The sequence below is a fragment of the Solanum verrucosum genome, unplaced genomic scaffold (assembly GCF_900185275.1).
Source record: "Solanum verrucosum unplaced genomic scaffold, falcon-dt-bn FXZP01000078.1, whole genome shotgun sequence".
Taxonomy (NCBI): Eukaryota; Viridiplantae; Streptophyta; class Magnoliopsida; order Solanales; family Solanaceae; genus Solanum; species Solanum verrucosum.
In genome coordinates, this window is record NW_026020150.1 from 456075 (window position 1) to 528163 (window position 72089).

At 35.4% G+C, this 72089-nt stretch overlaps 2 protein-coding genes across 4 annotated transcripts; one reads left to right on the forward strand and one right to left on the reverse strand.

Moving 5' to 3' along the window:
- The first annotated feature begins 23947 nt into the window (after window positions 1–23947).
- Window positions 23948–41109, forward strand: LOC125828055 (calmodulin-binding transcription activator 4-like). Of its 3 annotated transcripts, none has more exons than XM_049507358.1 (13): window positions 23948–24107; window positions 26714–26839; window positions 27014–27129; window positions 27381–27469; window positions 27707–27752; window positions 28126–28561; window positions 29309–29439; window positions 29731–29821; window positions 29954–30174; window positions 30782–31467; window positions 36581–37166; window positions 37395–37685; window positions 40751–41109. In XM_049507358.1, the coding sequence occupies exons 1-13, from the start codon at window positions 24095–24097 to the stop codon at window positions 40829–40831; spliced, it is 2913 nt and encodes a 970-aa protein (XP_049363315.1). In that variant the 5' UTR covers window positions 23948–24094; the 3' UTR covers window positions 40832–41109. The 3 variants fall into 3 exon arrangements, with proteins under 3 accessions (XP_049363315.1, XP_049363316.1, XP_049363317.1); XM_049507359.1 differs by having other exon boundaries at window positions 28135–28561; window positions 40751–40907; XM_049507360.1 differs by having other exon boundaries at window positions 28258–28561; window positions 40751–40907.
- Window positions 41110–45921: 4812 nt separating this feature from the next.
- On the reverse strand, window positions 45922–46665 carry LOC125828062 (uncharacterized mitochondrial protein AtMg00810-like). Its single transcript, XM_049507367.1, has one exon. It carries the CDS (start codon window positions 46663–46665, stop codon window positions 45922–45924), a length of 744 nt encoding a protein of 247 aa, XP_049363324.1.
- Between the last annotated feature and the right edge of the window lie 25424 nt (window positions 46666–72089).

The window sequence follows — 72089 nt, forward strand, 5'->3', positions numbered from 1 at the left end:
CATTAAAATTATCACATGATGAATTTTTATACAAGCTCTATTATTTATCATTTTCTTCAATAGTTGATTGGTTTATTGAATTCATTTTGTCTATGAGAGTAAGAGTTAGTTGTTCAAAGTATATCTCGAGCACATTGTCCTTTTGAATATTTTTGTCAACTTGTATGCTTCAAAATATGTAACGGTCAACATTCGTCTATTATTAGTCTTTTCACACCAATGCCAAAAACTTATCATATCATTCACATAAACACACATCTCTTTCTTCTTCTAAATATAACAAGATTCAATTTTATCACATTTACATAATACATGTATTTCATGTTTTCTCCTAAGTAATGCTTGTCTGGTGCACACTTCATCAATTCTTCATGATATATTTTCATAGTGACAAATGAAGACTCAATTATCAAATCAATAAAAAGAGAACTTTATAAAGTGTTGTTATAGATAGCAAAAGTTCAAAATGATTGTTTGATGAAAATGAACTAAGATAATTAACTAAAGCTAAACACTAATCATATTGAAAACTAGTAGATTAATTTGCCTTGCTTGATAAAATCAATAGATTTTGAAATATATTTCATCAAAATAAATACAAAAAGAATTTTTACTATGTTATGCTTTAAATCAAGATGAAAAAAATAATGTGCTTAAATTCTAACAATTTTATTTTTCAATTTAAAAATAAAAAATAAATGTGGTGATCTATTGTTGTTGCATCTTAAGAACATTATTGATTTCTGATAATTGGTGCTACTATAGATTCGATCCGAATTTGATGCGATTTGTTGTTTCAACTTTAAATTTTGAGTTTTAACTTCAAAAGAGTTAAATGTTATAATTTTTTAAAAGAAAGAAAGAAAAAAAATGTGATATAGTTATATAGAGTTTAGTTATACATGTATTAGTTATGTAGATATTAGTTATGCTGGGCTTAGTTATGTAAATATAACAATATATTAGTGAGTTAGTTTTTATTTCTTAATTTAAAAATAATTAGTGAGCTAATATTTATTATACCATTAAAATAACCAACTATATAAATAGTACACTAAAACTCAATAAATACCAATAACTAAAAATATAAAGTAAATAACAAATAACTAAAAGCAATTAAGTAATTTGTATTCAATATGATTAAGAAATTAAGCAATATGTAATTTAAAGGAGTACAAATAACAAATAACAAATAACTAAAAAAACTAAAACTTGTGTTGACGGTGCGTTGTAGAAAAACTAAGCAAATAAATTAATTACAATTAATAGTCAGTGTCTTACCGTAAAAAAACAATTAACAAGAATTTAAGCAAAGAAACTAAAATTAATTAAGCAATTAAGAGGACAAAAAACTCAAAAATAAATAAATTGCTATTGATTTGGTTAACATGTATTAATTGATTTGTTGTAAATTAAAATACATTTAAAGGGGTGAATGTATAATTTACTATAAGAATGCATGTATAATTGATACCGTATAATTTATTCCACCTTTAATCCTGGATAAATTATACATCGATTATGTAAGTACTAATTATGTAGCATTACAACAGCAACAACAACAACAATAACAACAACACCAACAACAACAGCAGCACCATCAGCAACAACAACAACAAAACAACAACAACAACAACAACAACAACAACAAGTGTAATCATAAGGTTGTATTAAATTTTAAAAAAAATAATTAATTATCTAAAATTCAAAATTTATATTAAACAAATAAGAGCTTTTATAAAGGATATTAAATTGAATATTTAAGATATATATTGTCTTTTGAAAATATATTAATTAATAAACATAAGTTCTTAACTAATTTTATAAAAAATAATTAATTTATATTTTTTTCAATTTAATATATTTTAATTAAATTAATCATGAAAACTAAATTCATGAATATATCAGTCCAAATAAATATTATAGATTAATATAATTATATTAATTATTTAAATCCAATAATTATGGATTTAATTAAAGTCCAAATTAAGTGATTTGGGCTACAATATATGAGCTCAGGCCTCATTTTTCTAAGTCCAACTCCATCTCATCCTAGAGGCCCATTTTGGGTGCCGAATGACAAATGTTGTGGTATGACAAGTCAAACAAAGAAGTCAATAGATCATGACATGTGTCAAAATGACAAACCCGCTCCATAAAGTTCATATGTCATGTCACTTAAATCTGATTGGCCGAAGGAAAACTTGTTCCTATCAATACTTATCTATTTTAACACTATAAATAGGGGTCCTCATAATTTAGAAAAGAGACCAAAAATTCTAAAAAAGAAGTTAGAGAAAGCTCGTGGATCAAACATCATAGATTTCTCTATAAACTAAAAGTTTAAGAATTCAAGTTCAAGAACGATCAAGATCAAGACCACTGGATTCAAGAACAAGCTTGAATCCCTTAAATTCAAATAAAAGTCAAGATCAAGATAATGTTCAAGTTCAAGTTCATTGAAGATTCAAGAATAAGCTCCAAAGCCCTTGAATCCAAGATCAAGTTTAAGACAAATTCAAGATCACGCTCAAGAGCCCTTAAATCTATATCTGAAAAGATCAATTCAGAGGAGTAATTGATATTGTAACACTCACACTTTAAAATTAATAAATACGGTTGTTGTGATACTTTTCCATTCTTGATAACTATTTTCTCGAGGTAAATTTTATTGTCTACAAATCCTGGCATGCCCAATGGGACAATCTCTACCTCTTATCTCAAATTTTCAAACATCAAAGAATATCGAAATGTCTTTCAAGAAGGTCAACTCTCAATCATCTGTCTCTAAGGCCACTAACTTCAAATTCTCTGGTGAATTTGAAGGAATCCTTGGTGTTACCATTGAATGTTTCGGAGTGGTTACAAGGACCAAGGCTGCTACGCTGGGACAAAAAATATTCCAAGTGTCATCCACATCAACTCTCATTTTTAGGTATTTGACTACAAATGGATCAAGGCTCTCTACAAATTCTTTGGAAGGAGGAAGTAGGGTCGCTGAAACAACCAAGAAAACCATATTAATACTGGAGCAATCTGGTTCCAAGAACTCTACCATCAAGGAGAACTATGATTCAACCAACGAATCATCTCTAGATGCATCACGTAATGTGAGTCCGTTAAAGATCAACTTGCACGACAATCCATGCTTCTCATCCCTTGAAGTAAGTAAAGGGCACAAAGATGCAAATTTGGCCCACACCTTCTTTTTTTTCTTTGTTTAGTGGAGATCTACTATGATTCCTACTTATATGAGTATGCCCATATCCCATAAGCCTTCCATCATTGCAAGCCCCTTCCATTCGGCCCAAGCTTTTTTTTTATTACGTCTGCTTCTGATGTTGTTATTCTGTTAGCCCTTGGAACATAGGGGTTCAATCCCCGAGCTTTCGGACCTTGAGAACCGACTTCAGATTTTCCCCTTAAATATTGAGTAGCAAAGAAGGGTAGGGTTTCAAGTTTAGGGTTTTTACATCCACGTCCCAGCTCGTCGAAGCTACCGCCTATCGATTGAAATTTCCCTCCTCAGCCAGAGGCGGAACCGGCTCCCCCTGAACCATTCTCGGCAGCTACAATGGCCTTGCTTCTTCAGGTGGAACTCTAGGTTGAAAAGTTACTCGGAATGCTGCCAATATATCAGTATCCTTGGTTTGGTACTTAGAAGTATAATAAGTCAATTTGTACTCTTTAACACTAGCTTTAAATCCAACACTTGCTTTAGTCTTTGTTTGTGGTGACCTAAATCCCTCCTTACAACTCATGAATTAAGGGTTGTCTTTCGAACATCGGATCTCGAGTACAAGACAAGGAGAAAGACTACCATCTCAGGCATACCATCCACATAGTAAGGAAAGGACAGGTAGAAAGTGCGGTAATCAAATCTTATCCCTTCTTAGTCCCAGCTAACCAAGTTCATTCCAGCTCCCTATGAGCTCATAGTCGCTAAGAGGAAGAAAAACGTATTCCATCATTTCCAGGGGAAATCGAACTCAAGTGAAGTTAAGCTAAGTCTGCATCGCACCTTTGCCACTAATCATACATCTAATAAAATAAAGTTGGTCACTACTGAGAAAACTCATAAAAGTCATTTCAGGTTCAAGGGCTAAAGTTTCTCTTAGGAGAATCCCTTCGCTACACTTAACTTAAAGGCACCTATGAACTCACTCATAAGGAAACTCATCAAGTAGGTCTTTCGAGTCTTTCAAGTACTAGTGAAGCTTTAATTGAAGATGACATGAACCACCCCACTTGTCTTGATCGGAAGAACAAAGAAAGAGAATGATGGCTCATTTTCTTTCAATCAAGTGGTTTTCAGCTCCTTTTGCCCATGGGACATCGTCGGTGAACAATGTCGGGGATAGGGTGTGAGCCTCCCATTGATTACGCCTATGAAGTTGAAGACTATCATGCATGTTTAATGAAAAACTGGCTAGCTTTGACTACCTTGCAGAGCAAACAAAAGATCCCAAAATCACACTACCGGATTATTAATTTGATGGATAGGATGGAAGGACTTTTATATGGGGAAGCCAATCATGCACCTAGAAAGAGTGTTGAAGTTTAAGAGATCGAAAATCTTGCGAATCAAGCACTAATTGTAAAAGAGATGACAATTTCTTCTCAAGGAATAATTGCACTTGATCATTTGAAGGAGTTCATCGAAGGAACCATCAAAGATTAGTATGAAGTCTCCACCAAGTCTTTTCATATGTATGCCAAGCCATACATTGCGATAATCGATAACTTCAAAATGCCTGCCGGTTATCAGCCTCCCAAATTTCAACAATTTAAGGGTACATGAAATCTGAAGCAACATGTTGAACACTTTGTGGAGACATGTTATCATGACCCAGGGGTACCTCCTAGATGTAACATGGTGTATAGAACCCCGAAGGACTCCATACAAGCCACTTAGCTCTCATAACATAAGAAATAAAACAATAAGAGTAAAACAATAGTTCAAGTCCAAAACATTTTATAAAGGCAAAGTGGAAGTCTAATACACTTATCTCATCATATATACCCATAAAATACAATATAATGAAATTGGGCCTAGCTCATACATCATGTCCAAAAGAGAAATACATGAAAGAAAGTGAAACAATAAAACTTGATCCTCAAAGCATGAGGAATCACCAAAGCTCGGAAAATCTCAAGTCAATCTCTAGCCACAAAACTGATGACCCTGATTGTCAGACCCTACATTTGGGGAAATGGAGGCAATAGTATGCGTTAGTACAAACCAATGTACCAACTATGATAGTCATGCATAAAACATTTAAATCATGCTAAAATGGGACATTTCATTTCATGACATGCAATTGACAAAGCTAAAACATGATATAAAAGAAGTAGAAGCATAAGTCATAAAGCATGGTCAATACAAGCTAAGATCATCTTTAAAACTTTTGAACTCATGTGGGATACATCTTGAAGTAGCCTTAGTTCATTATTAAATGTGGGGAATTAGCCTTAACCGACATAGAGACCATGTGAGCTATAGCATAATCCCCTGGTGTCTCCCACACCGAAAAAGATTGTCCTACTTACCAAGGTAGAACCATGAACTTCTAGCTTAAGTGGATCCACTAGCTAATGTCTCTTGAGACAATCATCCTATGGGGGCACATAGGTAAGGGATAAAGAGATTTCTTCTAGAAACCTGGCCTCTACTAATGGGAGAGCCTCCATCTCAATATCCTCTTAGTGCTAAGCATAAATCCCACGGAATAGTCATTTCTTACTTGACCTTATTATTCATGGAAAGGCATCCTAGGATAACCAATCTAAGCTATTTTCACTAGGATAGCTCTTACTCTTTGATTTAATTAGGCGAGAAAGCATTTCAACCTAAGAATCCTTTCTATGTAAAAAAACCTTTCACATCTTGCTCTTATGTGTACACGAGAAAATCCTTTCAATAACACATCATGATCATCACTGGTACTTTACTCTCAAAGCACCCTTAAAATATTTGCATAGATTTCAAAAGAAAATGCATAAGTCCATAATTTACCTCTTGAGGCTCAAAATCCACTTTTAATCATCAACATTTAGAAAACATGGGTTAGATATGGATTTCATCATAAATTCATGTAAAGCTTGCAATACATGCTTAATTTCGTAAAACTCTTGCTTTATACTCAAAATCCACACCATATGATTCATAACTTGAAAACATGGGGACTACATAGGTTCATGGGTAAATTATCATAAAATCATAGTATTTCATCAATTCATGCATAAGAGATCATAATTCAATCATTTAAATCAATAATGAAAAGAACCCATTATAATTGAAGAAAACCCTAACTCAATTGGGGAATTCTACCTTTAGAAATAGAGGAATTTGGGAATTCCATGGATGGAAGGAATCTATAGATGAAAACTACCATACCTTGAATCCAAATGCTTGCCTTCAATGGAGGAATTGGGACCTTGACTTGAAACCCTATGTTGAATCCTTTTTCTTCTACAAGTTTCTAGAGAGAGAAATATTTTGGAGAGTTCTTCTTTTTGTGAATTTGGAAGAATTAAGTGAATGGGTTAATTTGGGGGTTAAAAATATGTATATAGGGGTCCTAATGAAGGGTAAAATGACGTACTATAGGAACTAATTAAGTAGGAAAAGACCTAACTACCCCTAAACTTAACTGCCAGCTGCCACCGACCTACCAACCACGGACCCTAGTCGACGGACTGTGGTCTGACCTACGGTCCGTCCTGGTGGAGCGTCATTGATGGTTAGAAAAGTGGTTTTGGGGCTTCGAACCGCAGACCTCCAACCACGGACCGTGGTCCGACCAACAATATGTTGGTTGGGTCGTGGTTCTAAGCTCTCAGACCACTGCTAGGTAGGCCAACCATGGACCACACCTATGGTTCGTGGTCCCTTCCACGAGTCGTGGGTTGCACCTGCAACTTCTAGAAATTGGCTTCATTTCCCTTTTTCAAATACGAGGTGTTACATATGTAATAATGTTGGAAAGTATGGAGATCATCTTATCAAGTTGTTTGTTCGCTTTCTAAAAGGAAATGCCTTTGATAGGTATCCAGATCTCGAGCCCAATTCTATCGATAATTGGGAGTAACTAAAGCACAAGTTTCTCAATCACTTTGATAACACAAGGCGTACGGTGAGCATGGTAGAACTCACGAATACTTGCCAAAGAAAGGATGAACCGGTTATATGCTTTATAAATCGATGGATAAATGCGAGCCTAAATTGCAAAGATAGTCTTATTGAAACTTCTACAATAGAAATATGTATACAAGAAATGCACTGGAAGCTTTTTTACATCTTACAAAGAATAAAACCAAAATCCTTCGAATATCTAGCTACTCATGCTCATGATATTAAGTTGAGCATGTCCTCTGGTGGAAAATATATGACGTTTGTCCATGATCCTCGCAAAGGAAGGGACAAGCAAGAACCCAAGCAATGGACCAAATTTCTGCCTAGGAATGACAACAAAGAATCCATGAATGTCAATGTGTCGTATGTGAAGTTCACTATTGAAACGACCCCAAAAATGCCCGAAAATGTGCTTCGGAAACACCTATAATTGTAATTTCCATATATCTCAAAATCCGTTTTGTTTTTCGAAAATCCGACTTCATATTCTTGTTTAGGGGGTCAAATTGAGTGAGAAATGGGTCTAACCCAAATTTTAGAGCAACCATATCAAAATCCAAAATTTCCAAGTGAAGCCTTTTTCGAGGGTCTACTTTGGAGGGTCATATCTCCTAGCACACAAATTATTTGGTGGCCAATAATATATCCATGGAAAGCCCTTTGAGTTAGCTATCTAACGCACTTTGTTTCACCTCATTCGGAGTTCGGACGAAGAAGTTATACCCATTTTCGTAAAATCTGTCCGGCAGAAAAAGACAATTTCCAGTAGCTAATTTTACTGTTCACCCGCCCCATTTTTTTTTCTAAGTGTTGGACGATTTTCTTCCAAAGGGCATATGTAACTATATAGCATTAGTTCAAATTTCATCTCTAAAACATTTCCAAACACCTCTCCCATACTTAGACACATTTTCTCTCAAGTTCTCTCAAGAACCCTAATCCAAAACCTTCCTCAAGATTGAAGAGACTCTTGTTCCAAGTTGCAAGCTTCCATTGAAGACACTCTCAAGACCTTCATAAGAACTCAAGGTATGTGGTGTTGAACTCATGGGTCCTTCCACCCATAGTGCCTAGACTCTATTCTACTCACTAATTCATGGTTTAAGTTAAGATTCATATATTAGTTTTGTTCTTTGTAATAATTTCCTACACATTGAATTTTAAACATGAAAAGTGATTGTTTTGAGCATGTTGTGACCCTAGAACTTGAACCTAAATTTGGAATGGATGTGGAGATTTTCATGTGGTATTGTGGGTGTTAAAAAGGTGTTGTTGTAGGTTGTTCATTGGTTTGGCTGCATAATTACTACCCTATTTCCCATGCTCTTTGATTCCATTACATGCCTTCAAGGTGTTTGACAAAATGTCCAACTATGGAGAATTGATAAATTGATGCTTTAAAGCTTGAGTTATGAGATGTATGGAACTCCAAAGATGTGTTGATGACAAACTAAGCTTGTGTATATGTTCATTCCATACGTGAGATTGCATTAGAGCCTAATGAGAATTTTCTATATAAAGTGTTGCATGACCATGCCCGGTCCGGGGGAAAAGAACCGGACAACCATGTGAGAGGTTTATATCTCACCACCTAGGATGCTTGGGGTGTGACCAACATCAACCATGTGAGAGGTTTATATCTCACCACCTAGGATGCTTGGGGTGTGACCAACATCAACCATGTGAGAGGTTTATATCTCACCACCTAGGATGCTTGGGGTGTGACCAACATCAACCATGTGAAGGGTTTATACCTTGCCACCAGGGTGTCCGGGTGTGAACGGCATCCCCCATCCTAAGTTGGGGTTATAGATTGGTTGGATCATGCATACACATATGATATCTACTATTAGTATAGATTTACTTAAACATGTTTTGACTTCACTTTGATCATGCATCCTCATATTGTTATTCATAATGCCTATGAAACTATTTCTTGTATTTCGATTGTGTCCTTGTTTATTGTTGTGTTGCACCCCGCATACTTAGTACATTCCAAGTACTAACGCATATTTTGCCTACATGATGTCACCATGTAGGGACCGGAGCTACTCTTGATCCTTCTCTCCATTCACGTGGCTAGTACGACGCCTATCCGAGTTTGTTGGTGAGTCCTCAATAATTTGAGGGCTATGTTATGTTTCTTACTCCTATGTTTTGAGACTTTAGCTTGCAATTGTATTTTAACTATGAGGGGAGCCGGTAATATGTCATGGCCCCCGTCCTATCTATGTATGTAGAGGTGTGCGTTGGACAAGTATTTTGTAAACGAGCTTGACTCTTATTCTATGATGTCATTTTGAAATGGTTTGCCTTAGTCCCTATTTCCCGTTAATTAATGTTGAATGTACTTCCGCGACCGATGAAATGTGATGACAAGTTTGAGAGGCTTGTTTGGGGTTCCTTCGGGTTACTCATTCGCCATGTCACGTCTAGGCCCTAGGCTTTGGTCGTGACAACTATGAAGGAAATCAAGAAGCAAAGTATGAAAATGACTTTCCAAGCACGTTTGGATCAAAAGGCGACATTGAGAGAGATGCAAGAAAAAGAATACCCTTTCTTGAATTCTAACATTTTTGAGATTTTTGATGAGTTGCTCGAGTTAAAGCTCATTGAGTTTCCAGAGATGAAGTGACCTAATGAAGCTGGAAAAATCAAAGTAGGTCGCGACTGTTGCATTTTAGTCGGTCGGGGGAAGAAATAGTGCAAGTATCATGGACTTGTGAGTCACCCTCTTGAAAAGTGTTTTGTCTTCAAAGATAGAGTTATGTGATTGGTTAACAAAAAATAGATTGTCCTTGATAATGAGAATACTAATTCTAACCAAATATGAATATCACATTCGGCTTGCTCAATCCGGTCCAAATATGTATATCTGGAAAGCATGAAGAAGAGTCATTGGATCAAGACGAACATCAAGTTGTTATAAATGGTGATGAAAGATGGATTCTTGAGACTAGGCCAAAATGTAACAAGTCAAGCTTACGAAAAGAATCATCTGAGCAACCAATTAGAGGGAAGATGGTGAGGAAACTGGAGAAGCAAAAATCAATCAAGGGTCCAAATAAGGCAAAGGTAGAAGTGCATCACAACAAGAAATATGTAATACCATACAAGTTGGAAAGTCAAAAAGGAAAGAAAAATGAAGAATTTGATTGTCAACAGTGAACCACGAGTCCCATATATGGACCATAGGATGTCCTCAAGCCGTAAGAGGTCAACCATAAAAGTTGGGTTGATTTTTGGAAAATTAAGTTTCTGAATATCTGACCTATGACTTGACAAGAAGAACCGTAGAATGATTGACGGGCAATAGATGGCACCCGTAAGATTGATTCAGAGATTTGGTTTGAGACCTCAGTCCTACAAAGGGATTTTCGGGCTGTCATTTGGTCTATGATTCGTAGGAAGGTCCCGTGAAAGGTTTCAAACTTAGTAAAATTTTGAAGAAAAAGTTAAGTTCTACAGATGGGTTTTACAGATCGTAAAAGATTTTACGAGCCATGGAATGGTCTCGTGGGAAATGATTGTTTATTAAATATGTGCCCCCATAGGTTTTCCTTAATTGGCCTAGCTAGTGGATCCACATATAATATATGATATGATGCAGAGCTCTACCTTGGCAAGTAGACTTTCCCTTCTCGATGTGGGAGTTACATCAGATTCCATGTTATAGCTCTCTGTAACATCTCGCAATTTGAAATAACTAGGAAGAAGCTTATAATTGGAAATAGTCATTTTTGGAAAAAAATTAAAATTTGGAAATTTGTTTAAGTTAGGAAAAGTTGAGTTTTGGTCAACTTCAAACGGCAATAATTCCTAGCTCAGAATGAGTTAGGTGTACTTCCAGTTATGGTTGCAAAGCTCTTGGAAGGATCTTTCCAACGCCGCCGAGTTTGCGCAAATCCGAGTTTGTATGAGTGAGTTATTCCCTTTGGAATTTGGGATGTTGGAATAGGGAAAGTCCAATCCGGATTTTTAAAGGGTAGTTTGGTCTTTTCCTTAACCTTTTATTTAATTCGTTTTTGGGTAATTAATTAGGGGTATAAGCTGAATTAGATCAGTTTTCACTTTTACCAAAAGAGTTAGGGTTTGGAGAGAAAAGAAAAGAAGAGGAGAAAGGAGAACAGGAAGCAAGAACGTTCAGGATTCGTCGATTTCTTGAAGCTTTGCTTGTGGATTTCGTCGGGGGGGATCCCTACAAGGTATGTGAGATCACATAGCATTGGGTTAGTTCACCCACGCGCCAAGCATGTTTAATTCAGCGTATTTTCGTCCTAAAAAGATTGAGAATTTGATGTTCTTGATAGTTGTTCTTGAATTGATTTCGTTCTTGAACATGAGTTGGGATTAAGGAGTTTCTTGATGACTAAGTGTTGTTTCTTTAAGTTGTTGGGTTAGATCTTGTGTATATGATTTGGGTACATGAATCTAAAGTGAATTTGAGAAAAAGAATCGGATTAAAATGATTTAGGATCAGAAAACGAAGTCAAAAATTCGTCAGTTGGTGTCTATGGGAAGGCTGGAGCGACGCGCCCCCATAGCGCCAGGCAGGCTGGGGCGGCGCGCCAGCAGTGCGCCAGAATAGAGCCCTAGATAGGTTAGGGCTGGCGCGGCGCACCCGGGATGCTCCCAAATCGTCGTTTTTAACCAGTTTTCGTCGTTTAGCCTATTTAAGTCCTTCTAAAGTGTATTAACACTTCCTATTGATTCTAACTATTCTAAATGGCTTCTAAACATCTAGAAATCATCCAAAAATATGAATCATAACCTTGAATCCATAAATTCAAATTCAAGGAAAGTTAAGAGCCAAGTTTAGGAAGTTCTTCGAGTCTTTTCAAGAAGTCTTTTGCAAATGCTTTTAACTTTGTTTTAAGACTTACAGTTCAAGTTGAGTAAAGAGTAAAGAGTAAAGATATAAGTTCATTTCTTCAAAAGTATATGGGGACTAAGTATTCCCAAAGAGATTTAAAATGTTTTCACATTTAAATAAGAACGGAAATTGAGATTTTCAAAGAGCCTTCGGGCTAATTTTCAGAAAAGAGAAATAACTTTCTAAATGAAGCAAGCAGGGAAACTTTGATTTCCAAGATAGCCTTTGAGCTAAGTTTTTGAGCACTAATCTCAAATCATAGAAGAAGTATGTTTTAAATATAAAGAACTAAGTATTTAAGGGAGTAGTATTGGCACCGATATGGGGATGCGAGTTCATATTAACTCAAGTCTCCATAAACTATGTAGCCATCATGGGTAGAAAAGGTTCATACTTTTTAGATGAATCCTTTTCGCATAGACTAGTGGATCCACTTAGTGAGTTAGCTTCCTATATCACGACAAGGTATAGGATGGGCCTCGACAGTGTGAGGTAAAGTGTTGTATCATCACTATAGTTCTTAAGTGATGGTTGTCGGTTAGAGAAACTCCCACAACAGTAGTAGCATGGTTCCTCAAGGGGTTCTGCTTAGTGTGAATGGGGTATAGGACTTCATTCATGCATTGCACAAGTAGACTTTGAGAGGGAGCATGGTTTGTCTTTTTATGATATTATGATTATGAATTGACAGCATGTTTTCAACAGTTTTTCTTTATATTGCTCTTGTTTTAAACTGCTTTATAATGAAATGAGTTTATTTAAGTATTCAAGAGTTGAGAAGATCCAAGGTAAGTGTTTCTTTCATAATTTATTTCGAGTCTATGTTGTTTTAACATTCCAACTCGCATACTCGTACATTCAATGTACTGATGCCAGTTGGTCTGCATCGTCTTATGATGCAAACACATGTAATTAGGATCGGCATCCGAAGCATTCGTTGAACCAGTGAGCAGTTCAGAGTCTGTTGGTGAGCCTCTTTGCATTCCATAAGACTCATTCACATTGCTTTCAGTTTTAGTATTAGTTCATTAGGATGTCGCGGGTAAGGCTAGGCACCGGAACGGGTTGTACCGGTATCGTTCCGATTTGTTCCGGTCCGGTAGTATTCGGGACGGGATGGGATACACTGAACCGGTACACGGAACGGAACGGTATCATGATTTGGTACCGGTATATCGGTACCGATTCATCCCGGTTCATTCTGGTTCCGTTCCGATCCGGTCCGGTACCGGTAAATCATTTTTAATTAAAATAAAAATAATATTTTTGTCATTATTTACTTTTATTAGCATTTCTTTTTTGTTTATTTAATTTTTTTAAATTACAAACTTAAGTTATTTAACTTACAAGTTATAAGTATAACTTAATAGCTTAATAACTTATAAACTTCAAAAGATTCAAATCTTTAAAACTTATAACACAACTACATAAGCTCAAAAACTTTTTAAAAAAAACTTTATTAAACTTAACTTACAAACTTATATACGTAAAAATTTAAAAAAATATCTTTAAAATAAACTTAAGTAAAATTATTATAAATTTTAAAACTCAAATACTATAAACTAATATAACTTAGAAAAATAAAAAAAAACATTCGTATTTTCGAAATTCAAAATAACTCAAAAAAAATAATTATTTTTTGAAATAGTTATATGTGCCATCCCGTTTATCCCATCTCGTTCCGTTCCAGTCCATTCCGGTCCGTTCCGGTTCTATCCCGGTATATAGTGGGACGGGACGGAACTGACCTCCATCCCGATAGTTCCGGTCCGGTTCATCCCGGTACCCGTCAACAACCCGGTCAAACCGTTCCATTCCGGTCCGGTACCGGTTCGTTCCGGTTCGGTGCCCAGCCTTAGTCGCGGGCCTGTCCCGACATCCATCTTAGTTGTTTAGAGGCTTCATAGATAGTTAGACAGTCAGTTAGTGAATTCAGTTGTCTTTACTTTTCATTTCATATGTTAAGACTTGAGTTGTCATTTTGGCCAAGTTGAATGTTGACTATTAAACATTCTAAGTTATTTCATTAGTTAAGTTGAGTAGTGTGCTATTGATCTTTATAAATATGCATATAGTCTTCCGCTGAGTTAGTAAGTCAGGCCAAGGGTTCGCTTTAGGCCAGCAATGGTCTTCGAGTCCCAGTCCCGCCCATGGTGTAGGCTCGGGGCGTGACAAACTTGGTATCAGAGCACAGTGTTTAAGAGTCAGAGTCTATGAAGTCGTGTCTGTAGAGTCCTAGTTATCGGTGTGAAGCGCGCAACATCTATAATTAGGAGGCTGCAACATTTAGGAATTCCTTCACTTCTTTCACACTCATTTCGTGCGTTAGAGTTGATCTCTAAAAAGTTTCCCTCTAATTCGTGCCTACGCGTGTTTCAGATAATCATGCCTCCACGAAGAGCAGTCAGAGGTCGTCCAGCTAGGATGAATGTTGAAGAACAAGAGTTACCCAATGCACCTGAAGTGCAACCGCAAGGAGAAGTTACTAATGCTGAGTTCAAAGAAGCAATTAGAATGTTGAGTCAAGTTGTGACTAACCAAGTTGGTCAGAAAAGAGGAGCTCGACAAGAAGGGGCTGACACTTCGAGGATTCTTGAGTTCTTGAGGATGAATCCCCCAAGTTTCACTAGTTCGAGCACTACTGAGGATCCGAAGAACTTTATTGAAGAACTGAAAAAGGTATTCGATGTGATGCACGTTGCTGATACTGAAAGAGTTGAGCTAGCTGTATATCAGATGAAGAATGTTGCTAGGACCTGGTTTGATCAGTGGAAAGAGGGTAGAGTTGAGGATGCACCACCTGCGAGTTGGGCCTGTTTCTAGGAAGCTTTCTTGGGGCGTTTCTTTCCCCGAGAACTGAAAGAGGCTAAGGTGCGAGAGTTCCTCACACTTAAGCAAGATTCTTTGAGTATGGGTTGAAATTCAACCAACTGTCGCGCTATGCTCCTGAAATGGTTGCGGACATGAAGAGTAGGATGAGCTTGTTTGTTGTTTGGTTGTCTCGTCTATCAAGTAAGAAAGGTAGAGCTACAATGTTGATAGGTGACATGGATATCTCGAGGTTGATGGTATATGTGCAGCAGGTTGAAGAAGAGAAGCTAAGAGATAGAGAACAATTTAAGAGCAAGAGAGCCAAGACAGGGAATGAGTCTGGGCAGCAAAGGAGTAATGACAACCGGTCTTCTTTCCAACAGGAATATAAGGGACCTGCTCCATCATCTGCTTGTGCGCCTGCACCTAGGAACAAAGGTGAGTACAATGGTCAGAATTCCAGAGCTAAACCTGCACAACCTCAGGATATGGTGGCACAAAGAAGTAAAAGGGCTCCTGCATGTGCTAGGTGTGGTAGAACCCACCCAGGAAAGTGTCATCAGGGCCAGACAGGTTGTTTCAACTGTGGACAAGAGGGTCACTTCATGAGAGAGTGTCCAAAGAACATGCAAGGAAATGGTACTGGCGGAGGAATAAACCGCTTATATGCTATCAACAGTCACCAAGAGCAAGAGGATTCGCCAGATGTAGTTACTGGTATGATCCAAGTCTTTGGCTTTACTATTTATGCTTTGCTAGACCCAGGAGCGAGTTTATCTTTTGTAACTCCATATATTGCTATGAATTTTGATGTTATTCCTGAGCAACTTAGTGAACCATTCATTGTTTCTACACATGTTGGTGAGTCTATTCTTGCCGAAAGAGTCTATTGTGATTGTCCTATTTTCGTCAATCACAAGAGTACCATGGCTGATTTAATTGAGTTAGACATGGTAGATTTTGATGTCGTTCTTGGTATGGACTGGCTTCATGCCTGTTATGCCTCAGTTAATTGTAGAACTCGAGTAGTCAAGTTTCAGTTTCCAAATGAGCCAGTTTTAGAGTGGAAAAGAAGTTCAGCAGTGCCTAAGGGTCATTTCATTTCGTACCTTAAGGTAAGGAAGTTAGTTTCTAAGGGGTGTGCCTATCACTTAGTCCGAGTTAATGACTCAAGTGTTGAGGTACCTCCTATTCAGTCAGTTCCAGTAGTAAAAGAGTTTCCAGAAGTCTTTCCTGATGACCTACCCGGAGTTCCTCCTGAGAGAGAAATAGACTTCGGCATAGACATCATTCCAGATGCTCGTCCTATATCTTTTCTGCCATACAGAATGGCACCAACTGAGTTGAAAGAGCTTAAGGAGTAGTTGAAAGTGCATGAGAAGAATTACCCAACCCATGACTTAGAGTTGGTTGCTGTAATTTTTGCTTTGAAATATGTCGCCATTATCTTTATGGTGTTTATGTGGAAGTGTTCACCGATCACAAGAGTTTTCAGTATGTATATGGTCAAAAAGAGCTTAATCTCGAGAGTCGTTAGGGTTACTCAAAGATTAAGAAAGAGTTAGCAAAAGGATGTGCATAGACTTGCACGATTAGGAGTTCAATTAATGGATCCCATAAAAGGAGGAGTGGTGGTGATGAATGGAACTGAATCATCATTAGTGTTAGAAGTAAAAGGAAAGCACGATCAAGATCCTTTATTGCTTGAATTAAAGGAAAGTGTTCATAAGACAAAGTGATGGTTTTTGAACAAGGGGGAGATAGTGTTTTGAGGTATCAAGGTGGATTGTGTTTTTTTGGGTGTTTAAACTGTATGTTTGATATGACGCCCTTAGCTTAGTAAGAGTAATCTCATTCGAGGACGAATGTTCCCAAGGGGGAGATATTGTAACATCTCGCAATTTGAAATAACTAGGAAGAAGCTTATAATTGGAAATAGTCATTTTTGGAAAAAAATTAAAATCTGGAAATTTGTTTAAGTTAGGAAAAGTTGAGTTTCGGTCAACTTCAAACGGCAATAATTCCTAGTTCAGAATGAGTTAGGTGTACTTCCAGATATGGTTGCAAAGCTCTTGGAAGGATCTTTCCAAGGCCGCCAAGTTTGCGCAAATCCTAGTTCATATGAGTGAGTTATTCCCTTTGGAAGTTGGGATGTTGGAATAGGGAAAGTCCAATCCGGATTTTTAAAGGGTAGTTTGGTCTTTCCCTTAACCTTTTATTTAATTCGTTTTTGCGTAATTAATTAGGGGTCTAAGCTGAATTAGATCAGTTTTCACTTTTACCAAAAGAGTTAGGGTTTGGAAAGAAAAGAAAAGAAGAAGAGAAAGGACAAGAGGAAGCAAGAACATTTAGGATTCGTCGATTTCTTAGAGCTTTGCTTGTGGATTTCGTGGGGGGATCCCTAGGTATGTGAGATCACAAAGCATTGGTTTAGTTCACCCACGTTTCAAGCATGTTTAATTCAACGTATTTTCGTCCTAAAAAGATTGAGAATTTGATGTTCTTGATAGTTGTTCTTGAATTGATTTCGTTCTTGAACATGAGTTGGGATTAAGGAGTTTCTTGATGATTAAGTGTTGTTTCTTTAAGTTGTTGGGTTAGATCTTGTGTATATGATTTGGGTACATGAATCTAAAGTGAATTTGAGAAAAAGAATCGGATTAAAATGATTTAGGAACAGAAAACGAAGTCAAAAATTCGTCAATTGGTGTCTGTAAGAAGGCTGGCGCGACGTGCCCCCATAGCGCCAGGCAGGCTGGGGCAGCAGGCCAGCAGTGCGCCAGAATAGAGCCCCAGATAGGTTAGGGCTGGTGTGGCGCACCCGGGATGCGCACAAATCGTCATTTTCACCAATTTTCTCGACATCCATCTTAGTTGTTTAGAGGCTTCATAGATAGTCAGACAGTCAGTTAGTGAATTCAGTTGTCTTTACTTTTCATTTCATATGTTAAGACTTGAGTTGCCATTTTGGCCAAGTTGAATGTTGACTATTAAACTGTCACGACCCAAGCCTAGGGCCTAGACGTGACCGGCGAATGGGGAACCCGAAGGAACCCCAAACAAGCCTCATAGCGTATCATTACACATCCTTGGTCGCGGAAGCAATTAAAATGACCATAAGCAATAAGCATAATCAAAGGGGGAAATCGGGACTAAGGGAGCAAGAGAAAAAAAAAAAAAAATGATACATAAATACCATAGATGAGTCAAGCTCAAGCATAATACACAACTTGTCCAACACCACCTCTAAACATGAATACTTAGCGGGGGCCAAGACAAACTACCGGGCTCACCCTCATAGTCAAAACATAACTAAAAAGAAAAGTCTTATACATAGCAAAAGATCATGAGCAACGTCCCCGGAATGGAGGACTCACCAATAACCTTGATAGGAAATCGTATTAGCCACGCGGAGGAGGATGGTCAAGCGGTGCTCCGGTCCCTACATGGTGACATCATGTAGGCATAGAGTATGCATTAGTACGTTTGAATGTACTAAGTATATGGGATGCAATGCAATGCTACAATAGATGGACATCATAGGATAAATGCATAATCATACCCGATGGATAGCACATTAATGAAATGATATATATAATGACGCTTACATAAAAATCATATTTAGTGGGACGTAGTACATGTGTGGTGAGTGACCATCAATATAATATTTTCCAAGGCCTACCACCCCCTTGGAGAGGCGAAAGAGGTACAAACCCCTCAATGTGGTTACCCGGGCCTACCACCCCCGAGCTAGGGACCAAGGTACAAACTCCTCGATATGGTTATACGGGCCTACTACCCCCCGTACTAGGCAACCAAGGTACCAACCCCTTGATACGGTTATACGGGCCAACTACCCCCCGTACTAGGCTTGGTCGACTCACAACACTTTTATAGAGAAAATCATATACATGTATCCCTTTCATCATCATTTCAATAATTATATAATCATCCGACTCATAGGATGTACCTTGGACCTTCCATTTCCTATGAATTCTATAAATGGCATTTTATCAAACACATGGTGGGCTATTGTTCATGTAGATAAAATCATGTCTTTCAAGAGTACTAAGTCCAACCAATTCCGAAATACATATAAATCAGCCCACCAACAACATACATATATATATCAACCTTCATAATTTGATCATGGAAGCATGAAAACCATAACATCACATAATAATTCCATTTCATGATAATATGCAAAAATAGACCATAATAGAATGTGTAGTAGAAATTCCATAATTAAAGAGTTCATAAATGATCATAAGGACCCATAAACTTGAAGTAAAATAGAGGATAAATGGTTGGACTTGTGGAAATGAAGGTTTCCACAATCAACCCACATACCTCAACTTTGGAGAATCCTTGATGAGGATTGGAATGGAGAATTGATGCTTGAGATTGAGTCTTGAATCCGGAACTAAAACTTGAGATGTTTGAATTTGGTTGAAGATCTTGGTGGAATTTTGGAGAGGGATTAGTGAGTGTTTTTGAGTGTTTTGAAGCTAGAAAGAAATATAACTAAGTATGGGACAATCCTCTTTTTTATAAAAGAAAAACGTCCAGCCGCTACAGTAACTTTAGCTACTGGAAATTGAAATTCTGCTCCGACAGGTTTTACGAAAATGATCATAACTCCTTCATCCTAACTCGGAATGAGGTGAAACCAATTGCATTGGAAATCTAACTCGAAGGGCTTTAATTTAATAGGTAGCGGCCCTTCCAGTTCCTTGTGTGCTAAGATATATGCCCCTTTAAAGCTGACCCTGAAAATCGCATTTTTTGCGATTTTCGAAATTTGATACGGTTGTTCTAAAATTCGGGTTAGACCCATTTCCCACTCAATTTGACCCCCTGAATAAGAATATGAAGTCGAATTTCCGAAATCATGCACGGATTTTGAGATATATGGAAATTACAATTATAGGTGTTTCCGAAGCACATTTTCGGGCATTTTTGGGGTCGTTTCATAAACATTCTAAGTTATTTCATTAGTTAAGTTGAGTAGTGTGCTATTGATCTTTATAAATATGCATATAGTCTTCCACTGAGTTAGTAAGCCAGGCCAAGGTTTCGCTTTAGGCCAGCAATGGTCTTCGAGTGCCAGTCCTGCCCATGGTGTAGGCTCGGGGCGTGACAAACTTGGTATCAGAGCACAGAGTTCAAGAGTCCTAAGGAGTCTATGAAGTCGTGTCTGTAGATTCCTAGTTATCGGTGTGAAGCGCGCCACATCTATAATTAGGAGGCTGCAACATTTAGGAATTCCTTCACTTCTTTCACACTCATTTCGTGTGTTAGAGTTGTTCTCTAAAAAGTTTCCTTCTAATTTGTGCATGCGCGTGTTTCAGATAATCATGCTTCCACGAAGAGCAGTCAGAGGTCATCCAGCTAGGAGGAATGTTGAAGAACAAGAGCGGTTTTAACAATGGAAGTGTGAAATGACTGTTGATGCGGGTCCTATTAATTAGGATAAACTCAAGAGAGCTTTACTTGATCGATTCTTTCCTCTTGAAATGAGAGAAACGAAAGTTCTTGAATTCATAAATCTTTTTCAAGGTAATTTGAGTGTGAATGAGTATCCTTTAAAGTTCACTCGATTAAGTATGCTTAAACTATGGTTGCCGACTCTAGGGCAAGGACGAGTAAGTTTGTGTCGGTTGTGTTCCACTTCGTTATCAAAGAATGTCGTACCACCATGTTGATCAAGGAAATGTATATCTCTTGTTTGATGATCCATGCCCAATAAATTGAGGAGGAAAAGCTTAAGGAAAGGGAAAAAGAGTCCAAGAGGTGATGTTGACTTTTCACTCTTTAGGTTTGGTGGACATGGTCATCCTCAATTTCGGCAAAAGTTTTCCTGTCAAAGTTCTTCTAATGCACTGACTCCTAAGTTCAACAAAGATAGGGTGTCTAACCCTAAGCCACAAGGAGGGAATGGTGGTAATGGGTCTTCTATCCTCACTTGCCTAAGGTTTGGTAAGAGTCACAAAAGAAGTGTTTAGTCGATGGTTGCTCTGGTTGTGGTAAAAGTGGTTACAAGATGAAGGATTATCCTTTGCAAGCCAGCAAGGCAAGGATGGTAGGAAAGTTCAACCTAGTGGTTCTGGTTTTGGTGCTCCAAAGCAAATCAGATTCTATGCTCTTCAAACTCGATTGGATCATGAGGGTTCTCTGGATGTGGTGACCGGTATGTTGAAAGTCTTTCGCCTTGATGTTTATGCTTTACTTGATATGGGTACTACCTTCTGTTTTGTTACTCCTTATGTGGCCATGAGATTTGATGTTTGTCCCAAAATTCTTTCTAATCCCTTTCATGTTTCCACTCATGTGTGTGATGCTATAGTGGCTAACAGAGTCTATACAATTTTTCCTATTTTTGTTTCTCATAGAGTCAATTATATTGATCTTATAGAGCTTGATAAGTTAAATTTTGATGTTATTCTTGGGATGGATTGGCTTCATTCATGCTATGCTTTCATAGATTTTCGGACCTGATTGGTCACATTCAAGGTTCTGAACGAACCTATCATTTCATGGGAAGGGGGAAATTCTATGCCTAAGGGTCAATTTGTTTCTTGTCTAAAGGCTAGGAAAATGATTTCTAAGGGTTGCATTTATCATCTTGTTTGAGTTAGGGATATAGATTTTGAGACCCCTATTCTTGAGTCAGTTTTGATTGTAAATAAGTTCCCAAAAGTGTTTCCCGATGATCTTTCTGATATTCCTCCCGAAAGGGAAATAGACTTTGATATTGACTTTCTCCAAGATATGTAGCCTATCTTTATTCCTCCTTACTGTATGGCCATGGAGGAACTTAAGGAGTTAAAGGATCAATTGAATGATTTGTTAGATAAGGGTTTCATTAGACCAAGTATCTCATTATGGGGTGCTCCAATTTTGTTTACTCGAAAGAAAGATGGTTCTCTTCGAATGTGCATTGACTATCAAAAATTAAACAAGGTTACCATTAAGAATAAATATCCTCTTCCAAGATTGATGATTTCTTTGATCAATTCCAAGGAGCGAGTTACTTCTCTAAGATTGACCTCCGGTCAAGTTATCTCAAATTGAGGGTGAAACAAAGTGACATTCTGAAGACGCCATTTCAAACTCAATATGGTCATCATGAATTTTTGGTAATGTTCTTTGGTTTGACTAATGCTCTGGTAGTGTTTATGGATTTGATTAACAGGTTCTTCAAGCAATATCTTGACATGTTTGTGGTGGTGATCCCAATTCCCCATCTCCTTGCATTTCTTCACAACATTTGAGTTCGGAATCTTCCACATCTACTGACTGATTTTCCACATTAATTGGATCATCATGTATATTTATTGAATGATCACCCAAGCTCTCATTTGAATTATCACCCAAGCTCTCATTTTCAATTGAATCGTTGTCGTTGTTAAATGAATTCGCTGGTTCAATCGGAGGCCTCGCAATGATGTTTATCCTCAATGTAGGCCTAGAGTCATCAACACCAATATCTAACATGTACAAGCTCATGTGCCTATCATTTTTTTTATGAATGTGAGATGCATTTCCCCCCTCCAATTCATTTGATAGCTAATCACCAAGTCATTTGGCTTGCAAGTTAACTCACCGGCCTCAATTACGCTTGCAATCATATCGTCATATGAACCATTGCGACGCAATGCAATGGGCACTTTCGTCTTACTAAAAGATTTTCAATTCCAGCTTTTGGGAGTCTCCTCCCATACTCCCATATAATCACCACAAGCAACAACAAATTTAACTACTGCCATTATAGACTACAAATATAGATACTAGATTACAATATCAGTGTTTAACAATCAATGAGGTACGACATCCATACAAAAACGCGACTAAATGAGATCGGGGTTCAAAATTCAGCTCTTGCAATGGTGAAACGTATTTTTAATGCTTTTAAACTACTGAAATGTATCTATGAATAGTGATTATGGAAGATTTCTCAAATTTTTAAATGACGGAAAAATAATTTTGAAGCTTGGTTTTTGAAAGAAAATTGAATAAAAATGAAGATGGAGTAGGAGATGATGATTTTACCTTGGAAATGAATATTATGGCCGAAAAACTCGCCGGAATCGACAAAATCGACAACACTAAAAACGAGCCGCTCGTTGTTGGATATTTTTTCTTTTTTCTAATATAAATTTTAACATTGAAAATAGATATATTATTCCCTATTTGTTGGAAAAAGAAGGGGGAACCAAAGTGGAGATATGAAAACTTAGTGAGCTCTTTTGTATGTCTCAAGTAGGGCACATGGATGATGTCATAATTAGTGGCTATACCACTAATTTTTCAAGATTTGTGACTTAATGTCACATTAAGGGTGTGTTTGGTATGAAGGAAAAATGTTTTCCAAATCAACTCATTTTCCTCAAATTTAAGGAAAATGACTTCCCTTCAAAAATTAAGGAAAACATTTTCCAAAACTCTCCTCCAACTTCAAATTACAATTTTTTTTTTGAAAAAATCAGTATTTTTTTGTTGTAAAAAAAATAAATTTCAATTTTTTTATTTTTTCACCCCATCCCACCCCCTACCCGCGACCCCCCGTCCCCTACTCGCGACCCCCCGTCAGCCCCCCCACCCCCTCCAAAAAAAAATAATTGAAGTTTGTTTTTAAAAAATACTTTCAATTTCAAAATTTTATTTTTTCAACCCCTAATCACCCCCCCCCCCCCCTTCTGAAAAAAGTTTATGTTTGTTTTTAAAAATATTTTCAATTTCAAATTTTTATTTTTTTACCCATCTCACCCCTACCCCCAAATAAATTTAAGTTTATTTTAAAAAAAATATTTTCAGTGTCAATTCAAAAGTTATTTTCTACTCTCTAGTAAAAATAAAAGATATTTTCTCAAAAATATTTTTCATTCATAAATCAAACGCCAAAAATCTTTTCTGAAAAATATTTTTTTACTCACCAACCAAACATGAAAAAATAAATCCAAAGTCTACTTATTTTCAAGGAAAACATTTTCCCTGAAAAATACTTCTCATTCATACCAAACACACCCTAAGTCTTGAGAGCTACTATTTTGCCAACTCTCCCTATATTGTTTGATGTATAATATGCTCATTTTTGTTTTGACTTTTTTTCGCTCTAGAGTTAGTAAGAACCCCTCATTTTATTTTGCTATCTTCAGTAATAGACAAGCATCTTCTGCCGTGACTATGTCAAAAGACACAATTCCTTATTTCTTGCCACCGAAATATGCAAATTTGAGATGACAGAGTTTTTACTGTAATTCTGAAGCACAAGTATGGCAGAATCAGGTAAGAATTAATTATACTGAACTCCTTTTTAAATACTACTACTAGTCCTAGTTTTTTTTTTTTAATGAATACCTTAATTGCTTATGGTTTTGGATAATTAGTGTGTTTTGATATTTGTGGAGTTGTTTAAGATTGTAGCTGTTGCGTTTTAATTGTCAGTCCTACAATCTTGTTTGTTGGAATTCCAGATTTGATGGTTTCGTTGGTGTTTTTATACTTCACTTCTGTCGGAGTTTAGATTTTTATATATTAGGCTACTGTTTTCAGGTCTGATTTCCTTCTGGCAGGTTGGCACTTATAAGTAGTAAGTTGCAAGATACAGATAGAGATTTAGAGTCTGTGAGTCTAAATTGTGCTATTACCTATATAAACATTTTTATTGATTTTTTTACATACGTAGTGTGTGTACATGGTGGTCGAGCCAATAGGGTTGAACACATCCTCCTTTCATACTTAGAGGACCAATTACCATGTCTAAAATGAGTGGACCATGTCACCTAGTCACTTGTATAACTTACTTTGTTTCTTGTATTGGTTAAAAAGACCTTTTAACCTCAACAATAACTTGTATGTGCTTGAGTTTTCTGAACAATTTTGGATTCATATGCTGTTTTTGGATAATATATAGGCAAAAAGGGAAACTCACTTAAATCAGTTGATAGACCTACGGCGTAGCTGGGGCAGAAAAATAATGAATGCCTTTCCTAGACTTCTTTAATCCCATTTGAGAGATTTGGTACCCCTCTCCCCTTGCTAACTTGGTCATGTGAAGATAAAAGTAAATGAGAAATTATTGCCTTGGCTATGTTCTCTGGCTTGGGATATAGCTCTCTGAGGCACTTTGTATAGTTAGATGGTAACTCTCAGCTATTTGGTCAAATTGTCGAAGTAATCATAGTTGTAAGTGTAAAGAAATGGATCTTGAGCCTAACTCAACCTTAAAAGCTAGCTCATGAGAGAAGGATTGACCAAGTCCATATAAGGAGACCCGTCTTTTCCTCATCCCATCATGTGGGACTTAACATTCCGCCTCACTCCCAGGACTGGACATCTTTTCCTCAGCCCATCATGTGGGACTTAACATCCTGCCGCAGGCCCAGGATTGGACATCTGGTGCATGGCAATTTTAATATGGGGACCCAACACCGGTAAATCATAAATTGGGATAAGCCTAATTCTGATACCAACAACAACAACAACAACATACCCAGTGAAATCCCACAAAGTGGGGTCTGGGGAGGGTAGAGTGTACGCAGACCTAACTTTGATACCATGTAATGAAATTAATCTTGGTTCTAACTCAACCACATAACTAGCTCATGAGGGGAGGATTGTCCAAGTCCATATAAGGGTACCATCTTTTCTTCATTCCATCGATGTAGGACTTAACAGTAAGTAGTTTAAAAGAGAACAACAAATCCTATGGCCTAAGAATTTGAGATCACTCTTCTTCTAATGGACGTCTATATGGTAATATCATGGTTGGGACAATCCATTTCAGATGTGTTTTAGACCCATACCCCTTGGTGCTCGTAAACAAAAGGATTGGTCAAAATGCAAATTAAGCATGCCAAGCTGGAGTATCTAGCAAAGAGGTTTGCTTGAACCCATCTTCTCGGCTGAACCAGCATAGTTCTTCCACTCCCTCTGTCTTCTCTAAGGGAGCTGTTCTTTTTTATTCTTTTCCATTTAACTTTCTCTTCTATCAATCCATCATGCTGTTCGTTCAAGCTCATCAGTGCATCAGATGTTCTACCTGGCAGTGTCCACCTAAATACCTCTAAAACTTGTGAACAAATTCCATAACCTGCTGGTCATCTTGCAATGTAAAAACAGATGTTCGACTGTCTCTGGATTTTGCCCACAAAAATAACATCTTGAGAACAAATGAGTTCCCCTTCTCCTTAGGATCGCCTGAGTTGAAACTGAGTCATTCATCACCAAGTAAAAATGTATTTTCACTCTCCATATTAATTTCCATGGCAATAGATTCAGCTGTGATGCCACTTGATTCAGATCCTTGTAAGCAGAGCTTACTGTAAAAATGGCATTACTGAATACTCCACCTGAGTGTATCTTCCCCTACCTGTACTCCATTGTATTGATCTAATGTGCCATAGAAATCTGCCTGAGTGTCTATTTTCCAGTCTTGTATCAGTCTTCTGAAAGTCAAGTTCCATTCCTGTGTGGACCAAACTCCTGCTGTTTTGTAACAACCTTTTCTTAGTTTGCCAACTACAAGGATACCCATATATCAGTGAGAAACAGTCCTGTTTACCGCCTTTAGGTTTAAGAAGAATATATATCTCATGGTATGAATTTCAGAAATCTGCAAGAACATGAGGTTAAAAGTTCTTGTTTTTTGGCTTAGAAGGTTTTACTTACGCAACACACAGAAAAACCCATATTCTGTTGCCTTTACTGTCGTCCACCCATTCTGTGAAAGTTTGTCATAACACTTTAAACGGTTTCTTCCTAAAAATAGTTTTTTTCCTCGGAAACTATTGATGTGTGCTTATATGTGCTGCGCCTTCGAACATTGGTTCTGAGGAGCCATAATTGCTGCACTGGAAGATTTTAGCAACTGTTTCTATTTCATGTTTCAGGATACAACATAAATGATTTGGTTCGAGAAGGCCATTTTAGGTGGTTAAGACCTGCAGAAGTGCTCTTCATACTACAGAGTCATGACGATCACCAACTTGCGCATCAACCACCTCAAAAGCCAGCTAGTAGTTTCCTCCCTCTTTATATATTTGCTCCCATTTCATTAAGATGAATAATATCTATTCATAATAATGACCCATTTTTTAAGAACATATCTAGTGGTAACCTCCTTACGTCAGAATCATGCTGTGCTATCTTCTTTTCCCACTGCTATATTACAAAAGTGGTGTTATCAACAGGTGGATCTATGTTTCTCTTTAATAAGAGGGTCCTCAGGTACTTCCGTAAAGATGGTCATAATTGGCGTAAAAAGAAAGATGGAAGAACTGTAGGAGAGGCACATGAGCGGCTTAAGGTAACAATTGATGGACAATGTCATGTTTATTGAACAATGCAAATGACAATCTTGTCTAAACATTTGTTGTAATATTTCACGTGGAGGGAGGTGTGAGTCACCTGAGCTAGAGACTTTTTTGTTGGTTGATTCTCTTAATGAACTCTTGAAAAGCAAGAGAAGAAAGAGAATATGCCTAAGATGTTCATGTTTTAGTTTCCCTGATATTTGTCATTAGGTGAGAAGTTTTCTGTTTCTCTCTTCTGCTGCAGGTTGGAAACGCTGAAGCCCTAAATTGTTATTATGCACATGGTGAGAAGAATTCTAATTTCCAGAGGCGTAGCTATTGGATATTGGATCCGTGAGTTTACTTGCTGTAGATCTGTTATATAGTCACATGCTTCTTTATCTGGATCAGTTTAAGAAAGATGTTCAAACTCCTTGGGAGTTTGGGGCACCTGAATTGATAAGGAGCACACATGAGCAATTTAACTAAAATTTAAGGGATCCCTTTCCTTTCATCTCTCTCTCTTTTACAAAGGTGGGACCGGGAACTGATTGTTTTTCCTTTATTTGATCTACTTTGCATGTTTTGCAGTGCATACGAGCACATTGTTCTGGTTCACTACAGAGATATAACTAAGGTCAGTCTTCAGGAACCCAATTGTACAAATATCCCATTTCATGACAAGACTCTTGCTACTAATTTTAACTCTATTTTCATCAAGACATCAATGAAAGGCTTCCTGCTTTGTTAACCTTTTGTATCTTAGTTTCAATCCTTGTTTCTTTTTATTTGTTCTGTAATTTTTCATGTCAAAGCTGCTAACAATTTGACACTGGACTGGTGAAGTTTTTGTAATTGCTTTCAGCATTGCAATGCTATACTAGGAAACTTATACTTGTTTGGTGCAGCCTAATTAAGCAGTTTGTTAGCTACAGTTGGAATACATTAGGATCTAGTATGTTAAGTTATTTAAGCAGTCTTAACAGCACTAGTTTCACTTATGGCCCTAGGGGAGGCAGGTTGCAGCATTCATGTCACAGTCATCTCCAATTTCCTCTACTTTCCCTCTGAGTCCCAGCTTATATTCTACTCAACATCCAGGCTTCACTGTTCTTGGTAGTGAATCTTATCAACAATACCAGGATGAATCTAGACCTGGATATGGGGAAATTTGTTCTGATGCAGCTATCCATAGTAATGGAATGAATGTCTCAGACATCACCAGGATGATGGAGGGGGTGAGCAACTCACCAAAGGTTGAGATAAGTCAAGCATTGCGAAGACTTGAGGAGCAGTTAAATTTAAATGATGACAGCTCACTGGAAATTTATTCACTCTATAGTGAGATTGAGAACGCAAATGATGCTGAAAATGTTGTACATGACAAAAGTTCACTTGTCCAGATCCAGGACAATTCAAATAATCTTCTGTTGCTGCCTCATTCAGGTTTTCTGTCATTTTTTTGCTCCTCGAGATTATTATTAGATGCAGATATACATCTTTATTATATGTCTCTGCATTGTTCTAATCATGCAAACTCGACATTCAGAGATTTCTTCTTTCCTTGCGCTTTGATGCGAACAAGGTGAATATTTTGTTAATTTGGTTAGTGCACTAGGTTTTGTTGTTCTTAGACTTGAAACTGTTATGACTCAATACCCGATTGAGAGTCTTTAGTTTGAATGCTAGTCCTTTTGATAGCTTGTTTGAGAAGTAGTGCTTAAAAAGAATTCCTTCACCTTTTATTTTCCCTAGTTATCATACTTCTGATGAATGTTGATTGATAACTTGGCTTCTGCCAGCTTAGTCACGAGTTAGATAACTGAGGCCGTTTAGTTGTTTCCTAGACTGTTCCCTCGTGGTTGCGAAAATGTTTTTTGAACACATTACTTGTCATAATTTTTGGAAGATAGCAAATCAAAGTGTACCTCTTTTTCCTTAAGTTTTATTTGTTTCCAGTTATCTACAAATAATTCTTTAAGTGAAACCTTTTTGGTTTCTGATAGCATCAACAGCGGTGACACGATGCTGGTGCTGGACATTGACATATACTGCTATGTCTGAGACTTTCTATCTGCCTTTTCTTGAGCGCTCATGCATTCTAATTTCGTAGCAGCAAGTACTAAGAGCTCATGTATTTCTAATTTAGAAGCAGAAAATACTAAGGAATACTGATAATAGTGTCATTTATAGGTGAGAGCAGTGAATCTCAGGATCAGCTTTTGAACCTGGATGCTAACATGTGGAAAGAGATGCTGGATCACTGCAGGAGCTCTCCGGCTGCTCAGTCACAAGCCAAATGTTTTGAAAAGTTGGACGAGAATGTGAGGAAGTGTCTTTGGAATTAACTTTTATATATTATGCCTGTTCTTTTATTTGCATGGTCACTTGCACCCGTGTGTCATTAGGACTATTGAGTCCTTGCTTCTTGTCACTGCAGATGATGCTGTGTAAGATTAGTAGAGCGTTCATGTGCTCAAAGTGGCTCACTAAACATATAAATCATATTTGATTATATTTCTGGGCTTCCCCAATAATTCTTCTGCCTCTGATAACCATTTAATTCAATATTCGCTTCATTCTCTATCTTCTGGCTAACGTCTGCACTCACTCAGGGAATGCTACAAACTTCGTCAGGAAGTGAATCAATAGAAGCAACAAAAAACGATAGGTGGCCTAAAATTGGTGGAAAGGAAGCTCTGGAATGTAAGCTTCCTTTTGAAAATCCAGATGATTCTTTTTCAATAAGTTGGAAAATTCAGATGATTAATTATATCTTCTACCTAGAATCTTGCATTATATCGTAATCTCAGAAAAGAAGCCCCTGTTGCTTTGTAGCTTCTGTGACAAATCTTAAGCAAGTCGACGATTTCAAGTATCTTGCACGTGCACAAATAAATACTTTTGGATCCTATCCTGACCAGTGTACAACAATATTTGACCAAGATCAGATTGGAATTTCTTTTGAAGCTAATATGAGCTTAACAATTGTCCAGAAGCAGAAATTTATTATTCATGATATATCTCCTGATTGGGGTTATGCATCTGATGCAACAAAGGTATGCTTCAGGATTTAGTGATTCTTTACGTGGTTATTGTTGAACATATCGACTGCCCAATTTTTGTTGTGTTGAATATTCCTTTTCAGCTTGTGCAAGTAATGCCAACATCACATCTGCCTCCTTATATACATTTTAGGCCATTTCAATAATTTTAGTTTAGTTTTATGCTCTAACAAAGCAATTCTTGAAGTTCATGAGTTGTTTTCCCGCAAGCTAATACCATTATCACTGCCGACAACCTTTTTTCTATGTATTGCTTACAAATGCTTGAAATATTTAACCAGATTTGGTAACCAATTCACGGTGACTAAGTCAAATATAATTTGTTAACCTTAGAGATGTGCAATCTCAAGCTCCGTGATCTTTGACTTCATTTGTAGAGTTCAAACTTGTAAATAAATTGTCTCCATTGTCAAATGATCTGGCATATCTGAAGTTTGTGTTTTGATGAAAGGTCTTCCAAGTCCACTTCTGGGTACCTTATACTTCTGAATATCCTGAAAATCCTGGGAAATCAGATGTTCCATTGAGGTTGTTGTGAAAGTTTAATTTTGTCAGGATGTTTCATTATCCAGTTATTTGAACTTCAATCTATTTGGTGCAGGTAGTTATAGTTGGATCGTATCTCTGCAATCCATCAGAGTACACGTGGACTTGTATGTTTGGTGATATTGAAGTTCCTGTTCAGATCATTAAGGAAGGTGCGATCTGCTGCCAGGCGCCTCCTCACTTGCCAGGTAAAGTCGCACTTTGTGTTACTACTGGCAATAGGACGCCATGCAGTGAAGTAAGAGAGTTTGAATACCGTGCTAAGCTTGATGGTCGTGGTCAAAATGTTGTACCTGAAGTAGGAGGAGCTTCTAAGAGTTCGGAGGAACTGTTGCTACTTGTCAGATTTGTGCAGATGCTTCTATCTGACTCATCAGTGCAGAGAGGAGATGGTTCTGAGTCGAGCAATGATATCTTGGAGAAGTCCAAAGCAAGCGAAGATTCATGGAGCCAAGTTATTGAATCTCTTTTATTTGGCACTTCAACATCAACCGTAACCATTGATTGGCTTCTACAAGAGCTTTTGAAAAACAAGTTGCAACAGTGGCTTTCATCCAAATTGCAAGTAAAAAATAACGAAATGGGCTATTCCTTGTCCAGGAAAGATCAAGGAATAGTTCACATGATTGCTGGCCTGGGGTTTGAGTGGGCTTTGCACCCAGTTTTAAATGCTGGAGTAAGTGCTAACTTCCGTGATATTCGTGGCTGGACTGCCCTGCACTGGGCTGCACGCTTTGGAAGGTAACTAAAATAGCATTTTCTTGTTTGACTAACTGCTGGCTTCACTGTCCGTGAAATGCTTAGTACTCAATTAACAATATAAACAACAACATACCCAGTGAAATCCCACAAGTAAGGTCCGAGAATAGAATGTGTGCGGACCTTACAACTACCTCGTGAAAGTAGCAGACCTTATCACTACCTCGTGAAGGTAGAGAGGCTGTTTCCGAAAGACGGTCGGCTCAAGTGCAACAAATCTAGGTACAAAGAAGGAAATAGTGAAGAGAATATAGCAAGTAACAAGGAAACACTGCAACGTCTACCAGAAAGGAGCCAAAAGCAACAATAAAATAATCAAAACACAATAAACGACATACTAGGATAGATTATTGAAATCAATAATAGATAATGATAAAAATAAAAAGCACGAACTACAATAATCCAACTAGTACCATGGCAAACACTAGCCACCCTAAGAAAGACAACACTATACTACACTACCTACTAACTTTCTACCCTAATACGTATCATCCACACCCTATTATCTAAGGTCATGTCTTCGGGAACCTGAAGCTGCGTCATATCCTGTCTTATCACTTCTCCCCGATACTTCTTTAGTCTATGTTACAGTCCTTTGTTGAATTTGGTCTCCCATAGCTCTCGTCTCTGATACCAGGTTGTTATGGTCCCATGTTAAGGATCTAGTTATCAGATGCAACAATATGAAATTAGATGTTTTCTTCCTATAACCTATGGTGCTGGTTTGTTAAGAGAACTTGCAATTTCTTGAATTTGAAGTACTCAAAAACTTGAATTATATCTGCTTATCATTTCAGTGAATTCACATAACTCTAAATACAACACTGGTGGACTAACGCGGACTCTTCACTTTCGTTGCCGCACCCGTGTCAGATTCTCCAAGAATACAGTACTTTTGATGAATCCGACATGCACCCTTTTGACATTTTTGAAGAGTTTGAGTAATATAGCTGGTGGATTAACCACCCATCTAAAAAACAAGAAAATAACTTCCTACTACAACTGAAATGAGAAAGTGGAGGAATAACCTTCTTACTGCAACAATCGCTACAAAGAAATAGGAAAAATAAATAACTTAAAAGCTATAGTAATCTACTGCAAACAATTGCTACACAAATAAAAAATAAAAAACTTATAAGCTGAAGTAATCTACTTTTAATTTCCTTAAATCTTCCATGTGTAAACTGTTGGTAGACCAAAGGGGTGCTAACATTACTACCCCCTTCAATTCGCGTTGTCCTCAAGCGTGAAGTGTGGATAGTATTGGTATTTCCCTCTTTTCCGAAAAATTCTTCCTCATTGTATATAGAGTCGATCCAGAATAATTTCTTGCATTGATGACCTCGAGTAAATGGTTCATCACAGTTGAGACAAAGTCCCTTAAGTCGCCTTTCCTCCATTTCAGATTTGGTCAGTTTCTTCACAAATCTTGCATGTTGTTGGGGTGAGAAATCTGTTGTCTTTGATCTCAAGCATCTAACAATTGTGAAGAAATGGGTTGTTCCTTGCGTTCATAAAGGCGGGATAAACTCATCGCCGTAGCCAAATTTGGAGGGTTATGCAACTCAAACCCAATTGCTATATAATCACTAGACCGCATATATACAATTCCATTTTTGCGATTGTGAGTGTACTAGCCCACAAAATTGACTACTCAAAACTTTTCTTAGTAATCTGCCACAGACTCGATCTGGCGTAACTTAGCCAATTACTTCTGATTGGTGGCACAAAACGAAGGTGACAATTACGTTTGAATTCATCCCAAGACGGCTGAGGCATATCCGTCTCTAGTTAAAGAAACTGTGAGAAATATTGAAAGAAAATATTATTGAATTGTTGTATCTACATTATTACGTAGAAACCCTATTTATAGACACTACAATCCTTTACCAAGTATGAAACGACTTACTATTCCTATTCCTACTTCATTACTTTTTCTATTCTTGTTTCTATTCTAAGATTATATATACCTATTCCTATTCTATCATTCCCCCTCAAGCTGATGCATACAAGTCATATGTACCTAGCTTGGTACACATATAATTAATATGAGGGTCGTTGAGGGGCTTGGTGAGATATCTGCAAGTTGATCATTGAACTTCACTAAATTGATAGTTAATCTCAATATGCTAAGTCTTCTCATGAAATATTGAGTTTGATGCATAATGTCAATCAATTTTAATGTGATTGGTCTTCTCTTGAAATACTGGATTTGATGCATAATATCAATAAAACACAGAGTGATAAATTCATGAAATACAGTATTGGAACTTCCCAAACTAAGCTTGAGAAGATTGTTGCAGATCATAGAGTGACTTACGTAATCGACATACAAGGCTACTAAACTTTCCCTGAGCAACAAAATTAGGTGGTTGCTTCATATATACTTCTTCACACTGCAGCGTTGCCGGAAAGTGCTCTAACTACAACAAAATCTTCATTACTGTCAAATAGGTCACGGCTAGAACTACACCTGCTAAGAGGAACGCCCGTTTTTAACCTGGTTTAACCATTGAACCACTGAACCTGACTCCATCATTGAATTTGTCTTTGATACCATGTGAGAAATATTGAAAAGAATATTATTGAATTGTTGTATCTACATTATTACATAGAGAGCCTATTTATAGACACTACAATACAATCCTTTACCAAATAGGAAATGACTTACTATTCCTATTCCTATTACTTTTTCTATTCCTATTTCTATTCTAAGAAGGATTATATATATATATATATATATATATTCCTATTCTAACCGAAACCAAAGTTATGCATTGCCCTCTTAAATAAAAAGAAGCAAGTCCAACCTTTTCTTCTTTCGGAGTTTGTTGGTTTCAAAAGAAGTGTTCACATCTGCTCAACCATTCCAAAGGGTCCTCTTGGCCATTAAATTATGGGAAATCCATCTTTGCGTGTCGAGGAGCGATGAAACTTCATCCGGCTTTTGACCCAGACCCTTTTACCCTTCCAACCGCGATTCTTGTATGTTCAGTTTAATTGACCTTTGAATTTGCTAAATCCTTTGAGAGTGCATCCAAGCGAACATTTGTTGCTTCCTGTTTGGCTAAATTGACGACGTTCTTCTTTGAACAAGTTCACCGGTTGTGCTAGTTGATGCTGAATTTGGTCTCCCATAACTCCCGTCACTAATACCAAGTTGTTACGGTCCGGTGTTAAAGATCTAGTTATTGGACGCTGCAATATGAAATTAGATGCTTACTTCCTATGATCTATGATGTTGGTTTGTTAAAAGAGAACCGAGAATCTCTTGAGTTTGAAGTACTCAAAAACTTGAATAATTTTCTGCTTATCATATCATTGAATTCAAATAACACTAAATACAACACTGGTGGATTAACTACCCATCTAAAAACAAGGAAATAACTTCCTACTACAACTGAAATGAGAAAATGGGGAAATAACCTCCTTACTGCAACAACTGCTACACAGAAATCGGAAAAATAAATCGTCCCTCCGTCCCAGTTTACGTGACACATTTCAAATTTTGAGATTCAAACAAGTCTATCTTTGACCGTAAATTTTTCATATATCTTTTAAATATTTTGGATTGTCAATTATTGTGACTTATAGTACTTTTTACGTAGTTTACAAATATATAAATTTTATTTCAAAAAAATTGATTTAAAAAAATTTGAAGTTTTCATGCGCAAATTTCTAGTCAAACTTGAACTGTTTGACTCTCGAAAAATGAAATGTATCACATAAATTGGGACAGAGCCAAGAGGGAGTAACTTAAAAGTTGTAGTAATCTACTACAAACAACTACTACACATAAATAAAAGGTAAATAACTTATAAGCTGAAGTAATCTACTTTCTCATTTCTTTAAATCTGCCATGTGTCAACCGTTGGTAGACTAAAGAGGTCCTAACAGTCTACCTCTAGCTCTTCCTCTACCCTCTATACCCCTCACACCTCCTCACTGGTGCGTCTACGCCTCTCCTCTTCACATGTTCAAATTATGTCAGTCTCACTTCCCTCATCTTGTCCACCACAGAGGCCACTCCCACCTTATCCCGGATATCCTCATTTCTAGTCTTATCGCATTAAAGATATTTAGGAAGTCAAATATATTTAGAATAATGGTTTATAACCTAAAACGAGAACCAATCCCCTGGAATAAGCCAGAATAATTGGATTTGGAAGTAAGACCTATACACCCAATTATAAGGACTAATCCTAGAAAGACTATGTGAAAAAGCTGTATCGGTTCATGTAAATCCGTTAACATTGTAAATTAAGAATATCATGACTTCATTGACCTGGAGAAAAAGCCGTGTATTACTCTATTTCCTTATGATACTTCTTACAATTTTTATTGAATGAAATTGGTGTTGTCGACAAAAGAGTATGTAGGAAAAATAAACATGAAGTTTCTTATGAGTTGTGATACTTCTTGAAGTGTTAATAAAAAATATTGGTCAATACTGTGAAAAAAAAATTATATTAGGAAAAATAAAGATGAAGGTTGCTGGACTCAATCTCTTGGTTAAAACGTCTTTATGTGAAGAATAATTACCATATTAATCTGTAAGTCCACAAAATGCGTGCAGTCATGCAGAATTTGCACTTTCAATTTCGTTGTGATTTATTGATAACATGAAAAGAATAGGTTTGAAGTACTTTATTGCACGGGTTTTGATGAGAACCCCTGGTGTGGCCAAACATGAAATGCTAATGTCTACCGTGTTTTGCTAGGGTTTTCATGCTTGGTCTCAATACTGCCTCCAGGAACAGCGGTGCATTCTGCTGAATGTTCTGGGGGGAAAAATGAGGGTTTTTGTGCCTATGAATTGCTTAACCCTATAGCTTTCTTGCAATGTTTTGGAGAAGTGCAGAGAGAAGCCTGCCTGATAGGATTACTTGTTCTTATATTTGTTTTGTTCTTCACTACCATAGCTTAGTAATTATAATATTTGCTTGTCTATTAGAACAGTCTCTCTTAGATGTCTGTCTTCTTGTCTCTCTGTGTTACTGTTTGCATGTGCAGTGCAGTTGCTACGGTTATTCCTTGCAGTGTCTGATGCATTAATACATAAGCCGATTCTATTCTAACTGCTTACTTGTGTTAGGGAAAAAATGGTTGCATCACTCATAGCATCTGGTGCATTTCCTGGAGCTGTTACTGATCCGTCATCAGAAGATCCGTTTGGTAAAACTGCTGCATCAATTGCTTCTAGTTGCAGTCACAAGGGAGTTGCAGGTTATCTTTCAGAGGTGGCTCTCACCAGTCATTTGACGTCCCTCACATTAGAGGAAAGTGAGGTCTCAAAGGGGACTGCTGATATTGAAGCAGAAAAAACTATCAGTAATATAACAACCATGAGTCCTGTCACACACGAGGATCAGCTTTCTCTAAAGGACACTTTAGATGCAGTCCGCAATGCAGCTCAGGCTGCTGCTCGCATACAATCTGCATTCCGAGCACATTCATTCAGGAAGAGACGACTGAGAGAAGCTGCGCATGTTGCTACCACTTGCAGAGATGAATATTGTATCCTCTCAAACGATGTTCTTGGGCTTTCAGCTGCCTCAAAGTTGGCATTCCGTAATATGCGGGACTATAACTCAGCAGCATTATCTATTCAGAAGAAATATCGGGGATGGAAAGGCCGGAAAGACTTCCTTGTATTTCGCCAGAAAGTAGTGAAGATACAGGTGCTTTATTTGTTTGAAAGCAGTATAGACATTCTGAACCTCATTTGTAACAACCTATCTTTGAGAAACTAAAGAAGACAAACTTTTAATGAAAAATATGTCACCAATTTAGATGTTACATCTTTTAGCTGCCCTCATTTTTGTTGAGTGGGGTTGGGAGGATATTGCAGATTAGACAATAATCTGTAAAGCAGAAAGAGGTTCTGACCTTTGTGATTACCATGGCAGGCTCATGTACGAGGATATCAGGTTAGAATGGAATACAAGGTATGTTGGGCTGTGGGTATTTTAGAGAAGGTAGTGCTAAGGTGGCGTCGACGGGGTGTTGGTCTTCGGGGATTCCGACTAGAAGATGAACCCATCGAGGAACGTGAGAACGAAGACATTCTCAAGTTGTTCCGCAAACAATCAGTGGATGCTGCTATTAATGAGGCTGTCTCCAGAGTGCTATCGATGGTTGACTCTCCAGAAGCACGCCAGCAATATCGCCGCATTCTTGAAAAGTATCGACAAGCTAAGGTCAGTGAATCGTCCATCTAGCATCTATCATAGTATAAAAATAGTTAAATCTACTTGATCCGCTGACTTCAACAACTTTTTTTGGGTTAAAACATAATATTTATATATTAAATTGGTGTGTTACATGCATGAGGGACATTCCCCACTTGAATAAAACTGACAGTGGTATGGCCATTTTGTTCGCCATTATGGCTTGAAATTGTTCTTACAAAAAAAGTTCCTGACATGTCTACTGCTAGCATTTGTGTGGCACACACAGGAGGAACTTCAAAAAGGGTGGGGTTCCTCATACTTCCCTGCCTAGCTCCCGCTTTCACCATTGCATCCACCACCCTGTTCTGCTCCCTGAATAAATGTGTCAGTGTTGCTCCCATCTGCCTAATCAAGCATAGTCTGCCTCCATCCAGAATGAGAAAGTGCTTCACCTGTAGTCTTGGTAATGGAAATAGAGGACAAAGATGATACAAAGGCATAATGGGGTGATGAGAGACGATGATAACTCAAGAAAGTATAATGTGGGTTAATATTTCTAGTGGATCGTATACCTTTTTGAAGTGCAACCGGTTGGCTAGAGGGAGGCAAGTCCGCTGTAGGAGTAGAGTCTGGCGCATGATATGAATCATTTGGGACTAGTGCTGGGCGCGTACGATGATGATAAGTTAGGAGTGGTGGCACTACAACTGGAGGTGTAGAAGAAACTGTAGATTCCTCAAAAGTTGATACGGGTAAGACCTCATAATTATCATATGATGTATAGTAAGATTCAAAGAATGTGACATCAACGGACATAAGGTATCGACAAAGATCAAGTGAATAACAACGTACCCTTTTTGAACTCGAGAGTAATCAAGAAAGACACATTTGAGAGCACGAGGGACTAATTTATCTTTACCAGGGGCTAAGTTATGAACAAAGCATGTGCTCCCAAAGACACGAGGGGGGATAGAGTAAAAATGTAAGTGAGGAAACAATATGGAATGTGGAACCTAATTTTGAATAGAAGATGAGGGCATTCTATTAATTAAATAACAAGATGCAAGGACTGCATCGCCCAAAAAAATGCGCGGAACATGGGATTCAATGAGGAGAGTGCAAGCAGTCTCAATGAGATGCCTATTCTTGCTTTCAAGGATATTACATCTACATCAAAAACCACATTCCGGAGCTAATGGAATTGTCGAAATTCCATTCCGAGCTTGCTATCACCAAATGTTGACTTTGGCCAACTATGTTATGCTTTGAACTTTCAAAACACAAAAACTTTTCCAAAACTCATCTAATTACCTCAAGACCTGAGCCAATAGTATTGCTAACCCCAAAAGCATGTTCCAAAGCTTATGGAACTGACGAAATTCCATTTCGAGACTCGGAACAACAAATGTTGACTAAAGTCAACCATTTCAACTTAAACGCTTCCAAAATTCCAAATTTTTCAAAAATCTCAACTTTACGATCCGGTTTCAAATTAATTCAAAAGCTTATCAAACATGACTCAGGCAACTATGAGGAGGGATAAAATGATAATTTTCCAGAAAATTCTAAAAATGACCTTCAGGATTATTACAACTAGCCTCAACTTTTCCCTTCATAACTCACATTGCCTAAACAAAATCTAAGCTCAAAACATATATATAGCTGTCAATTGTTGCTGCATAAGATTGACTCAATACGATTTGGCATGATCCTCGTATAAGCAGGCAAGACCTCTTTGTTCTTCATCAAGTATGACATAATAATAAGGCATGAGTTACAGGAAACTGCATGCAGTTTTGGAAGATGAAAGGTTTAGAAAATTGAAGTTTCATCTTTCATTTTGTGGAATGTCTTTTCCATTTTAATAGATTAAATGTTTGGCAGTTTTAGATATTTTTAATAAGTTAAAAGGTCTTAAAGGTTATTAAAGAGAGGGAAATACAATTAATGATAGTTAATATTGAGTAATTATTTTAAGAGGTTTTTTCTTAGTAGCACATAAATGAAGAAAAATAGGGAAAATGTCAAAAAATTGTAAATGAAAGATTTGATTTTCTAGGCCATAGGGAAGTGTCACATCACCTTATTTATGTATAGATTCATTTCATGTTAAACTAAATCCATCAATGTTCGTGTATCAGACTTTTACTCCTAGGGGCGGACCCACATTGAAGCTTCTGGGTGCTCGAGCACCCATTAATCTCGTATCGAACTATATATATTTATATAAAAAATGGAATGAATTGTATAAAATTAAATAGTAAGCACCCAGTCATCAAGTGGTTGATTGTTGCAGCGGTCCTTTGTCAGTGCTCAAAGTTGTATAGTGCATCTGTTGCATTCGGGTTTGATTCCCACTATGACATTTTTTAAAATTTTAAAGACCAACTCTTCTCTTCTTACTTATTTATATTATTTAGACTTTCTTTTATTTTTCTCTCCCTGTGCTGATTGTTCTTTTTTCTCTTTCTCACTTTCTTTCGCTATCTTTTTTGCTAATTTTTCCTTAAAAAAAGGTTTTATAAAAATAAAAAAACTTTTCCGTTATTCAAAATAATATTTATTGTAGTTTTTTGTATTTTTTTCTTATTGTGTTTAAATATGATTGTCTTTTTAATGACAATTCATAATATTGTTTGCTTATATTTTGTGATTGGTAGCTAAGGGAGCACCCCACAACCTTAAAATCTGGGATCCGCCTATTTACTCTCCATTTTCCTTTTAACTTGCTATATATCTGAACTTATACATCATGGGCAATGCATTTTGTCCATATGATATCCATTATGTACTGGCAATAAGTGTAATCTATGTTTGCTTGGACTCTTCAAAAATGTCAAAAGTGAAAAGTCAGCCCAACTATTAGATTGCATGCTTTTGCATACACCCAAGCAGCACATAAGTTCAATTTCAATTACAACTGACTGGCTTAAACTCCAGGCATAGTAAAGCTAGTTCCCCGAGCACCCCCCCCCCCCCCCCCCCCCATATCTGGCTGGCTTAAATCACAGGCATAGTTCCTAGAGGGAAGCTTCTTGGTTCCTTTTGTAATCAGGAAATAATGTCAAATAATCTTGTTCACCATGCGGCAGGCTGAGCTTGCAGGAGCGAAGAGTGATGCAATATCCACTGCACACAGTGACATCTCCAATGCGAAAAACAACGATGTATAGCATTCATAGAGATTCTAATGTCATCCCCTTCGCTTGTGGATGAATTTATCATTGTATTACATGCTTCAGTTCAGTTTTGAATGTTATATGTTGTTATGGGTGAAGTATTTTATAGGTGCTTGTTATAATTTGTATTAAGGTTAGAAGTTGAAACAACCTTTTTCTTTATTTAGTGCCTGCAGGCAGATCAGTTTGAAATTTCTTTCGCTATTGTACATATTCTAGCAGTCTTTTCTTAATTTATTCATGGAAGCTCAGAAATATTATGAGTCTGTTCCAAAGTGTTTGTCTTGATTTTTTTCTCTGCCTGTTATAATTTTTTTTGTTTTAAAGTGACCTTAACTTGAAAATATCCAGAGACATAATGTAGCTCTGGCTTTAAAAAAATAATTTATGTCTTATGGAAAACAATTTACACTATTTCATTAAGTCTAACTTATAGAATACTCTAAAACTGATGTTTTAGGGGTAAAAGGTACAACTTATGTCTAATTGACAACATACCTAGTTCCAACTTTTTCTATAAGACAAATTTTGGTCAATTGTGCAGGTTTACTTTTTTGAACGTCTGCTTTATGAACAAAATTTGTTAAGCAGGCAAAAAAATCAAGACACCCTTTATGAAACCTATTTTGTAAGTTTTTATTACGCGAGACAAAATATCAAAATCAACCCATTTTAGAGCTATTTCTGAATTGGTAAAACTAAATGGCACGAACGAGTTTTGGCACGAATGGCAGGACATGGTGCAAATGACAATAATAACCTCGACTCCAAAACCACCTAAATTTGCCTCCAAAAAAATAAATTCACCTTTGACTTTTGTTTTTTATTTACTTTCTCCTTTACTTTACTCATTTTATCTCTCTTTCTAAAAAAACGTTTCTTAATTTTCTCATATTTGATTGACTTAAATGTTTTGAAAAATGTTTTTCAAATAAATTTATTTTCCTCAAATTATAAATTTTTTTTCTGACCTCACTTTGTACCCCAAACCTCCCATTCAAAAAAATTAAATTTTTTAAAATTTTCTTTTTTTAAAAAAATCAATTTATTATGTCCCTACCTCTCACCCCCCCCCCCCGCACCCAAGCTAGCCCCTCCCCCAACAAAAGAAAATTAACAACTTAAAATTTTATTTTTGAAAAATAGATCAAATTTATATATTTTTTTAATTTATCCCTATCCCCGCTTTCCAAAAAGATATTTAAAAGTTTGTTTTTGAAAATTTTCATTTTCTTTAACCCACAACAACCCCCCCCCCCCCCCAACACGCCCCTCCGCCAACAAAAGAAAATTAACAACTTGAAATTTTATTTTTGAAAAACAGATCAAATTTAGATTTTCTTTTTCCAATTTATCCCTATCCCCGCTTTCCAAAAAGATTTAAAAGTTTGTTTTTGAAAATTTTCATTTTCTTTAACCAACAACACCCCTCCCCCCCCCCCCCCAATAAAGAAAATTAACAATTTAAAATTTTATTTTTGAAAAATAGATCAAATTTAGATTATTTTTTTTCCGATTTATCCCTATCCCCGCTTTCCAAAAAGATATTTAAAAGTTTGTTTTTGAAAATTTTTCATTTTCTTTAACCCACAACTACTAGCCTCTCTCCCCCCCCCCCCCAAAATAAAAAAAAATTAAAATTTGTTTTTTAAAAATGTTTTTTTATTTTATTCTTTTACCCTACATGTCGAGAGTTTCTTGAAATAATTAGGTTGGTTGAGTCTCATCGGGTTCATTATACTGCACTTTAGTTGTGTGGCCCATCTAAGGAGTAGTGGAGAGTTTATTTGGGATCTATACTGGTTAGATCTCCGCCAATGACTTGAGAGGTGTTTGCTTGTGCTTTCTATGACTGTTTTGTCCCTTGGAGTGTGAAGGAGAAGAGCCGACTGAGATTTGATAGTTTGAGATAGGAGAGCTTCAGATTTACAAAGTATGAGACTCATTTTTATCAATTGTCTAAACAGAGCATCCCGCGAGGGGGCTTTCTTCTAGTTCATAGTGGGAACTGCCAATGAGGGGGATTTACTAAAGCGTGAGGAGGTTGGAGATATTTGAGATAAGAGGTCCCGTACTTCAGGACTCTTTTTGGTAGCTGGGATCCTTCAGGAAGAGTAGTTCCTTCTAGTACCGGGGACTAGTTAGGTAGCCATATAGGCATCCGAGGGTTGTCATACAACCCGTAGTCCCTACAGTTTGGGTCAGAGTTCTCATGGTTTACAACAGGTGGGCTGAGGTGGTTATACTAGTTCCTTCGGATCGACATAGCAGTCTTCGGTTTAGAGGTATATGATTATAGTGGAGACCCGAATCATATTTTGTAGCAGTGCCCTACTCATGGTCGGGGAGGATCCCAACCTAGCTTTTTAATTCTGGCTAAATCACCAGAATTTTAGACTAGAGCTCGGGCAAAGCTCAGACAAGCAGAGGTTGTTGGATGCTAGGTAAGGGTGCTAGTGGTGCTATGGTTCCGCATGGCAAAAGTATAGGTACGACGCAGATGGGAGGCAGTAGAGGGCGTTAGTGTCATGATTTTCCATGGAGACCCGAGGCCGAGTCTTCAGATGCACTTATTACAGAGAGACTCTCAAGCTTGAAGTAGCCTAGGAGAATTTTTGGAGGAACCCTCGTTCTTTTTTCAACTAAAGAGGAGGATTCCTAATATTAAATTCATATGTTTTTGTTTCTTGTCCTGTTAGCCCGCTATAGCGATTTGCTGGTTTCTATAGTGTGATGATGTCAACCCAAGTCAAATGGCAAATTCCAAAAATTGTCATCGTGTCACTCCAAATTAATTTGATAGCGTATTTCAACAATTACTGAGATCCCATCATCCCAAACTCAACCCAACCACTATGTGGTCCCAACCAAGGGTCCTACTAGACCAAACTCAACATTTTCAAGCTAACGACGCTAAAGAAAATCCCATATGAACCTGCTTCCCAAGGATGTTGTTCAAAGTCAACCCTTTCCAAATAAAAGCTCCAAAATAGCAAATCTCACCCAAAACTCTCCTGACTACCTTGGGAAACATGCCACTCATCCTAACACATCAAATACACAACATAGAAGCTAGGGGAAGGGATAAAATAGGAAAGAAACACATAAGTAAGCAAATGACTCGAGGGTCATTACATTAAAGTTTCAACTTCAAATCAACATGATTTCTAATCATAGTTATTTATTATGTCCAAACAGGGCCCTCAATTTACTATATCTGGACTCAATTTTATATATTAAGATGAAATCTTGTATGGATTCCTATCTATTCGAGGAATTGTAATTATAGTAAGAAATTCAAAAAATTTCTCAGGATGTGATTTAAAGAATGAACAAAATAAAAGGAAAAAAATATTATCAATAAAAAATACAATTAATATATATAGCCCAAAATTAATTTATTCAATTTTGCTATCCAATTTATGAAAAAGTTGAAAAAATTTAACTAATGTTAAAAATTAACCATTGCAAAGTTTTAACCTCTCCTACCCCCCCCCCCCCCTCAATCCTCAACTATAGAAGATCCAAATAGACAAAGCCAGACCAAATGTTGAAAATATTTATTGGGTCAGGTCCATCCAGAAGGGGTGCTAATTAGTCTGTAAGCCCATTAGTTCATCCTCCTCCTCCTTAACCCTAACCCTTAGCGTATAAACATATCATTATGGGTTTAGGATAAACTACATTTTATAAATTAGTTGACAGCTAGTGTTTACACAAAAGAAGCACGATTTGCATCCCTAGGATACTATGCTATGGAAATATGAGGATTCATCCATCTCGTGGGGATTCCGATGGGTCATTGGAATCTTCACGAGATGGATGAATCCCCATATTTCCACAACCTAGTATCCTAGGGAAGCAAATCGTGACTTTCTTGTGTACAACATGAATGATGGTTGTTGTAATATGCTTCTGCTATGGAGAAACTTGCAGGTCTCCTAAACTAGTGCTTACGAGTAAAATCCTACGCCAAACTTGTAAGTATTACTTTAAATTCAGGTAAATAAATAATTTTATATTGTTTTCTATTTATTTTTTTGGAAAAATATTTTTCCTTGGAATATTTGTCAAAATTCAAAATGATCAACACTCCGTATAGCTAGAAGCCAAATTTTATTTTTGGATGGAAATTCAACAAGCGACTCACTCTATGCATTCTTCATTGCTTTCTTTTGTGAGTAAGCTATTTTTGATCAAATGCTTTTGTGTTATTTTTTTCTTCATACAAGGCTTCAATGAGATTTTGTGTGTGATCATGTATATGTAGCTCTATCTATTTTGTTTTTAATCTGTGTTGATTATAGATGGCTGAAAGATAGCAAAATATAAAAAGAGATTGTGCTGAATGTTTTCTGTCTCTATTCCTCTGCACAATACAAGTATATATAGCAAAAAATAAAATATAACCAACTACCCCACTATCCTAATTATGTGCTAACCTTAAATAACTAAACTACTATTTACATGGAAGTGAACCTGGAGAAGGTTTACTTTACGTGGAATAAAACTGGAAAAGGTAGCAACTACCCAATTATCTCCTAAAAATAATTAGCTACCTTAAATAACAAAACTACTATTTACATGGAAGTAAAAAAGGGAAAAGTAAAACTATAGTTTACAGATGGAAACCAGAAGTAAAACTATAATTTGTGTCGTCTAAAAAGAGGATTATGTTAAACTTTGTCAACGTGTTTTGCCGTTGATCCCTTTTTCTCAAGCTCATTCTCCGATGAGTCCTCCAATAAATCCAACACCCCCCCCCCCCCCCCCAAGTTGGAGGGGGAGGAACGAACACCCAACTTGTTCAATAGGAGACAATGAGAAGTACCGGGTAGAGGCTTAGTAAACAAATCTGCTACTTGAGATGAAGATGGAAGAAAAGTAAGAGAAATCATTGAGGTATTGTTGACTGACGAAGTGACAATCTAAGTCAACATGATTCGTCCGCTCATGAAAGACAAGATTTTTAGCAATCTGAATGGTTGCTTAGCTGTCTGAATGGAGAGAAATTGGTAAGGAAGGAGGCAAAGAAAAGTCAGAAAGGAGACGAACTAACCAAGTCAGTTCAGTAACCACCCTTCTCATTGATCTGTACTCAGCTTCAGCAGATGAAAGGGAAAGGGAAGGTTGTTTCTTTGATTTCCATGAAACATACTACCACCTAGGCTAATAAAAAAACCACTAACAGACCGTCTAGAATCTAGGAAAGTAGCCCAATCAGAATTGCAAAAAGCTAGGAGAGTGAAAGAAGGAGAGGGATTGAGAAAAATCCTCAAACCAGGATTGGAAAAAAGATATCGAAGAACATGGTGCGTAGCTGAAAAATGTGCTTGATCTGGAGATTGCTTATATTGGCTAAAATGCTGGACCGAAAAAGAGATATCAGGCCTCTTATGAGTTAGAAAATTTAGTTGTCCAATTAGCCGCCGGCAAACACTGGGATCTGGAAGAGGAGAACCCGTGTCTTCTTGTAATTTTAGAGTGGGATCCAGAGGTGAAGAGGCAGGTTTGAATCCAAGGCAATCATATTCAGATAAGAGTTCTAGAATGAATTTTCTTTGGGTGAGAATTAAACCGTGACGCTCTGGAATGACTTCAATGCCCAAAAAATAGTGCAAGTTACCTAAATCCTTGATCTTGAATTCTGAATCTAGGAAAGATTTCAATGCTTCCAGCTCTGTCATATCATTACATGTGAGCAAAATATCATCCACATATACGGCTAATATAGAAACAGAGCTACCAATGCATTTGTAAAAAAGCGAATACTCATTCAATGAGTGTTGAAAACCTTTGAAACTGCAGCAGTCAGCCTTGCATACCATTGTCACGAGGCTTGTTTGAGGCCATATAAAGATTTCTTTAGGCGACAAACTTGAGTAGGATGAGTAACCTTCAAACCTGCCGGGAACTTCATATAAACTTCTTCCTCCAACTCACCATGTAAAAAAGCATTGTTTACATCTAATTGGTAAAGACCCCATCCTTTCTTAATAGCAATTGCCAAAACAAACCTTATAGTAGTAATATTCACAACTGGACTGAAGGTTTCAGTAAAATCAACACCTTCTTTTTGAACATCACCCCTAACAACCAATCGAGCTTTAAGTCTCTCCACGGAACCGTTAGATTTGAGTTTGACCTTGTAAACCTATTTATTGGGTAAAGCCTTCTTTCTAGGAGGTAACGATACGACTTCCCAGGTGTCATTAGCGATAAAAGGCTCTAATTCTCTTGTCATAGCCTCTTGCCAATCTGGATATAAAATGGCTTGGGAAAAACTGGAAGGTTCTTTAATTTGTGATAGAGAATTGATATATTGTTGATTAGACATGGACAAAGCATTAAAAGAAAATGGTGCAACAGAAATAGGAGAAGAAAAACAATTATCAGATACATTAAAAAAACATACCTTATTGCAAATGTAATCTTCTAAGTATGCAAGGGTTTTGGTAGATCTGGTAGATTTTCTCAAGGTGACAGGATTGATAGGAGGAATAGAAATCGAAGATGGTGAAGGAAGAGTGGTTGTGGGAGGTACTGGATATGGAGAAGGCTGATTAGGATAAAATGAAGAAATAATTGAAGGAGAGGATATAAAACGATAATCAGGATCAAGTATAATTAGTGAATCTGTAAGAGGAAAAACAGAAATAGAAGGCTGAATAGAAGAAAAAGGGTAGATATCTTCATAAAAAACAACATTTCTAGAAACAAAGTATTATTGAGAATGTAAACTAAGTAACTTATACCTCTTTTTCCCAAAAGGATACCCAAGAAACACACATGGCTCAGCTCTATGATCCAATTTACATCTACCTTGGGAAAGAGTAGAAGCAAAGCCAAGACAACCAAAACATTTCAGGTTAGAGTAATTTGGAGGATGACCAAAAAGTTTCTCATATAGTGTTTGAAAAGATAATAGTTTAGTCGGACATCTATTGATTAAATACGTGGCTGTCATAAGACAATCCCCCCAAAATCTTGGTGGAAGATGAAACTGAAAAAACAAAGCTCTACAAACTTCCAAAAGATGCCTATGTTTCCTCTCAACGACCCCATTTTGTTGTGGTGTGGCAACACATGAAGTTTGATGAATGATGCCTTGTCAAGATAGAAAATTAGAGGTTTCTAAGCTTGAACCTAATTCCCAAGCGTTATCAGATCTAATGACTTTAACTTTCTTATTGAATTGTCTTTCGATCATTGCAAGAAAAGATTTGAGAATAGAGAATGCATTACTTTTAGTCGCTACTAAAAAAGTCCAAGTCCCTCTACTAAAATCATCCACTATTGTCAAAAAATACTTATAACCATCATAGGCAGGGGTTTTATAAGGCCCCAAAGTATCAATGTGAATTAAATAAAAAATTTGTTGAGATGAAATATGACTAATAGGGAAAGGAAGTTTGGATTGCTTTGCTAATGGACAAATTGAACAAGGAATAGAAAATTTCGATCAAACTGAAATAGGAATTCCATTGATAATTTGCATATTTGATAAAGGCATATGGCCCAACCTTACATGCCATAACTTGCTTTGAACATCAGAAAGGGAAATACATGACAAGCTGGATTTATCATCCTTTATGAAATTTAAACTAGAGCTAGACTGAAAGCAGGAATTGGCAGAATCAGAAGCATCTGAAAGCCTATTCTTCAAGATGTAGAGACCATTCTGACTTTCACCAACGAGCATTGGGCTTTTCATTGAAGGGACCTGCATGAAACAATGAGAAGTAGTGAAGAATATTATATTAGAAAGTTGTTTGCACAACTTCTGTATAGACAATAAATTGAAATGGAAACCAGGCACATAAAACACATTATGAATGGTTAAATTTGAGAATAGTTTGATAGATCCTGAATGAGAAACCTTAACCCTTTGTGAATTAGGAAGGCTTACAGAAACAATTCTAGGCAATGACATAAGATTTTAAAAAAATTCTTTGTTGTAACTCATATGCTCAGTTGCACATGAGTCTATTATCCACATCTTTTTAGTGAAGATCTTACAACTAATATATGAGTTTACAGAGAAAGGATTAGAAGTTAAAGAAATACCAGCACAATTGACGGAAGCTACGACATTAGAATCATTGCCTTGATCCTTAGTTTTCACCTGCTGAAGCATTTGCATGACATGTGCCAGTTGCACCTGTGAGGAACTTCTCATGCTCCTCCAATTCTTCGCTAGTCATGAAAGAGTCTCCAGAAAATTCATTAGAAGTCACAGCATTACCTTTAACAGAATTCTGAAAATTTCTCAGCTTAGTAAATTTAAAATCATGTGGAAAACCATGTATTTTATAACATATTTCAATGCTATGTCCTGTTTTCTTGCTATATCTGCATACAAGAGTAGACTTCTTGTTATCATAGTTCCCTTTTTGTCCCCTGAAATCAGTAGAAAATTGCTTTTGTCCATTGTTTCCCTGACTTGCAGCAATGAAAGAAGAAGATTCACCAGGAAATTTTGGTGTATTCTGGACCTCCCTTTGTTGCTCCTCTTGCATCAACAATGCATAAGCATTAGGGATTGAAGGGAGTGGTGAAATCATAAGTATATTACCTCTAGGTGCATAATAAGAGTCATTCAGTCCCATTAAAAATTGAACCAATCGTGCATCTTGCTTGGGCTTAATGTTCTTTTCCTTTGCTCCACACGAACAAGCACAAATGCATGGAATGAAGAAATCCAAGGTATCCAGTTCATCCCAAAGACGTTTCATCCTAAGGTAATAAGTAGCGATATCAGATGAACCCTGAACAAGGTCACTAAGTTCCTTTTGAAGCTGGAAAAGTTTCGCACCTGAACTCTGCCCAAATCTGGCTTCCAATTCTGCCCACAAATCTTTAGCAGTAGAAGAAATATAACACTTTCAGATATTTCTCTAGAAAGAGAGTTCAAGAGCTAGGAAATTACCATATTGTTTGCTCTGGACCAGGCAGAGTGCAAATCTGTACCAGCAACAGGTTCTTGAGTTGATCCATCAATAAATCCCGACTTGTTTTTCGCAGTCAAGGCTATGAGCATACCTCTCTTCCATCCGCCAAAACTCTTGCCATCAAAAGCCGTATTGACGAGCAACATACCAGGAGAATCCGATGGGGAAATAAAAGAAGGATGAGAAGGATTTATGAGAATATGGACTGCATTAGTTCCAGTAAGAGTGGGAACTTGAGACTTAGAAGAAGATGTGCTTACATATTCTATCATTGTATTAGGAAAAACATGAGAATATGAGAAGAGATTTAAAACTTGGCTTCTGATACCATGAAAGATAGCAAAATATAAAAAGAGATTGTACTGAATGTTTTCTATCTCTATTCCTCTGCACAATACAAGTATATATAGCAAAGAATAAAATATAACCAACTACCCCACTATCCTAATTATGTGCTAACCTAAAATAACTAAACTACTATTTACATGGAAGTGAACCTGGAGAAGGTTTACTTTATGTGGAATAAAACTGGAAAAAGGTAGCAACTACCCAACTATCTCCTAATAATTAGCTACCTTAAATAACAAAACTACTATTTACATGGAAGTAAAAAAGGGAAAAGTAAAGCTATAGTTTACAGATGGAAACCAAAAGTAAAACTATAATTTGTGTTGTCTAAAAAAAAAGATTCTGTTAAAATTTGTCAACGTGTGTTGCCATTGATCCCTTTTTCTCAAGCTCATTCTCCAATGAGTCTCCAATAAATCCAACACTTTGAAATTAGAGGAATTTAGTTATCTTGTTGAATTCATATCTTGCTATGTTGATTCAAGTCTTTACAATCTTTATATAGACACCTCTATTTAATACATCTTCAAAGTTTATTTGATTAGTGAATACTTTTGATTTTGAAATTTTGAGAAAAAATGTCATTTTTAAAGTGTTTGATATGAAATTCTTAGATTTTCATAATCATAAATTATCATATATTACTTGTCAGTCTAGAATCGTTTAAGAATGAATATATAGGATGTCTCTTTGAGTTGTCAAATCTAACATTAGTTTCAGAGAAAATAATTAACACAGAGAATTCATATAGCAAATTCTAACTATTTGGCTTGATGATTTTATTTGTCCGAAAACTGGATAATATGAGAAATCAGTGTAAATTAACTTTATTTGTACAAATGATACTTCAAGCATATAATAACATGCGATAAATAGAACTAGAAGTAACTACCGTGGACATAATAATATGGATGTGTACAGAATTGTATAAAATATACAATAAAGGTCAAAGAGCCACTAGAGAAGACAAATATATAAAGAACCCAACTCCGGACCTGGTGTCCCTAGTACAAAAGCGTCTAAGTACAAAAAAGGATTATATACAATAGGTATGTCTAATCAAATTATAAAATATTTAGATAGTGCAAGAGAGATAGAAACAAGTCTCCAGACATCAATAGTTCACCATGATCCAACAACAATGGCCTCAAGAAATCTGAAATCAACAAGGGTGGCTCGTACTGGGTGTTGCATCAGAAAAAGATGTAGAAGTGCAGTATGAGTACCAAAACATGGGTACTCAATAGGCATCATAGACTAATCGAGCTAAAAAGAGACTATAAATAGGAGAGGCACGGTAGTGCTAACACTAAAAACGAGAGTGAACTAGAGACATTCTCATAAATACTGATAGTAATGATGATGATGATGATGATCATGATGATGATGGTGACGACGACGACGACGACAACGATGACGATGATGATGATGATGACGACGACAATGACAATAATAATAATAATAATGATAATAATAATAATAATGAATAATTCATGCTAATACAAGTTTATCGCATACAAACATACAATGCAAGATGATGCAATGCACATGTGGTCAATGCATATAAGTAAAAAAGTTTTGGAATCATTTTGTTGGCCGCCCCATGGGCTTCTTGGGACATTTCATAGACCCGCTACCACTCAACTACAAATGCTTTGGAATTTAGCTCATGACTATTCTTCTTCTTTTTCCACTACTAATAGTGAATACCGACCTAAAAATTACTGATTTCCAATGACAGTCGGTATAACAAATAAAAAACTTATGAAAACTAACTTCAAGAGATTGGTATTTATGCAAAAAAAATGCGGGAAAACAATATACCGACCTCCAGATGTTGAAAATTTTCCAGAAAAAAAAGAATAAAAGAAAAAATGATCTTTTATAGTCGGTATTGAATTTAATAATAAATAATAATATTTTATTTGATCACAATTAAATATAAAAAAAATTAAACCGCCCTCCGGAGGACATTTTGTTGTGATATAAAAAATATATAAAAATACTGACCTTTTGAAGTCGGAAAAATTAAAATTTATATAATTAAGCTTCATTAAAATGTGTATATAATGACTACAAGAAGTCAATATTCGTACTTTTATTTAATTAGTTTCAACCTTATGTAAAATAAAAAATAAATTAATTTAAGATACCGACCTCCGAATGTCAATATTATTTAATTTTTCATTAAATTTATATGCAATACTGATCTCCGTAGGTCAGTATGTTTTGTTTATATCTAATCTAATTATTATTTATAATAAAAGCGACATTCAGAGGTCAGTTTTTGAAAAACAAATACTTTTATAATCATTATTTTCCTATTATGTATAAAACTAATATTTTCATTTTACGTTAATTCTTCGAAAGTTTAACAATTGTATATTTGTATTAAAAAAATTAAAATTCATGTAGTAATAAAGAATCACTGATAATTTATATTCGGATTATGGAATAATGTTGATATTAATTGAGAGGTAATACCAACTTCAAAAATTCGATGCGATACTCATAGAGAAGTCATTGTAAATCAAGTTTTATATATGTTGATAATTCATTGACCCTTTAGTTATGTCCTATCTTGTTTAATATAGACAATAAAACACCGATAATTCATTGACTTTAAGTGGTAATACATATATACTTGTGAGATATTGTACAAATAAAGTTCTATCAATATATGTATGTCCGAACTTGAATGAATGTTTCTGTAGTGATCACATTGAAGGCAAAAATTAAATGACTTTACATTGGAGATGTATGAAATAAGTTGATTTTCGAAGGTTATACTCGTCGAGTAGTGTTAAACCAAGTGATTATTTATATATATATATATATATATATATATATATATATATATATATATATATATATATATATATATAGATATAGATACTTATATATTATATATTTTATATATATACTACCTTAAAAGCATGAACTCCCAAACTTAAATGTTAAATTACTATAATACCCCCAATTAAAAATATGCAATTTTATTTATTTATTTATTCATTTAATTAAGTTTATTATATTAAGACTAGATACCTTTTCACATTAAAGAGTTGTGACTTTTTCGAAAGGTTGTGACTTTTCTATAATGAGTTGTGACTTTTTCAAAGGGTTGTGACTTTTTTGATGAGCAGTGACTTTTTCGAAAGGTTGTGTCTTCTCTAATAAGGTACCTATTAATAATACTATTTCTTAGCTATAAATAAAGGGGTTTCCTCTCATTTTTAATCTACGATTTTTAAGTTTTCTGCTCTTCTTCTTCTTAAAAAATCTCAAATGTTATTGGCAACAGTTTATTAAGTTCAAAATTCAATGAAATTTGAGGTACCACATAAGAAAGAGTTGGTGAATATACTGTAGAAAATTATTTATCAATTCACACTCATATTTTCCTCTTACGATTTTCATCTCATACATACTTCAATATTGTTTGTATCCTTATTGAACATTAATACCCTTTTATTTATTAAAAAAAGACTTCTTTTCTATGAATAGTGACAACAATTTCAACCTTTATGTTTCTTTGATCATAAATCACAACCATTCACTTCTTATAAATTCTTTAGGATCTCTTTTCAACAACAATTTGAGATCATTTAAAATTTTCATAAATGATTCAACTGCAATCCATTGATATGGTTCGCCGAAGTTCTTCGCATGGAAATTTAGGTATTATCTTTTTATTAAATAAGAAAAAAAATAACAGAGAAATGTCTAAATAACTGTGAACTTTGTTTCACACAAAAAACTTCTATGCATAGAGAGAGAGAGAGAAGTTTCATTTTATTTTCTTTTTTTGTTTCTTTAATTAATTTCTTTTGTGTTTTCATTCAAGAGAGAATTTAATAATTAGTGTTCACATAACGAGTGAACAGTGACACATGAACACATTGAGGATTATATTTTCTAATAAAATTAATAGATCAAGTTGTGATAGAGACAATAATAATTAAAAAAATACAAAAAAGGCACATGATCTTCTTTGTTTTTCTATTTTTATTCTTTTACCCTCAAACAAAGGAGTTTCTTCCTATTTTTTTAAAAAATGGTCATGAATGTAGTTCATTGAATTATTCATTTCGATGTTACGTCCACTATTTCAAAAATACATTATCACTTTTACTTATAATATGATAATATAGTCATGATAATAAATATTTTTTGATAGATATGTGTAAGTAAAAGTGAACAGAGAAAGTAAAGTGTTGGTGAAAAGAGATTTCAATTAAATAGAACACTAGAGTGAATATAGCATGAACATATATTTTCGTCTTCCTTCTTCATTGGTTACGAATTGTGTTCTATATATTTTTTCTTGATGGATATTTATATTGAGTGTACAAAATTTTAAGTACAAATTTCCTGTTATTTTGCATTTATTTTAATCTTAGAAAATGTTATGCCACAAGATACACTCTGTGCTGGCTATATAAAATTAAATAAGAAAAGAGTGATTGATCATAAAATGATCTTAAATCAAATTAAAGAAATTCTATATATAGTACTTAAATTTTATTCATCTATTAGGTTTTTTTTAATTGAAATTTTTTAATGTTTTATATCACGATACAACTTCTATTATATACTAGATACTACATACTTTCATAGACAACAACTATATGATATGTATGCGGCAAAAAAGAAGAAGAAGGAGAAGACTAAAATTCCGCAAAGATATGGTAGTAACATAAAGAAATGAAATATTTTACACCATAGGTAATGTTGTGTGTGTGTATATATATATATATATATATATATATATATATAGTCAAGCTAAATATTTGACATACATTAAAATAATATTTCACTGTAACAACCTATTTTTTTGTAGAACACATTTTTGATATTATATATTCTTTTTTTTTTATCTCTATAACATTCTACTTATAACAATGTTGACATTCACTATAGAAGTACCTTTTTTCATAAAATTACCTCTCTATGATAGCCTTACTCAAAAATTAATTAAGTAAAAATATTTTCTAAAAAATATATATTACATATAAAGATAAAACATTTGAATATTATGGTAATCGTTATTAAGGTCATGCACATATGAAATTTCAAGCATCAATATTTAAGAGAAAATTTGTACTTAAATGGTGTCCATTATTTTTTGTCATAACCTTACAAAAAGGGCTATTGATGACCTTTTTTATATTTATATGTTTTCCTATTTTGTTGGTAAAATTTGTTTACAAAATTGAGCGAAGTAAAAAATAATACTACTAAAGAAACATCACTTTCTCCTCATATTTAAACTTTGAATGTATTTTGAAATGTTTCAATGATGTTTGGTCATTTTGATCTCAAAAAATAATTATTTCTATGACAATCTGTATTTATCATTTAAAAACATTTTTTCTATGTTCTTTCAATTATAATAATTTACTTAAAAACTTAATTTAGTAATATTAATTCCATTTCCATTTTACAATATTGTATACTATATGATATGATACAGACGTGCAACGCACAGTGAAACTAGTTACCTTCAAAGCATAAACTCCTAACTTGAATGTTAAATTACTATAATATCCCTAACTTAGGTTGTGACTTTTTGATGAGTTGTGACTTTTCCGATAAGTTGACTTTTTTCAAAGGGTTTTTTCGATGAGTTGTGATTTTTTCAAAGAGTTGTGACTTTTTAAATAAGTTGTGACTTTTCCAGTTGTGAAGTATTGTAACAAAATAAGTTCTATCAAGGTTGTAAATCCAAAATTAATTGAATGTGTCGTGTAGTGATGTCGCAAACAAAAAGTAATTGATTATCCATTAAAAATGTATGAAATATGTTGATTTTAGAAGGTTATAAATACTCATCAAGTAGTGTAACAAATCAAGTCCTACATATTAATGATCCGAATATGAAATACTTTTTTTTATTATAGAAACACCGATCAATCCACATATGAAATACCTTAATATAACCAGGTGGTGACAAATATAAACTACTAAATACGTTGATATAATTAAGAGGTAATAAATATAAACTACTATATATATAATTTTAATTAATAAAATCGACTTCTAGAGGTCAGTTTATTTAAATTATTATTTTATTTAAATAATACCGACTTCACGATGTCGGTATTTATTAAATGTTTTGAATTGACAAAACCGACTTCAAGAGGTAGATATAATAATATAGATAATTATTTTAAAAAGTACCAACATCTCGTGGTTGGTAAATTAACACTTTTTTTAAAAAAATGAATGATAATTATTTTCCCATTTATCTCAAAACCCTAAGTCACCTCTTTCACTCTTAAGCAGCCGCAACAAACCACCTCTCTCAACCTAAGCACCGCTTTGCCACCCCTCCCCACATGGACTAGCGCCGCCTTTATCACGTCGATTGGCGCACAGCTCAGCAGCAACAACTCACAGCAACGGATGTCGGCAACAACAACAACTCGTAGCAACGGACGTCGACAACAACGCAGGTCGCATAAGTTATTTTTTAATTTCCAAAAATCATAAGTCTCCATTCTCCTGTGAATTCTCTCTCACTCCTAAGAAGTTGCAACAAACCACCTCTCTCAGCCTAAGCACCGCCACACCACCCCTCCCGACATCGATCAACGCCGCCTCTATCACGTCGACCGGCGCACGGCTCAGCAGCAACTCTCAGCAGCAGACGTCGGCAGCAGCAACAGCTCACAGCAACAGACATCGGCAACAACGCAGGCCGCATCAAGTATTTTTTAATTTCCAAAAATCATAAGTCTCCATTCTCCTGTGTTATTTTTAGTGCTTATTTAGCACATATGTTTGTCCTATGGGGTCGATAATAGTGTTAGGGTTTCACCCTGATTTTCTTACCTTATTTGAAGTTTATCTTTTCCTAAAAGGAAAGACAAAGTATTACCATAAATACTTTAACTTTTCTCGAAAAGAAAATATTATTTTCTTCCATATTTGGTTTATTCTTTACTTAGAGGAAGAGTTTGGAACTCTATAAATTGAAGACCTCTCTTCTCATACCAAGAACACAAGAGTATCCACAATGTAGTCATTATAGAGTTTCGTTTATGGGGAGATTATTCTCCTAATAGAATTTATGTCTTTTAATATTAATTTTCAATATGTATGTTACTTGAACAAACTATATTAATAATATATTTTTTGTATAAGTTTTTATCATCTAATTTATCGTCGTCTTGATTTGCAATTGTAAGTATCTGCATGACGCCTAATCACTTTTGAACCCAACAAACTGGTTATAGTTTAACAAATGGAAGAGGAAATTTGAAGTTAGTGAAGAAACCATTTCTTTTGAGGTTCAAGTAAAGCTACACAAAGATTTAAAAATAGAAAAATACTATATTTTCTTTTCCAAAACAATTGAGAATTTGCAAAAAAAATATTAAATTTAGCATTATGTATGATCAATTTGAGGTACTTACTGATCCTAAAATTGTTTGAGCCATTCTTGAATATTATAATGAATGAAATCTCTCTATAATGACCACTGAAGAAATTTTAAATTGTTTATTTTTGTGTTAGGCAACTGAGGAAGCTCGGCATCTAAAGAAGTTGTTACAAGACTATACTGCTACTTTCATCAAAGTAGGAGATAAGGTTTGGTGTTTTTAAAGTTCTAAAGGTCAAGAACAATTGTATTTTTATAATGTGTTTGTGTCCATCTAGTATTGACACTTAGCTTTAATTTTGTGATAATTTGTTTGTGTCCATCGAGTGTTGACACTTAGCTTTAAATTAGGTGATAATATGTTTGTTTAGCATAAGTACCAACACTAGTTGATCCTATTGATGACAAAATTGATTTTCTTGCACGATCGATATGTGTCCATCTAGTGTTGACACTTAGCTTTAATTTAGGAATAATGTGTTTGTTAAGCATTAATACCAACACTAGTTGATCCTATTGATGACAAAATTGATTTTCTTGCAAGATTGATTTCTGTCCATCTAGTGTTGACACTTCGCTTTAATTTAGGAATAATATGTTTGTGAAGCATAAGTATCAACACTAGTTGATCCTATTGATGACAAAGTTGATTTTTTTGCAAGATCGATTTTTGTCCATCTAGTGTTGGACAAAGTATAGTTGTTTGTCTTGTCCCTAATAATTTAAATTTATAAATATCTTTTATTTACAGAAAATTTATTGGGAAATTAATTATATTCTCTATCCTTGTTCAACTAGGTTTTTTTTTTTTAGTTTTCATCATTTTCTTTTTCCCTTCAAACTAATTAAATAAGGATATGAAATAATGATCATATATCATGTAATACCTTGAACTTAAATTCTATTCCTAAAGAAATTAGGAATACAATAGCCAAATTGTGAAGGACATTGATCTCTATATATAGTTCAATGTCCCTTAGGCTTATTATAAAATTGTGTTTTCTGATGCTTTGTTCCTTCCAACATTTCAAATAAATCTCAAAATTATTCTTCTCGTGTTCCTTTCAAGAAGTATCAAAGAAATTCCAATCGGTGGTCTCATTGATTTAAGGCTTTACAATCTTTACATAGACACGTCTATTTAATACATATTCAATGTTTATTTGATTAGTGTGCTTTTGATTTGGAAATTTTGTGGTGAATATTTTACAAAGAAGAAAAGAATGTCATTTTTGAAGTATTTGATATGAAATTCTTTAACTTTTGTCAAAGAAATTAGATTTTCACAATCATAAATTAGTATTTATTACTTATCAGTCTAGAATGGTTTAAGAATGAATATATAGGATGTCTCTTTGAGTTGTCGAATTTTACATTAGTTTCGGTGAAAATATTTAACACAGAGAATTCATATAGCCAATCCTAACTATTTGGCTTGAGGATTTTATTGGTCTGAAAAATGGATAAGATGAGAAATCTGTGTGTAAATTAACTTTATTTGTACAAATGATACTTCAAGCATAGAATAAGCATGAAGAGGTGTGTCACAATCCAAATTTGGATTATGATGGCGCCTACCATAAACTCCCCAGTAGGCAAGCCAAAGCTCAAATAAGGCGCGATAAATAAAACTAGAAGTAACTAACGAGGAAGGAATAATAAGACATAGAATAAAGCCTTAGCATAGATGTGTACAAATATAAAATATACAATAAAGGCCCAAAAACAAATAGAGAAGATGGATATATAGAGAACCAACTCCGAACCTGGTGTCACCGGTACAAGAGCATCTAAGTACAAAAAAGGATTATATGCAATAGGTCTGTCTAATCAAAATACAAAATACGTAGACAGTGCAAGAGAGATAGAAGCAAGTCTCCGTATGTCAATAGCTCACCATGATCCAATATCAACAACCTCGAGAAATCTTGAATCAACAAGGGTGGCTCGTATTGAGTGCTAGATGATAAAAAGAATAGAAGTGTAGTACGAGTATCAAAACACGGGTACTCAGTAGGCCTCATAGGTCATTCGAGCTAAAAAAGAGACTATAAATAAGAAAGGTATGATAGTGCTAACACTAAAAACGAGAGTAAACTATAGATATTCTCAGAAACACTGATAGTGAAGAGAATAATAATAATGATAAATAATTCATGCTAATATAAGTCTATCATAGACCTCCCAAACATACCATGCAAGATGATGTAATGCACATGTGACCAATGCATAAAAGTAAAAAGCTCTGAAATTATCTTGTTTGCCTCCCCATGGGCTCCTTGGGACATTTCATAGACCCGCTACCACTTAACTATTGAAGTAATAATCATAAAATTTGAAATTCAATTTCCCTCATATGCAATAAATATAAAAGCTCTAATATAACCTCACTGGACGCTATAGGCACCTCGAGGCATTTTGTAGACCCACTGCAACTCAACTACAAATAAAATAACTTAATTAGACAAAGGGTCTTAGGAGTGACCCACAAATGGTACATAAAAACAATACATCTATTAAAAACCATAAAGGCGCAGTAACTCAAAGCGAAAATCTCTTTAAATGTCAAAATTTCCATGACAATAATAAATTCTTTCATAATATTCTATTACAATGAAAACTCAGTCAAATTTCAATAGGAATCCCTTTAAAGCTGAAATCCAATTGAATATAGTACAATCTTTTCATAAAAATCCAATTACAAAGGTAAAAGTAATATAATCTTTCTAAGGTAAAATTCTCTTTAAAGAAGAACTCCAAGAAACAGCACAATGTCTCATAAAAATCTAACTTCCCACAATATTGAACCAACAATATGCTCCCCAGAGTTCAATTCAAGTAAATCTGAGGCATACAAATTTTAAAAACCAAAACTCCGCATGTTTATCACCTCTATCTCATATTAAGATCAAATGCAACTCTCATGCACATGGATGCGTGTCAATCACAGTCAAACAAGTCACAACGCATTCATATAACACAAACTAATTAGTTAAATGCCATCACATTGCAATTGTACTAACCGAAACTCCAGCCAGTCCAAGTCCAAGTCCTCAGACCCACAATCACAATAACATAATAAAAGCTAAGTATCGGGATAAACACACAATTGTACTACAAACAGACAACACATCAACATTAAGTTTCAAACCACCTAAAAGTACTTCTAAGGATTCTATATTAAACAAGCCAAGACTAAACCCAACCTAAAACAACGGCTTTAAGGCTAATATACTAGTCTAAATCCCAAATATGGTCAAAATGTGACTACGGATCATACAAGAACAAATTTTTTCCCTACAATCTTCTTAACGATCATGCAAACCAATTTATATAGAAACTAACTAAGCTAAGTCTAAAGAAGGAAATCGTAACCTACCTCAAAGTCAAAACCGTACTCGAACGACTACTCGTGAGCATTTCCCTTTCGAAAAGTCGTAAAATGTTGCCACACTATCAAAAATAGAAATTTAATTTTAATACGAGACTAATAATGCCCATATCAATGTTGCAAAATTCAGATCGGGAATAAGGTTGAAAATTGACCATCAGAGCTCGACAATGAAACGAAAACTAACTTTGTTATTATGTTTCCGTTGAGGCGAGGATCACATGTCCCAAAGTTGGGCAAATACGGTAGTGTAATTAGACTTTGAATGGTCCAAACTACACTTTTAAAGAATTTGAAAATCAATGAATCAAGTTCCAAATCAAGAATTAAACACAAAAGTGGAGCTAGAATAAGCAATAGAAAGTAAAGAAAAAGATATTTACCTTAGAATCAAGTGAAATGGTTGAGAAATGATCTCTAACACCTAAGATCGAGCTCTCATCAATAAAAATCTGACCATAGAGAAATGAGACAAGAGAGAGATATAATACTCAATGATTGTCACCCTAATGGACAAATGGTAGCTAGAGTGGCATCACTGAAGTAGAGAAGGAGCCGTTGGAGTGGAGGTCAGCACTAACCTCCAACTCTGTGGGAGAAAACCAAATCTCACAAGAGTTGGGCTTACTAGAATGGAAAAAGGCTTGTGGGTGTGGGCTTACTGGAGCAGCAAGCCCCGTAGGAGTGGCCAAATGCCTAGTTAGCAGCCTTCGCTGACACGTCTCACTCTTCCCAGCAGCGACATCACCAAAGCAAGCCAAGACTCACAAGAGCAGCTGTATCAGTGGATGTTGCACCAAAAATTAGAACTAAACTTTTCATGTCCCGAATGGACCCTCAGCCTTAAGATTCGATCGGGGTTCAACAAATGCAAACTATAGATATGCTATCCAATCAGAAACGACATTCCAGACTCAACGGAATCGAAGAAATGACCAATGGAGGCTGTCTTAATGAAATGTTGACCAAAGTCCATACTACAATAAAACAATCAAAAACAACTAATCAAACAAGCAATCCAATCTCAACTTAGAACAAACTCGAGATTTCAGAACTAACTGTGTTGACAGAAATATCATCCGAGCTTGTTTACCCGAAGTCAACCATTTCCATATAAAAACTCCAAAATGAGGAAAACTCACTCAAAGATCTCCTAAACACCTCAAGAAGCATGTCATTCTAACAACTAAAAACACAACATCAAGATATGGGAAGGGGAAAATGGAAATAAACACTAAATCAAGAAAATGACCTTGAGAATAATAACAAGATGCATTTGTGGTTTCATAACAACTTCAGTCACTATTTATCTACTTAAAGAAACTTGAATTATGTTGAGAATTGCTCTTCGTGCCATTACAATTTAGGTTTTCAAAAGGCCGATAATCCAATTTATTTGTTTCTCATGATTCCTATTTCAAAAAGGAAGATATATTTATTTTGTTTCTAGAACGAGTGTCCTTATCTTGCTGTTACTAAGTTTTGTTGTACCGAGAATGTTAATTTCAACATCTCATCAATTTGGTTTTGTTTTCAGCTTCCTAAACATTACACAGTTTGGCATGAAGTTCAATTTTTTTTGTTCATGAGTTTTTGAATAAGAAACTTATGAAATTCATAGGCAAGACATCCCCTTTTTGTCGGTTCTTAATTCCATTTGTTCGAAGTCCTTTACAATTGGCTAAATTATGGAGATTTTCAATAAACATGGTTAAATTTAGAAGGTGATATGCAATTATTTCATTTGTATGGAACAATACTACAATTAGATTTAGAAAAGTCTAATACAGTTAATTCATTAGATTGAATGGTATAATGTTAGACACGATTGCAAGTTCTTCATTGTTATATCAATACCCTTATCTTTTTACTAGTTAGGTTTAGTTTTCGTAAAGTTTGGAATCGTTCATGGGTTCGTATATGTGCTTTTCTAGTGTTTGTGGAAACCAAATTGCGCATTAATTCATGAAATCCATAAAACAAATATAATCAAACTTATAGTTTCACACTTAATCTGACTTGAATTTTGGTTTTAGGCCATTGTTACTTTGTATTTCTATGTACTAGTACCCTTTTTTCTTTGAATGTCTTATTTTCGCCTTTCAAGTTTGTAGGTTTTGTGACGTGCATTTTTGTAATGATTGTATTATAGGGTTTGAAGAGTCAAAGATAGTTCTTCTCCACAGTATTTATGTGAATAAACTTCATGCAATAACTAGATCATTGAGTGTTTCTCCGTTTGTTGGTTGAGTTTGAGAGATATAGTTAAGTTAGCTTATTTTCTACTTGTGAAAGTTGTAGCAAATGAAATTTAATAAAGATGAAGATGTTACGGCTAGAGAAATTATTCAGCAAAAATTAATCGAGAAGGATACTGGTGGGACTCAAAAATTTGTTTTGAAGGCTCAAAATTTGTTTCCAGACGTTGATGGTATTTCTCAATTCATCGAGATTATCAATGTTAATTTTTCTCATCAGAAGAAGAAGACTACTGGTGAAATGGATTTTCACGGTATCCTGTTTGTAGAGTCCTCGACTGATGATGAGACAATAAAAAAAACATTACAGAAGACTTGCTCAAACTCTTTATTGTGATAAAAATCTACTTGTAAGAGGCAAGGGGCACTTAAGATTATATTTGAAGCATGGAGGTTGTTGTTTGATAGAACCAAAAGAACCAAAAGAACCAAAAGAACCAAAAGAAGGATGTATGACAATAAGCATGGAACTTCTGCTTTAGGGTGTGAAACTTCTTACACCAGAAGAAGCTATGAGTTCACTGAACTAGGAGGGTTTTCTGAAGAAAAGAAAATTGTTCATTAGAACTAATGCATGTTTTGTTCTAATGAAAAAGGTATGGATGGCTAGGTGTTCAAGATAGTTGTCCAATTTAGAACTTTGCAATATGCTTACTAATAAGGCTAGGATGGAGATCAACAAGAAGCTTAAAGAAAGTGGAAAAGAAGAAACTAACTTCGTTTGTATATAGTGCTGCTATTGATTTTGAACCAGAAGCTAAGTCAATGACAGTTCCTGATTTGGACTTTCATAATTTTGACAAGTGTATAATTTCTTCCCATTGGCCACGTTTTATACTTGTCAAAAGTATGGAAGTCTGAATTGGGAATATTCATTGAGTTAAATTCTAGTTCGAAATCAATAGGAGCACTAAAGATAGGGGAAGTTTGTTTCTTCTTTTTCCATATATTTTCCTTCTTAGATGAAGTTGGAAAATTTGTGCTCTACTTCTTATTGATCTCCATCCTAGCCTTACTCACTAGCATAGTGTGAATTTCTAAATTGTACCATTCTCCTAAACGCCTAGCCATGTGTTTCTTTTTTAATAGCTTATATCAGCTTTTGAACAAGTGGAAACTGAATCAAGAATGAAACATGCATTAGTTTTCACGAACAAATTTTACTTTTCCCAGTTCAATTCTTATTCTTTAAGAATCCTCACTTTGGAAACAAAAGATGCATGTTTATTTTCCTACATCATTCTTTTGGTTCTATCAGAAACAAACTTAGAGCTTCATATATAATCTTAAGAGCTCATCTGCTCCCAAGAGATTGACTTTTATCAGGTTTAAGAGCTTGAGCAAGCCTTGTGTAATATTTTCAAAGTGTTTCATCATCAGTTGAGGGCTCTATAAAGGATACCAGTAAAATCCACTTCCCCATTAGTCTTCTTCTTCTCATAAGCAACATCAACATTGATAATCTATAGGAACTGAGAATTACCATCATTGGCTAGAAACCTATTTTGAGCCTTCAAAGAAAATTTTTGAGCTCCAGCAATGTCCTTCTAGGTTAATTTCTGCTCACCAATTTATTTCGCCTTAAGAACTTCATCTTTGTTACATTCCATTTGCCTACAATTTTGGTAGGATGCAAATAAGCAAACTTTATTATCTCCTTCAAATCAACCAGAAAATGGAGCAACACTCAATAACTTGGTTATTAGGTAAAGATTATTTACATAAATACTGGAGATAAGAAATATCTTTGATTATTCAAACCTTAGAATACAAACCTTACAAAAATGCAAGTCACTGAAGTCAAAACTTGAATGCCAGAAATAATACCATAATAGAAAAAAGGTTACTAGTTATCAAAGTTACGGCTGAAAGAACGAAATGTAACACCCAAGATTTCGAACAAAAGAATACTCAACACTTAGCATTTAAAAATCATCCCTGACCATACTTACAAGGAGGCTTTCCATGATTCGTGGATCATTCCGCAAGACTTGGAATGTACTCGTAGAAAAGATTCAGAGAGTACAATATTGTCCCAAGTTCCAAGACTTGAAAATTTGGGTCGTAGTTGATAGTATGAACCTTACTTAGGGCCCTAGGAATTGTATCATATGATATGGAAAACTCCTAAGTTCCATAGAAGCATTCTATGAGACATGGAATGGCCTCGAAGATTCGAACTTGAAAGAAGACAAAATATCTGAGTTTCACGATGGAATTCCACGAGTTGTAGATCATTCCATGAGCTATGGAATAACCTCGTAGACTCATCATTTTTCATGAAATCAAAGGGTGGAAATCCTAAACATCAATATTTAACTTTGATTAGGGGATTATGTCATATTAGATACTCATTTTCTCTCATATTCTATGCTATCAACTCCCCAAGCCTAGCTCCTCTTCGAAACATTAATTCTTCATGGTAAGTAAGACTATCATAATGAGAAACTTAGTTCATCCTCATACCCCACATCTACAGTTTCGATTAACAAGATTTAAAGATAAGGTTCTTACTCCAATGACCATTATTTTGAATTTCTCTTTCACGAATTGTTCATTGTTGATTCTAATGTTGAAATTGTTGTCCTTCATATTATTAGTGATCTTTTATTGATTTAGGATTCGTGCTTATACACCAACATGGTCCCTTCTTAGTTAAAGTTATTTGAAAGCCTTGTCGTATTACTTCTTATGCATTAATTTAATGAGTAAAGTATGTTACAAATCTTAAAGTAGTATTTTCAAAAAGAGTTTCAAGAAAGTGCAATTTTCTTTAAGTGCATTATGTTTAGAAAGAAAGAAAAGTCAATTGCAAAATAAATCATAATCGATTTTAAAGCATGTTTAGTCAGTTCTAAAGAACCATGTTAAGAAAGGTCTCAAGAAAGAGATTTCAGTTTTTTTTTTCTAAAGTGAGACATTTTTCTTAAAGTGGGACAACTTTAAAGTTATTTAACACCAATGCATATTTTAGGATTAGTATGAAGAATCGAGTTGGATATGGGTTCAGATAATTCAAACTCTAGAATTACGCTACGAGTGTAGGATAGAATCGTACCGTTAATTCAGATAACTCACCACTATGACCCTAGTAAAGGCTTAGAGATTGGATACATTAGTCAAGTTCTTTGTTTACCCGGTAAAGATAAAGAATGACTCTGACAATGTGGGCAAGATGTTATATCATCATAAGGCTCATGCTATACCTGTCGGTTAACATAATTTCCCATGAAAAGAAAATTTGCATTATATTCAGTATTTGTCATATATATTTTCAGTTGTAAAGTTTATTGTTAAAGTACACATACATACTTTACTATTTTGTTGTCTTTATTACGGTCCATCATCTGATCTACTCTTCATCTCTGTATTTTTAGTTGTAATCAATTGTTTCATTTAACTATTTTACATATCATACATTCCATATATTACACTATTCGGTCCTACATTGTTTTATGATGTAGATTCAGGTATTTATCATCGACAACAGACGCATCACTAGGGTCTTACTTTTATCCAGTTTCAATGATACCTCCTTTCTTTCAGATGTCTCCAGTCAATCTAGGGTTTATTAGTTATTATATATAAATAGTAGAGTGTTCAAGTAGTTGGGGATAATATCTTGACACACCTATCTTCAGTATATTAGACGCTTCATAGAGGGGTTAGTTGAGTTAAAGTCTCTAGTATAAAGTCAAGCTTCATTCTTCTTATTGAACAACTGATTAAGCGACCTCTATATATCATTAACTCATTTACACTTTATGATATGATCAAATAAAGTGTAGGAGGTTGAAGTCTTTGGGATGAACTCCGTCTTTATGCATTAATCTGCTTCCACTTCTTACATGCGCTATTATTTCCTGATCCATCGACATGAGGACTTGTATTACTTCCATTAACAACATCCCATAAAACTTCAACAACAAGTTATGATTCTGTACATGTCTTCCATAACTTGTAATTGAATTAGTTCAACAACTTCATCCCCAGTCTATACGACCGTTGAAATCTATACAGAGAAACCAATTACAGCTAACCCAATCTTGAAATACAATTAAGAAGCCGCTAGTGTATGGCTATGGATATAACACCATGTATGGAAATACTAGAAGAAAAGTATAATTGTGGAGTCCTCATGCGAGCCCAAAATTGTTAACGAGGATCAAAAGATTCAACTAAAAAGAGAAGCTAGCAAAAACGAATGAATAATTTGGAAATGATAACTTGTTTTTTGAAGAAGCTTTGAATTGAATTTTCTTTGAGTTGATTACAAATTTTTACGATCCAAAACCACGGGTCATGATGACACCTATTACAACCCACCAGTAGGTAAGCCTACCCTTAGCTTGGAATGGGAGTATGATCATATGGTTGGCTTACATACTGGTGGATTGTAGTAGGTGTCATCACGACCCGTGGTTTTGGGTCGTGACAAAGTTGGTATCACAATTCCAGGTTCACTGATGTCATCCGTACAAAGCTGGTGTTTATTAGAATCCTACGAATCAGTCGATGTTTGTGTTTATTTTTTGGGAGGCTGCATGACATTTTAGGTAATTCTCACCTTTGATTCCTTTTCATGCGTCTTAGTCATGTTTGGTTTCTAAAAATATCATTTGTTTAAATTTTTTATAGATGGTTCGCATGAGGGGTGCAATAGCTACGGGCGATGCTCCTGAGTCTACATGTAAGGCCCCAACTGGGGGAATGAGATAGAGATTGACCTTCAGGTCAGAGACGAGCTGTAGCACCATCTCAAGGTTAGGGAAGAGATGGTACACCTGTCCCATCATTGAGCAACAGTCGATGCCTATTCCTCAGCTGGGGGGTCGGGACCAGCGCATCAGTCACCCGAGCCTACAAATGCGTGGGGCATCAGATTGCCAGTCATTGCACAACTCCTAGAAGCACTTAGAGGCATGCAGAAGGTCCTAGTGCCATACATTCTAGACCTAGGAGTGTAGCCTTTCATTGGGGCTCTTCATATCGAGGTACAACAAACCTCTGCAATAGCCCAGCCTGCGGCAGGTTTAGCTGTCATGAAAATAGATGAGCAGAAGATGTTGGGTAGGTTCTTGAGATGCATTCCTCTGCAATTTTTCAGGGTTGTAGGGGTCCTAGGGGAGGATTCCCACGAGTTCTTGACTAGTTGCCACGAGAGATCATACACATTGGGTCTAGTGGGGTCTAGCCGACCAAAGTCCAAGGTAAATATTCTCAAGGCTCAGAATCTATTTTGGCTTGCCCATCACCGTAGTTGCTAAATTGAGCTTCTAATTACTTAATGCTAGTTTCATGCTGAGATTTTGCAACAACGTTTCGATAGGGAAATCAGAAAGATTTGTCTGCTAAAGATATTTTTTCAACTTCCTCTTCATCTACAAAACATATGAGTTCAAATTTATACCTTTATTTGGAAGGTGTAAGTGTGTGTGTGTGTATATATATATACTAGTCATGGACACGTGCATTGCACGTGTGAGCCATGTTAAGTTGTATCATTCTTTGTGGAGAGATATTTGTAAAGCAGTGGTGACATGAGTGTGTGGATTATTATTGATGTAGTAGAAGTGTATATTGTGTTAATTAGTCTTCTGATGGTTGGATGAGCTATTATTGATCTTGTATACATAGGGAAAAAGATTTAATTTATGCATTTAATAATAAGTAGGAACAACAACATGAAGTTAATATGAAGTGTCAAACAGAAGCATAAAAGTACTGTAAATTATGAGTAATAATAATAGTAAAACATTAGAATGCAATACAATATCAAGAAAGAAGAAACTCTAGTCAATTTTTTGTGCCTTCAAAAAAAAAAATTAATGACGTAGCATATGGGTAGCCTCTGAATAAGTGTGAAACATGTATTACTTACCATTCTTGGAGATTGTTCACTTTTTCAAATTGTGGATTGATTAGCAAACTACTAATAGGAGTCGTGGAAAGGACAAAATCCCCTATTTTGGCAACAGTAAGTAATTCAGTGATACTTTTATATAGTTTGAAACTTGACTCCAATATATCAACTGAGGAGATTTATATCTTGGTAAATGGATGATTTTACATCACAAAAGGCTAGCACTGGTTTGTCACTTTCAAGGTTCTGTAACATTTGTCCTTCGATTTCAGCGAAGTCTCCTTATAAATTCATGACTTTTCGATCAAACCTATATATGTAACAAAGAATATTTTTATGATAAATGTTTATTAGCGTGAAATATTTATATGTAGGATGCATAGAAAGTATATGTTACCTTTCGTTTGTAACGATTACTTCACATCTAACGCTTCGTCCTTCTCTAGTTAGTGCTTGTACTTTGAGTAAAATACACACTTCCTTCTCTAGTTAGTGCTTGTACTTTGAGTAAAATACACACTACATCTAAACAAAAGAATGTGTTGCAAAATACAGATTTTCTTTATGTATGGAACAGACAACAAACATTTAGTGAAATTTACCAAACAAACTCCCATTAATGATTTTTTCAGCTTCATCAAATGAATTAAATCCATTCGAAAGTTGTTCAGTCTTAAATTGGCTTTTGTCCTCAACGACCTCTGTGTTGTTCATAAATGCTAGTTCGAGGTTCTTATGCACAAATAAGAAGTTTGGTTTAGCTCCATTTAATTTTCCATTTATAATGTAGTAATTTTGATTAAGTTGAAAAGACTTGTTCCATGCATGAACATCTTTGTTGAAAAGAGTCGTTTGTATTTTTGTACCCCTGGGGTAAGGACCATAATCATTAGAATCGCAAAAGAAGTCAACATATTAAGTAATGAATATAAGAAAATATTAAAATAGAGTTACCTCTTCGTCGACTAATATCAGTTGCCAACGAATACCCTCACCGTTTGCATTTTTATACTCTTTTGTTAAACTCCGTTGAATGACTAAGACTTTAATCACCCATTCTGTTGCATATTTCTTCAACTGGCAAATTGGTAGGCATTGGTTCTTGAGCTCTTCCAGAATTATCATTGTATTGTTGTAGTAGCTAGAATGTACTAATACAATATATATTTGTGACGTAAATGCTATTTATTTTTATATAATTAGTGTTCTTTTGGTCTAACAATAAAGATGCTCAAGAATATAATATTCACCAAGCATATACTAATTCTTCTTTTTTAATTTTGAAAGCGAGCAACTTCAACTAACAATAGTATAAATACCACGTTAATTGAAGCAAGTTAATCCGAGGTGGAGAAATGTTACCAATTTTGGAGTTGCCGAAAGCAAGAAACCTGTTAAAAGTATTAGAACATGAAGAGATAGTAAACGTAATTTCAAATAAAAGTAAATCAATAAAAATGTAACAAATTACTATAACGGAAGTATTGCAAACGTATCAACTTCAAAACGGAAAAGTCCTTGGCGGACAATCTGTTGACATGTTATGGCAATAGCTTTATTTTGTAATAGCTTAACTGGACGCAAAAGCTATATTTTCTACTACAGCATATATCAACAGCAGTATAGCTAATAGTAGTTTATTTAATTAGATATTTGGAGATTATGTATTTCTTAATGTAAGGTATAGATTTGTTGTGTTAAAATAATATCTTTTTGGAATTCTGTATGTTTCTTTTTTTAAAATTATTGTTGGTGATGTTTAGATGTATTGTAGCCAACAGCCGGCAGTGTAGAATTGTTTAATTTGGCTTTCTTCGAACATCAAACAGTAAGGAGAGGCCACCTTTGCAGTATGTGTTCCTAACATGATAATGAGGAGGCCTTTTAAAGATTCATGTAATTGTTAATATTTGATTGAGTTAATCTTCTCCTTCAATAGTAAATTTAGTTTCTTCAAATGTTTTTTCCATGTAATAGACAATGTTTAATTTTTAAAAGTGACAAAGTTTGCCCATTAAACTATGTTTCACATCTAATTTTGAGATCAGTAAATCTACTATATATGCATTCATGTTTTCATGATATATGACGACTATCTTTGCTCTAACCTCATTTAGTAACTTTTTTCTTTAACTTTCCAGAATCACTTGGGGAGTATTTCAGCCAGTTTGGAGAGGTAGTTGTCTCTGTAGTGATGTATCAGAAAATCTCTGGAATGCCACAAGGATTTGGACTTAATACATATGCTGATCCGGAAATTACAGATAAAGTTTTAAAGGAAAACCATCTCATAGGTAATAAAAAGGTAGAATTTTCTCCTGAAAGCACCACATACTGTCATTTTTCCTTTATTTACAATTACTCTTTGCCTTGGTTTATGTTTAAAGAGTATATTCTATTTGTGTATAAGGTGGACGTGAAGATATATACCAGTAACTTATAGACAGAATTTTTGTTGGTGGTCTTCCATTATCTTTAACTGAAGGTAAAGAGTATACATGATATCATTTATTATTTCTGCCAGTTGAGAGAGAAGAGAGATACAGGCAAAAAAAATGGACAAGAATAGAGAGAAACTACAGGACAGAATGAAACACGGATATAAACAAAAGCCAGACTCGAAGAGACCATGCCATGGATATAATGACTTGCTCCTTCTGACTGGTCGGAATAATGGTCTCCTTTGACTTTATCCCACTTCATTGATCACTACGCTAAAACTATGGATGACCCTCTAAGAAACAATTGACAACTGTAATCAATATTTTAATTTCAAGGTGGTTAGCAAATTTAAAGTCAATGGAAATGTAGAATAATGTCTGAAATTAGACTTGACACAGGTTGGTTTTCATTTGAGAGTTTGTTTAATAGTAAAATACTATGGCAGCAGTAAGATGTCTGAAATTAGACTTGACGCAGGTTGGAATTCATTTGAGAGTTTGTTTAATAGTAAAATACTATGGTAGCAGTAAGAAAACAATCCATCAACCTACTTTCATATAAGGCCGTCTAAAAGCTATCAAGTAAAAGTGATCGTAATGTGCGAGGAAACTA

Excerpts from the sequence above, each read along its gene's own strand:
- LOC125828055 (XM_049507358.1), top strand. Across the intron at positions 28,562-29,308 it reads TCTGTTGCTGCCTCATTCAG|GTGAGAGCAGTGAATCTCAG; the intron begins GTTTTCTGTCAT and ends TGTCATTTATAG. Across the intron at positions 29,822-29,953 it reads TGGAAAGGAAGCTCTGGAAT|CTTCTGTGACAAATCTTAAG; the intron begins GTAAGCTTCCTT and ends GTTGCTTTGTAG.
- LOC125828062 (XM_049507367.1), bottom strand. The coding sequence starts at position 46,665 with ATGGTATGCAAGGCTGACTGCTGCAGTTTCAAAGGTTTTCAACACTCA.